Source organism: Taudactylus pleione, unplaced genomic scaffold, assembly GCF_031769625.1.
Source record: "Taudactylus pleione unplaced genomic scaffold, aTauple2 ptg000202l, whole genome shotgun sequence".
In the NCBI taxonomy this organism is placed as follows: domain Eukaryota; kingdom Metazoa; phylum Chordata; class Amphibia; order Anura; family Myobatrachidae; genus Taudactylus; species Taudactylus pleione.
The window spans coordinates 11,216,437-11,288,525 of NW_028284604.1; the positions used below are offsets into that span (position 1 = coordinate 11,216,437).

At 44.6% G+C, this 72,089-nt stretch overlaps 1 protein-coding gene across 2 annotated transcripts; it reads right to left on the reverse strand.

Moving 5' to 3' along the window:
- Nucleotides 1-507: 507 nt before the first annotated feature.
- On the reverse strand, nucleotides 508-27,411 carry TMED7 (transmembrane p24 trafficking protein 7). 2 transcript variants are annotated; one of them, XM_088477698.1, is made up of 4 exons: nucleotides 27,213-27,411; nucleotides 25,526-25,740; nucleotides 5,586-5,831; nucleotides 508-4,333 (listed from the first exon to the last, which is right to left on the reverse strand). In XM_088477698.1, exons 2-4 carry the CDS (start codon nucleotides 25,727-25,729, stop codon nucleotides 4,097-4,099), a joined length of 687 nt encoding a protein of 228 aa, XP_088333824.1. In that variant the 5' UTR covers nucleotides 25,730-25,740; nucleotides 27,213-27,411; the 3' UTR covers nucleotides 508-4,096. The 2 variants fall into 2 exon arrangements, with proteins under 2 accessions (XP_088333824.1, XP_088333825.1); XM_088477699.1 differs by having other exon boundaries at nucleotides 27,128-27,214.
- Nucleotides 27,412-72,089: the final 44,678 nt, after the last annotated feature.

Below are 72,089 nucleotides of genomic sequence, written 5' to 3' on the forward strand. Positions count from 1 at the left end.
TAATTTTATAGTTATTTCTTGCGTTCATATGACTATATCCAATATGTTCTACATCCGGAATATATTTCACTTGCAAGTATGGGAAGTTGTTTATTTTGCTTTACTATGTATTATTCCTTTGTGGATTATTTGAGGTGTTTTAGATTGCAATAGAATTTCATGTAATGTGTACGAGTCCAAAGAAATCACTAAATGGATTGGTGACAGTTGTATTAGGAAATAATATAAAACTGTTTATGTTGCAATTAACTTTTGAGCGATCACACTAAACAAGGCGCAGCGTGTCAGGTAACACCCAGAACGGAGACAAGCTGCTATGCTGAGTCATCAGGAGTCTCCATACTTCACCCATAATGCCATTAATGCTAGGGACAGATGGGTCTTGCCCTTTTATACACTGATATGGATCACATTGAGAAATTCAACCACACTGGTTTGTGACGGGTCAAGCCCATATCTTTGGTAAAGATTTCAAAAAACGAACAACAAGGATACAAAATTCAGTCAACAGTTTTAATGTATTTATTCAAATTGTAGAAACATGCTGTTATTTCAGTGCCATCCTTCCAAACACATACATGTGGTGTAAAGTGACTGTCTCCATCAAACTGCATGGCGACAGTGTACTGTCATCACAGGTGCAGATCCCAACATTGACAACGTGCAAATTCTGCAAGACTCAAAGCTATTTTAAATGCCAGGGAGATAAAAGGCTCCTATATGCAGAATCATTGCCTGTATTCCCATGTTCCCATTAGGTGAGCACAGATACATTGATGTCCAGCTTCCCTGGTGCTACCATTAAGCTGTATGCAGGGGTATTACTTACAGCCACTGTGTGACCCTAAAACTTTGAAAAAGGTGAATAAATCAATGGTATGTGTCTATTACTTCATTTTGCCCTGCTTTTGATTGAGAATCCTATATGATGATCAGATTTGGTCATCTGTTATCTTCCATGACTAAAATAATAAACTGTGCTCTGAGATTTGCAGCAATTTTGTTCCTTTAATGAGCAATGTAATTACCAGCTGGCTGGCTATAACAAATGGAAAACAAGCAGTTTCCCTGGTACCTGGATACATTTTGACACTATTTTGGTTTGATGTTTTTCTGCTTTTCCTTTTTCTCCACAGATGCAAATGAGATGGCAACAGTAAAACAAAGTTAAACAACTTATATTTGATAAGAGATGACATTACCAATATGGTTAAATTACCCAAGTCCTTGCATGATAGAAGACTTCTCTAATACACCGCTGTGGAAGTTTAGTATACTCCAGTCTGTCAGTGTTGCTGCGGTGTCCATAAAATGTACAGAACTCTCCTATACACAGAACACACCTCCCCGACATCAGATATACACAGAACACGCCTCCCCGACATCAGATATACACAGAACACGCCTCCCCGACATCAGATATACACAGAACACGCCTCCCCGACATCAGATATACACAGAACACGCCTCCCCGACATCAGATATACACAGAACACGCCTCCCCGACATCAGATATACACAGAACACGCTTCCACTTACTGCTTCAAATCTCAAATACTTTCTTTTATTAAGTACATGAAACTTTTACTTCTATTTCTGATTACCACCAATAGTAATTCTCACTAATAAAGCTTGCCGTTTAATCATGGCGATCTTCAGAACTCAACACTAAGACAAGCAGAAATCAGATGGCATCCGCTTTCCCCCAAAAAGCATTAACCACAATACAATTAATAGGAACTGGTAAAGCAGCATGGCTTGCTACAATGAGAACATTTAATAGTGTTTTAAACAAACAAAAATACAGCTGATAGAGAAGTAACATGCTGATGCACACAAATGTGAATGGCTGACAAAAGTTAATTGTATAAACTACTTCAGTTCTAACCTTTAAGCAAGAGTCCCTCATGAAAGTTATTTTCTGTAAAGTGACCCAACATAGTACAGTAATATGCAGTGTACTGACTGAGATATATTAACTTAAGGGTCATTCTGCTCAATTTATGATCAGCAATTCAGCCATTTTGATACAGGAGAGGAGCGGAGGAGCATCTGTCACTTGCACTGGAGGCAGACATTTTGAGGACTGAACTAACATTCCTAAGAATGCAAGGAACCAGTGTCAAATGAATGTCAGACAGGCCACATAATGTGCCTTAGTAATATCAGTAATTTGTAATGAACCATATTTCTTTTATTTGTAGGATATTTAGGACAGTAGGTGAAAAACAATGTTTGGTGGGAGAACTTTCAAAAAATGATTAGTCATAATGGAAAATTAAACTATATTTTTGTTAAATAATTCTAAAACTTGTTGTTAACTGAAGAGCAGGAAAAAATAAAAAATATCCCATCACCTGAGCATTAAGTGAATAAAGTCCATCACAAAGTTGCCAATCACAAAATAATGCTGAGTTATTACCCTACATATTATTTCAAGCATTTCACTATAAGCTGGCTTAGCAGACATGCCAATGTACAGTATTATAAAATAAAAAACTTCACATATGATTGTAGTCATGTAGTGAAGAAGTTTGCCTTCCTTTCCTAACCGTCAAATATCTGAAACGTCAGAATGTTTTGTCACTCTGATCACTGCTTACTATCTGTGACCAATCAGAACACAGTACAACATCCCTGACTTACAAGATGACCAAACTTTAATCTTGTGAAGACATGGCGCTACGTAGGTTAACAGGGGACTCCTCTGGAGGATTAAATTATTTAATCAAAACCAAATAATAAAATAACAATCGTATTGCAATTATGAAGCCACATAATGTGAAGAATACATCTTAAAAGTGACAGGGCTGATACCGGATATCACTTGCTATGTAGTAGTAAAGGTGGATCTACAGGAGGGTGAGAAAAAACTACCCCAACAATCAATAAATCAATCAACGTAAACGCAACTAAAATAAAATAATAAGACAGGGTTATACTGTGTTTTTAGTCATTATCTTGTTTTATTTCTTACCTCAGAGTTAATGATCAGATGTAACACTCAGGGTTGCTGGAAAATACCACCCCACACAGGAAATGCCCATCTCCTACCCTATTTCTCAAACTGTATTAATCCACAACAATAGATTTGATACGTGAATAATTAGGATATAATAATTTCTATTTATTTCAATAATACCGGAACTCATTCATATGGAATGGAATGCCTTTTTTGTGGTACAATTTAATCAAAAAGCAAATGAATACTGGTAAGCTGTTAATCAGTTAGGACGTATAGTTTTAATTTTCCCCCATAAATATATTTAGCCTTTTTCTCAGCAAGTCAAAAAATTGTAACTTGATAACTGGTAGGAAAACAGACGTGAAAACATGTATCTTGCAAACCAAAATATCCTGCAAAAATGTTCAAGATAGGCAACTGTATTTCCATTTCAGCAGCTGTTTTAAAGAGCTAAATGTGTTTATACTACAAGCAGAGAGCCATAGATGGAAGAATGTATCCGGCTTAAATAAAGATTATATGTGCGATGAAGAATCAAACTAATTTAGTTTAATTAGGAACACATACCTTAATGCAAAAAAAAAAAAAAAAAAAAAAAAAACACAACACACAACCACCTTTGACTGTGTATATAATTTAAGGGCCTAAAAAGCTGAAGTAAACCTCCATGTGCAACTACAAAAATACAGCATTTTCTCATCACTGACTAGCCATCAGGAAAATCACGCTCTTACAATAGTTTCACACAGGACACCTAACCAAGGGGCACTAGTGGCATCATTAAAATACTTTTAAAGAAAGGTTATGTGGACAGGATCATCTTTCAGAAGGAAATATATTAACATCAAAGATGAGCATCTAACAGAATGCAAAATATTCCACACCCCTCCCTAAAAAAAAAAAACTCCCACATAATAGTTAAAATTAGGTATTGCCTTCAAAAGAAAAAAAACTCCAGCTTGTTTTACAATTTTTTTTGTTTTAAAGGATGGCTATAGTGGAGTTTAAAAGGTAAAATGTAGCTTTACCAATATATACAGTCTTTTACCTACAGGTAATAGGGAAAAATAAACAAAATTTGCAGGGCAAACAGTGTGTAATGAAAATTAAGTATCCCCTGGAAAATATGGGTTATGATCCGACGCGTGTTGTGGTTGTTCTTTTATCGGAGAAGAAGCTCTTGAGGAGGAATACCTGTCCAATGCTTACAACTAAGAGAATTATTGCCTCCCCTATAGACCAATAGGCTACTCTGGTATTGAGATCTTCTGCTCGGCTGCGGCCTTGTGCTTCCCTTAAGCGGAAGTGTGTTTGGTAGTCGATGACAGATTTAAGAGCTTCGTGAATTGACACGCATGCGGACTCCATCTGCACAAGAGAGGGAGAGAGACAGGAAGAGAGATGGAAGGAAAAACACGAATGGTGAATATTTGATATATATTAGATATTGTTTTAGCAGGGGTTAGTCTACAATAAATCTACCAGAAAAAAAAAAAGCATACTGTTATATGCCACTCACTATTATATTAAGGTGTCCATTGCGAGTGGCTCTCTGAACTGTGCTACAATAAACGTATGAAGCTCCTATGTGCATTATTCAGGTCTGGCCTCATCTAATACTATAACACAGGTCAAGCATTTCAATGTTGTGGATTGCTGTTCTCAGGAGAGAATGATTTGTCTACAGGCTGGGTACACACCTAAAGATTTTCTGTCCAACCATCCAACTAGCTGATTGGTTGGAATGAAAATCTGGTAAGGTATGAAAGTAAATGACAATCAGCAATTTGCTCCCAAATGCCGGAAAATGGACAAAAACTGAACAAATAGTTTAGATCAAACATTTAACAAACTTGTCTGACGACCATTTTCATCTGTTTTCTGGCATTTAGGAGCAAATTGCTGATCATCAGTTACTCCCATACATTACCAGATTTTCATTCCAACCAATCAACTAGTTGGATGATTGGACAGAATATTTGGGTGTGTACCCAGCTTAAGGTAAATAGTTGATCACTTTGGGGAGGATTCAACTCCAGATGATGTGCTTTCCAAACAACACCACAATGTTGGGCTGCGCACTTGACCATTTATTACAGCAGCAAATCTTTGCTGATTTTCCTGCGCAACTCTATGGGTGTGATGATAAATTAAACAAAGATGGATGTCACATCGACTGGAACGGAATCTACACCTGTGTCCAGTTTGTATGACTGAGAAAGTATGTAGTGATAGGATGAATCTGACATGATTGATGGATAGCACTAGTCTAACAATAAGAAAGGGGATGAGAAGATCAATGGAACCAGGCTTACTACCAACTTATATGCTTCCGTTTTTTCTTATTATTGCACATTGCTTTAATCATTTCTGAACACAAGTGCAATAAGTTCCAACAGCAACTAAGTGTAATAAAATATAGCGTCACTACACACATTCAACACAAGAATACAGACATGAAAAACTATTTTTATGCTCAGCTTCATGTGTACTTCAGATCCAAAGTGCAAACTGTGCAGAATGTAAATGCAATTTTTATTCCTTTGTACATTTGCTATATCAGTAAAATATATAAAAATGGTTTTCAGTCTGAGAAGTTAAACAGATTTCCTATTCTGACCTGTGTCAGGGCGGTGGCCCGGTTCTCGCTGGGGAACAGCGGAGGATCTTCTCCAACTTGAAAATCAAAGTAGACAGTCTTGTGTGTGAACGTGGAGAACTCATTACTGAAGCAGAACTTGTAAGTTCCATTACGGGAAGCTGTAAAGGTGAAGCTATCGTACTGTTTCTTCATCTCCTTGTACAGGACAATCCCATCCGGGTCTTCTAGCCGACAGTCCACATCATAATGGCCTCCGGTTATCACCTGGAGTAAAGAACAACATCAGACGATGTCACAAACAGATGACGCACAAATTGCCATGTTGCCTTCATACACCATTTAGTAGCGGCTAACCAGTTTTATATTAATGACTATCTCGGATATATGCCAGTTGGAATACAAGATAAACCATGGATGTTAACACTGCTCTCATCATACTTTCAAAATTTATAATCATTAGACATCTGTTTGATTTGTGCAACTGTTACAAGACATAGCAACAGGAGAAAGTAGACAGATTAATAATAAAAAACCAAGAGAGAGCGCCGCTGAGTGATCACATGCCTGTCACACAATTAACCACACAACTCCGTTTCAAAGCTTGTCAGGAGTCCACCGATCAATGCAGTTATCATCAGCACTGGGCAGACAAACGCTAGGAAAGAGCCCCAGTAACTAAATATGTAATCATGCACCTATCATTTTTGTGTTATATGGCATGAGATGTATGGCACAACTTAGATGCTCTGCCACAGGTAGCGATTCCGTCTTTACTTAGTGTCTCATTCACATCATAGCCACATACATAGTCGCTTATAAGAGGCGATTCAATTGTTAATTGTCATTTAAAGTGACCTGGAGCTAATCACTTCCTTTAGGCGCCCAGAGACTGCACTTCCTGATCATTAAAGCGCAAAAAATGTGCCCGCTGTGACCAGCGCAGGGGTTGGCCATCCAAACAATAGCTCCGGTTACTTTAGACTTGAGCTATGGGTGTCCAAAACAATTGAATGGTCCCAAAGTGCACTAGGCATTTAGGATTCGTATTTCTGTTGCAAAGGAATTGGTATGTTACAGATTAAGCACAATACGCAGCAAGAACCTTGGTACAACTCCCTCATATCGGACTTTCATCTTTGGCCTTTTTACTCTTGTTAGTGCGAGTCACACACAGCAGCTGCATGCAATACCAGCACCAATGTCCAAGGTACCTGTGCATTGTAATTTGGACTCATTAGCAATGAAAATAAACATAGTTAGTGAAAAAGTCTGTGGCAAGACATATGGCGTACCAAATAGTTCCATTTGATATGAGGATAGGGATAAGTGTACACATATGTACAAGTGCACTATTAAGTACTGTAAGGTAAAAACTCATGCAAGGAGCTAAAAGTGGTCTCTATATTAACGGTATTACAGTTTAAAAGTGGTTTTTAAGATCTTTCTGCAATACCATATTCTGCTCATCTTCTCTCATGATAAGGAAGAGTGAAAATTGTGCAACATTCTCACAGTCAAAGGAAAGTGTCAGAGTATGCAATAACTTCAGAAGGGCTCAAAACATTTCACCCAGAATAACGAATAGTTTACAACACGGCTCCTGAACTGCACAGAGTGGAAGGAGGTGTAATGTACGGCCTTTTAAGTTAAAATACTGCACATTACACCATCTCCTCCGTGCAATGCAGGCGCTGTGCAGCCCAGTGATCGCAAATACGCGCATAGCGTGTATTTTACCCGGTTTTAAAGGACTGGGGACTCACTTAAAAAAAGAGCTGGGTCCCCGGGGACGCGCTGTGCCGCCATCAATCCTCATCAGGCTGTCAGGGATTGGCCCCAGCACAAGCACCGCTGTCAATGAAATCGGCATCGGTCGTAAGCCATTTGGAGCTCGCGGACCAGCAGCAGCTGCCGGTGCACACGCTCCAATTGGCTCGCGCACGGTGCCAGACTTGAATGACAACTGGCCTGCACTGTGTGCCGTGGGCTGGTGCGGCTGCCTGCTGATGCGGGCGCAAGGGGTCAGGCAGCCGGTGAGGTCTCCATCTGCTAGAGGGACAAAGTTAGGTAAGAGGCTGCTGTGGAGGGGGGATGCATAATGTGTAAGGGGCATTAATGTGCGGCATAATGTGTAAAGGCCGGGCATGGTTGTGTGGCATCATTTGTAATGTGTGTTACTGCATGGCATAATGTGTAAAGACTGGGCATGACTGTGGCATAATTTGTAAGGGGTATTACTGCATGGCATAATGTGTAAAGGCCGGGCAGTACTGTGCAGCATAATGTGTAAACATAAACTGTGTGACGTAACTTGAATAAGGCCTACTATACCCAGTGATCGCAAATACGCGCTATAGCTCGTATTTTACCCGGTATCGAGGACTCCCTCTTTCGTTATGGGTGGGTCCCCGGGGACGCAATCCGCTGCGGCTAATCCCTGGCTCCACATTAAATGAGTGATTGCCTGCAGACAATAAATGCAGGCGAACGTCTTTGACTTACAGGGACTGACGTGACAATGATGACCCCCTGCACCCGGAGTGAAGACATCCTCCGGAAAGTGTGCGGGTAACTGGTGCTCCGGGCTGGCTTGAGGCAAAGCAAGGGTGCTATAATGCACGCTGTGCGGCCGCTGGGACCCACACCGGCCTGCCAGGGGTGTTTGTGGGGCCCGCTTCTGTGTGCACCAGGTTATGGACAGCCGCCTGGCAACTTCAATACTCACCGGTCCGACAGCATGGAGTGTGCGGCTGCCAGGACTCGCCCCGGGCCACCAGGAGTGTTTGTAGGGCCCGCTTCTGAACTTGCACCAGGGGATAGGAGTTGCGCGACGGCTGCTGGGCGGCTGTCCATACTAGCAGATTGGCTGCCTGTCACTACAGTGCGGTGTCCTGCAGAGCTCAGTGTGGTGAGCAGGGAAGTCCCGAGATTGTCACTTTATACATTGGCGTGGTAAGCAGAGTTCCACGCGGCCAGAGCACTGTAACTGACAGGCAGCCAATCTGATGTCACTGCTGCTGGGCCCTGGTGATGTATACTACTGCCTACACTTTTTTTTAATGTGTAAATATACTATTACAAGCCCCCATGTGTGCCTCTGCCCGCTTCCCCGTATCTGTGTGCCTCTGATTGTGGCCCACTACTTGTTTAATTTTTACTGGGCCCCACATATTCTGATGTAATCCTGCCTGCACTCTCCGTGCTGATTCTTTGGAGCCTGGCAGCACTGGACCTTTCCATGTGACTGATGCAGCCTGATCCTGGGGTAACCCAGAGATGGTGATGCAGTGAAATGACGTTTTTTCCTGTTGCGGCCAATGTATTTATATTTTTTTCCTGTGGGGGACGGTTTGTATTTTTTTGATACCATCAGGGCCATAGTGTGTATTTTTCTTTATTTGTTTGTTTTTTTCCTACCAGGGCCAATGTCATCTGCTACATGCTTCGTGGGATGTAGCCGCTAAATTGTTAGATTTACAGATAACCTTAATTTAGATGGGACCCAGAAAAGGTCAGGTAGGACACAGATTTTTTTTTTAAACTGACAGCTAAAACAGGCATCCCCACCCGTGGGCCGCAGTGACTGGCATGGCATGTATTCACACTGAAGGGAGAGCTCGAGGGCAGCCCAGCATCTCCTTCAGCGCTAGGGACGCCCCCTAGTGATGAAAAGGGGACGCATCTCAAGGACATGTCCCCTTTCCTGAATGGCCACACTCCCTAGTCGGGCGCACAGAGTGTCTCTTTCTGAAAGGCATCCCCTGTCTGCCCTAACAAGACTAGGGCATTGCAGCAGATATCTGGAATATCTGCTGTAGTCTCCTGTACATACCACCCAGAGTTTATAATACTTATATATAACACCTCTGAAAATGGTTGACACATAGGATATACCACATATATCCTTTGATAAATACGCCTATTACCTAAAGCGTTATTCATAGGCTAACCATACTAACGCTTTAAAACGGGACACATGAATTAATTACACAGGTTCTGTGACTGGCTGACTTCATGCCTGGACTTCACCTGGTTTTAATGGGCCACAGAACCTGTGTAATCACGAGTGTCCCAGTTTAAAGGGATGATATGGTAAGCCTACTTATTCACTATGGGTTTTGTGTACAGACAAGTCATATCACCTGTAAGATCATGGAAGCATTAAACATGCATATAAGAGGCATATGGGGAGCTTTAAAGCATAAATGATGGTGGGACCCAGAACTGATCAGGTAGGACCCCATTTTTGTAAATGGAGGGTCCCTGGCACCCACATATTTTGTCACTCAGCGCGATCACTGCAACCTATTGCTATAATGCATAGTCCTTGCCTCCTGCTCCACTGTGGTGCCGTCTATTCTTCCCTGGTGGCCCCGCCCTCTTCTTCCGTGGTGGCAGCCTCCTTCTCCCCCATGGTACCGCCTCTGCATCAGCCCAGCAAGGGATAAGTTGGAAAGGGGGGGGGGGGGGGGGAGGTTTGGGCAAAATGAAATTATATCTTACACCCCCCCTAACATAAAAATGTTCCGAGGCCCCTGCATGTATATCATGTTACTAAGACAATTGTAAGATGCAATTGGTACATTCCACTCACAGGGGTAATACAGCTCTCAGCAATGTGCCACACACATCCCCAAGAACTACAGTAGACCAATAGCGCTCATTTTCCTGCCTCTAGAGCAGGGTATTCAACATGCTGCCCTCCAGCTGCTGCAAAACTACACATCCCAGCATGCCTTGTGACAGTTTTAGCATGACTTAATAGCAAACTGTGGCAGGGCATACTGGCATGTGTAGTTCCACAGTAGCTGGAGGGCTGTAAGTTGACTACCCCTTCTCTAGGGGGCTCCAACAGCACTTCGCCACCACTGCAAAGAATAGAAACCCTGGGTACCTGATCCAACAGGTGGCCAAAACAATTTTGTACACATACATACACACACATCTGTCTCTTACTAGTTTTAATTATAAATGTGTATTGACAAACTGGGCTGGTTCTTGGAATATGTTATCACTGGAGCTTTCATGACTGTATTTAGGGAGCAGCTTTGCAGATAAGGAAATATTGGATAAATACTCCATAATACAAGGGTTTTTTTTTATGTTACTAACATGGTGCATTGTACATAAATTCATAATCCATGTGCCATAGTAAAACAATCTGTCTTTCTAACTGTTACAAAACAAAGCTAAAATTGCTACGTGATACCAGATAGTTGTGCAAACAATGTAGTTATGAAACCAGAGGCCGCGATGCCACCGGTCTAAATCCCAATGGGGGAAGCCAGACAAGGGACTTAAGGTAGGTGTTGAAATACTGATGCCTATCGGAATCCAGAAGGACGCCAGCCCGAAAGAGGCAAGTCTGGGATGACCTTAGCTGTTAGCTGCCAGGGGGCGGGGGCGCGTGTGTGTGTGTGTTAGGTTAAGGTAGTTTAGTGGGGATAGCATTAGGTTTTGGGGGGGTTGGTTTAGGAACCCCTAGGGGGAGGGTTAGAGTTAGGAACTAAAGATGGAGTGTTAGGTTTAGGCACCAACGGGGAGGGTTAGTATGCCGCTGTCAAAATTTTGACAGGAGGCATCCCGACAGCCGGAATTACATACCCATTCCATGCAAACTGCAACAAATTACATAAACTTCAAATACCACCAATTATATGGTGATATGTACATAATATAATCTAAGAGCTCATACACACAGTGTTCACTCTAGGTCCGGTACCAGATAGGGCACCAGGCCTAGAGAAAGAACACTTCTGCACACTCGAAAAAGGGGGCATGTCTTTATGACGCGTCCCCTTTCCGTCACTTTTGGGGGCGTGCCCAGCATTTACAGACATGCCAGGCAGAACCCAAGTGCTGCAGTCACTGAGAATACCGGCGGAGACTGCTGCACCTTTTTCCCCACCCACGGGACACTGCAGCCTGCGGGAGGGGACAGAACCCGCAGGCTGTTTCAGCAGGGCGCCGCACCGGAGAGCAGGGTGCTTTCTGCTCTTTAGAAATAGGGCAGGGTGCGCACCCCACTGAAACAGCCTAGCGGGAACGCTACACACAGGTGCAGGCAAAAGCTTACACTGTCTTTTTGTTTATATACAGAGCATTAGAAGCATCTTCTTAGAGCTTCCCTACAAAGTCTACTATGGGCCCGATTATGAGTTGGCTGCATCTGCAGATATGGATGTATACCGTGGATTTCAGCATACTGCACTTGCGACAAAGAAAGAAACCTGTCACTACACGTGTGGGATCAGCCATACGCTTACAGATTGTAAATGCTACTGCGAATGGATTGCACGAACACATGGAACTGTACCGTCTCATATGAGTGTATGCAGACTTCTATGCGATGCCTGTTTCAGACGCATCTTTTGTACCCAGCAAGTTCAGATATTAATTGTGGCAGCTGCAGATGGAAACACAGAGGGTGGGATAGGCTTCTACAGTACATGCAGTCACATGGGTTCTCAGAACACAGGCAGATTCTCGCATCAGTATAACAAAGTAAGTAGGATACTGTACCCAAATGAAAAATAGGCCGTAGATGCATAGGATTCATAATCAGCCCCTATTGTTTAAGGAGCACTTCCATTTCCATTTGTACAAAACCTAAAATAGATGGTCTGCAGAGTAGTGCTAATATACATTTCCCCTCCTCCTCCCCCTCCAGTACAGATTTATTCACAGAGCTTGTAGACTGCAGAATACTGCCTCCTGCATACATGCTCCAAGCTCAGCATCCAGTGAAGCGGTGTTGGAAAGATGGCTGAATATACATATTAGTTACCAGTCAAGTACTTGAATTAGTAATTCATCGTGTCACCGACAGCTCACCAAGAAGGAGAGAGAGCGAAGAGCAAATGTAAGGACGAAGAAAAAAAAAAAAAAACATTGTGAGCTCATTACATTTTTATTCATTTAGTGGTTTGTATGTAAATACACAACTGGTCCTCTTTAAGGCCAACACATTAATACAATTTTTTAATGTACCCAAAAATATTTTAAAGCAAAGTATATGGTAATTAACACCCATGGAAAACAGTAGTACCAGGTTATTACATCAACTAGCCTTTAACAATAGTACTGTATTTTAATAGACCAAATAGACGGGCAATACTCTACACCATTTAGAAGAAGTAATTTATATTTCTTCCGAGACCAATTTGGTCTCCATTGAGATACTCAGCGATCATAATGAGAGTTTGTGTGGGGGTAAGGAAATACTTTTACTGGACCAATCCTGCAGAAACAGTCAAGGATGTGTGGAATGGTAACAATTATTTTAAATTCACCACATGTAACAAAGCTCTTTTAAATGCTGTAATATACAGTACTTTTGAAAGATTCTTCATTCTTGCCTGCAAGTGCAATGATCAATGACTGACACTCCTTTATCGCTGAGCAAATCCAGCTCAGTTGCCATGCCGTTAAACAATTAAAGGTAAAGCAATCCATCTGGTTGAAAAAGTAGAGGCCTAGATTCTTTTTGAAAGGTCTCCTAGGCTACCGGCGCCCACGGATTCAGTGGCCAAAACGGAAGGATTGCTATCAACTCTACTTTCTCTTGTTTGATTTTCCTTAAGGTACCTACACACTTGCTGACGATCCGGCATTGTGCACGATTTCCCTTGAAACTCTCCCCGGCAGCTCTGCACACGATTTGGTGTCCAATCTTCAAATGATCTTTCCTGCATACAGACTTTTTTCCTGTGCATCGTCTCCTAGATTGGCAGATCTGCCCTACAGCACTGCAGATCTGACTATGCGATGTGCGACCAGCGGGGACGCGCATTGCGATCGTGAGTGGGGACTTACGACTTGGGCATTTTTTACACGAACCATTGCATTTAGGGCATGCGTCGGAGTCAGAAATCCCTATCAGGAATCTACGATGTGGGGAAAGATATCCCTTATGGAACATATTATCAGTGTTCTCCCCAGGCTGTTTTCTGCGGGCACATTGCCTGGCAAAAACAGCCTACCGCCCGGCACTTTCCCCTCCGACTCCCGCTATGGAACACTGGCCTCTGAAGTAACCGGAGGCCAAAGAAGCCTCCGATCGCTTCAGAGGCAAGCATTCCCAGTGACGTCACCCGCGAAGTGAGGAGCCTGCCCCGCGCGCCTGCTGGATCTAGTTAGATCCAGTCAGCGCGAGGCAATGGGAATGGGAGCACGAGCGACCAGTAAGTAAAGGTAAGTGCTGGGGCTGGGACCGAGACCAGTCTGGGGGTACTGCCTAAGGGGCACGGTTTAAACCTGGGGGCACTGCATAAGGGACCAGCCTGGGGGCACTGCATAAGGGACCAGCCTGGGGGCACTGCATAAGGGACCAGCCTGGGGGCACTGCATAAGGGACCAGCCTGGGGGCACTGCATAAGGGACCAGCCTGGGGGCACTGCATAAGGGACCAGCCTGGGGGCACTGCATAAGGGACCAGCCTGGGGGCACTGCATAAGGGACCAGCCTGGGGGCACTGCATAAGGGACCAGCCTGGGGGCACTGCATAAGGGACCAGCCTGGGGGCACTGCATAAGGGACCAGCCTGGGGGCACTGCATAAGGGACCAGCCTGGGGGCACTGCATAAGGGACCAGCCTGGGGGCACTGCATAAGGGACCAGCCTGGGGGCACTGCATAAGGGACCAGCCTGGGGGCACTGCATAAGGGACCAGCCTGGGGGCACTGCATAAGGGACCAGCCTGGGGGCACTGCATAAGGGACCAGCCTGGGGGCACTGCATAAGGGACCAGCCTGGGGGCACTATTTAAGCCTGGGGGCACTACATAGGGCACTACTTCAGTCTGGGGGCACTGCATAAGGGCAAAGCTAAACTACAGGGGGCAGTGCATAATGGGCACTTTGACTGAGAGCCAGTGAGGGAGCAGCCTGAGACCTGTCAGGCTGGATTGGTAAGGGAGATACCCCTTTTCCCTGCGCGCATAATTGCGAAGGCCCTCATCCGGCTACTTTTGGATGCCACCCGGCTGGAAAAAAATTCTGGGGAGAACACTGATATTATAGAACATTTCCTTATACATGGACGCAGATAATGTTCGCATGGAATATGTGAGTGTCTTTAAAAGGAGGCCAATTGTTATATGAGGAAAGATTTGTGTCCAGGAAAATATACCAGTCTTTGATTTTGTCAAGTCAAAGGGGTCATGTATTAATTGGTAAAATAGTGATATAGATTTTCTACCAGACGAAGGTCTTGCTAGTGTAACATCTAGGGGGTTGAACCAATCGTGTGGTCAGATGTTTACCAACTGAGCTAGCATAGTGTTGAGCTTGTAGAGTATGATACCGAGGTATCTCATTTATCCACGAGTACCTGTACTTGGTGAGGAGATTTAGCAATAGTATCCACCAATGCCCTGATGTGGGAAATGCCCTTGGATTGCCAAGAAAGAAAAGGGTGTAGTGCCTGCCCATGTTGAAATTCCAGATTAGCTAACAGGTGAAGAAATAATGCATGATGACTATAAAGACCCTTCTTATGTCTGGAAAAATGGCAAAAAGGCCAAGAGGACATTAAGAGTGGGTTTTCGGATAATGAAGGGAGTATTTCTTGTTGATGATTGTTTCGGAATGAGAGTAAATGTTGATGCGGTAAGAAGGATTGGTCTATAACCGTATTGGTGTGTAAATCAGTGCTGTGAATCCAGTCACGATTGTATCGAAGAATTACAGCATGATTGTATAGTTTCAAATTTGGTAGGTTTACACCGCCATTGGCCACAGATTGCTGCAATCTGAGTATACTAATCCGTGGTCTTTTACTCTGCCAAACGAATTTTCTAAATGTAGCATAAATACATTTTTCGTCTGATGCGAACAATAGAAGCAGGAGCATCTGAAGTGGGTATAAAAGAGTTTTGGGAACGTGATCATTTTTAATAGGTGTATGCGCTCCAGGTAAGACATTAGGGGATTCCATCTTTCTAATTCCCCTAATGCTTCTTTTATTATTTTAGATATATTTAGTGTGTACATGTTATGAATGTTATGGGGGAGGATTCCAAGATATTTAATGTAATTAGTAGCCCATTTTATCAGATAGCCTGCACACCAGGAGGGGCGGCCTTGGTAACCCAGAAGCATACCTTGTGACTTGTCATGGTTAATGATGAAGCCAGAAACCACTCCATAGTTTTCCAATTTGTGTAGTAAAGGAGGCAATGTGGTCTCCAGATGGGAAACATAAAAGTAGGTCATCAGCAAATGCCACAATTTTTGTTTCATGGGACCCTAATTTTATACCCTGAAAGGTGGGCCTAGATTGCAGCAATTTAAAAAGAGGGTCTAGGGCAATATTAAAGAGGAGTGGGGATAGGGGACATCCCTGTCTCGTACCTCGTGAAATAGTGATCGGGGGTCCGCGCTCTCCATTATTATTAATGAAGTAGAAGGCGCAGAGTATAAATAGTTGAGAGAAGACACTTCTGAAGGCTCCGATCTCAAATATCCGCAGTAAGTGATGCCAAGAGACAGTATCAAAAGCCTTCTCGGCATCTAGTCTAAGAAGCATGGTAGAAGTATCAACAGTATTATTGGAGGCAGAAATTAATGCAGCCAAGGTGGTGCAAATCCCTTTCACGGAGTATCTATCATGAGTAAATCCTAGCTGGTGCGGGGTTAGGATATCTGGCAAAATAGACTAAAGACGGATAGCCATTATTTTTGATAATATCTTAAAGTCCTGATTAAGTAGAGTTATGGGTCTATAAGATGCTACAAGCTCCGGGTCCCTGTCAGGTTTTGGAAGCAAAATGGTGTGAGATTCAGTGAAAGAGGGAAAAGGGATATGATCCTTGTGAATTCCTCTGTAAAGTGAAGTAAGCATATAGGGACTGTGTGTGGTTTGAAATATTCTCCGGGGTAGCCATCGGGTCCTGGGGATTTATTGTTTGGAAGCTTAGATATCACCATAGATACTTCCTCCTCCTCAATGTTAAGGATTTCTCGTTGGGCTTCGGAAAGTCTGGGTAGCTTTGCTTCGTCTAGCAAACAATAATGTAAAAGCGGGTCAGTCGGAGAGAGGCCATATAAAGCGATGTATAGTATGTGTGAAAACGAGAGAGAATGTCTGTCGTGGAATGGACTGTGGATTTATTAATGGGGTTTCGAATTGTTGTAATGTGACTTTTGGTTTTCTGCCCTCTGGTCATATTTGCCAGTAAACGAACGGCCTTGTTGCCCCAACGGTAATATTTGTTTGTAGTGTATTTAAGCTGTCTTTCAGCATTGGCGAAAAGAAAACTTTCAAGAAATTGGCGTTTCTGCCTGTAGTCTGACAAATTAGGAACTGAGGGGTCCGATTCATAAGCTTGATTAGCCAATGAAACCGAATGATGTGATGAGTCATATTTTTGTTGGTATTCCCGCTGTCTCCGAGCCTGATAAGCAATAATATGGCCCCTCAACACCGCTTTAGAAGTTGCCCAAAAAAGGGCTGGGTCATCCCAGTGTTCTAAGTTATCGTCAGTGAACTCCTGCCATTTGGTTTGGAGGTATTGAGTAAAAAGGTCAGATTGGCTCAGGGAGGACAGGAATCGCAAAAATCTAGAACAAACATCGGAATTGTGCGTCGTGAAATGAACAGATATAGGAGCGTGGACTGATACCAATATGTCGTGTATATCAACCAAATTTACCCTCGAAAGCACTTGACCAGAGAGCAGAAAATAATAAATTCTTGAAGAACTTCGATGTACATAAGAGTGAAATGTAGAAGTTCTTTCGGAGGGGTTAAAAATCCTCCAAACATCGTGAAGATTATGAGTATTTTGAAGTAAATGGAGACTCGCATCCCCCAGGGTAGAGTGGGGAGAGGCTATGCCAGACCCATCTAGATGAAAGTCTGCTACACTGTAAGTCGCCGCCCACTATCAGGTTACCAATAGTACGTTGTAGTAATATATTAAATATGGCTTGAAAGTATTGCATATCGGGGGCGGAAGGGGCATAAAGATTCAATAACGTATATAGTGTACCTCTTGTAAGAACATCTAGTAATAGAAATCTGCCTTCGCTGTCTATCAAGGAATCAACTATGGAATATTGTAGTCGCCTATGAAACAGGATTGCCACCCCACGTTTCTTGGAAGTGAAGGATGCGGATATACATTCCAGTATCCAGTTATCTCGCAAACACATATTCTGAGAAATTGCCCAATGGGTCTCCTGCAAGAATACAATTTCTGGAGACAAACGTTTTAGGCGGGTAGATACTTTCCTGCGTTTCACAGGGGATTATTACATCTCTTTTAATAGGCTCGGTTGATGTTATACTGCCCACCTGCATTCCAATTCCAACAAATCTGCTAACCAGACATATTTATATGAAAAAAACATCAAAAATATTGCGGCCTGTTTGTAATGAGCTCATGCATTTGAATACATAATAAAATAGTCTATGCAACATAAAAGCATTCACTAGACACTAATAGAATGAACACACACTTTAGTATACAAACAGAACCAAAGAGCGATTAATTGATTTGTATTCGTATGCTGGAACCAGTCTGACTGGTCAGCTTTAAACAGATACCAGACAAACAGTGCCAACAAAAAAAAAAAATCAGAGAGCCAAATGCCAGCTCATCAAATAAAGCAAGTAAAACATGTATAGTTAGTGGGAACATTAAAAGACCTAAACCCCAGTGAAAATTAATGGTAATATTATAGTTATGCATCCAGTAGTGATCACATAATGTTTGAAATCCTCTTAAGCAGTGATAGGCATGATACACTTCAGAGGTCCCACGGGTGGTCCTCTAAAAGCCGCACATTACACTTAATATCAATAGCGAGTTAAAACAATACTTAAATCAAAGACAGATAAACTATTTGTAATAACATATCAGCAGGTATGTTAAACAAATGTTGCATATTCTAATAAACAAATCTGCCAAAAAAAACACAAAAACCCTAAACCAGGAGCTGTTTATGCAAGTAACAGGGCTGTATTCGGCCTTAGGATCTCCTGTTACCTGTCACTACAGTAGAGGCTAATAAAAACTATTAGAAATAAAGGGTATTCCATGAGAAGGTGAATCGGATCATTGTTTTTTCAGAATCATTATCAAGGTTCAATTATTGTATAAGTAAATACCTCAAATTTAATATTCCATGAACTAAAAATAATTTTGCAGCACCATTTATGGTCTTAAATCATGGCAGAAACTCATATGTTGGTAGCTGCCTACTGAAGAAGTTTTGATTCCAAGTTGCCACCATTACATATGTGTCAGCCGTTTATGTTCTACAAGCTCTTTAAGCTGGGTACACAACTATACAATCATCAGGCCATTCATCCAATATCGAGGGAACGGCTGCTAGATTGAATAGATGTGTACCCTGTCCTGATGCAGGAGCGTTAGCCGATAAACGGCTTTTAACACCCCTGAAACGGTCGGGATCGGGAGGTCGCATCTTATGTACAGTTTAAGCTGGGTACACACTTTTACGATTGCAGGCTGATCTGGTAAAACTGTCTCGATCAGCCGTGCAGTCTGTCCCCAGTGTGACCCTGTCAGCCGCGTACACACTGTGCATACATAGCAACCTCCCGGTCCAGACCGTTGCAGGGATATTAAAAGAAGTTTATCGGCTAACGCTCCTGCATCGGGACAGCATACTCACCTATACAATTCAGCGGCCGTTCTCTCGATATTGGATGAACGGCCCGATGATTGTACAGGTGTGTACCCAGCTTTAGTGAGTCTGGATGCTATTTAAAGTGTTTACTGTAAGATTTATCTGAGAATTTGTATGAAAAATGTATGTTTTATGTATAATATTTAACTTGCAAAAACAAAAGTGATTTAATTGTCCCGCCCGTGACAAAAAACATACAAAAGTTTTTGTAGTAAGAGAATGGTTTTGAGGTTAGGTGTACAGGTAGTTACAGGTAAGCATTTGCTTAAGTTCATCACCTCTAAAAATCATTAATTGAATTATACAGTTGCATTATCAAGATTTTAACCTTTTTTTTAACATGTCCCACCCATGACACATTGAATACCAAGACTAAGACCAACAGTTTTAGAACCTCCAAAGCTAAAATTTATTGTCATGAAAGGAGTTTGCCTTATTATCTATTATTTCCTACAAGTTAAAACTAAAATCAATGCCATAGTTAAATATCAGTATTAGTGAACCTAAAACTTAATTGTTGATTATTCTTTTTACTTAGACGGTCAAGATCGGTGTTTGTTTTTGAACCACAGACAGTGCTGATGATGAGGCCAGGCTATGACTTTTATAAATGAAACTTGGTGGGGATACAATGTTCTTTCAGGGACAGGAATACATACAGGGGAACTTAATGAGATAGAGCAACTAGGGCTGGCAGGGGAGTGTTACCTGATGGTGGCAACACCTAAGCAAGGCCTAGAACTTGGGAACAATATCAGGGAAGATATTAGAAATAGAGCTCAGGTCTGAGGCACATTTTAAGTGTGTGCTTGCACTGTAGCGAATAAGAATCGATGGTGGTGCGCAGAGTACATAGTCACTGATGAGTGCTATACAGACACTGCATATGGATTGGGTATGAGATGCCGGCGCTCAGGAACCCAGCACACAGAATGCTGATGCCGACATCCCGACTGGGTTAGGATACCAACACTTGTAGGTAAGTATCCTGATGTCAGGATTCCAGCGCTGGCATTCTGAGCGGCAGCATCCCGATCGTTGGTGTATGAACTACATCCCCTGTATATCGATGGTGAGCACTTGTACTGAAGAACATAGTGTACAGATGGTGCGTAGTTGCTGAGGAACACTGTACAGATAATGAGTGCTATGCACTGAAGACACTGTGGGCCTGATTTAGAGATGTACGTTCATCAGATGATGAACATACATCTCCGATTGTTAAAGGCCTGCCATTTTCCCGGGAAGGACGAGGCCAGGGTCTGCATCGGCAGAAGCAGATTCCTGGCCTCTAACATGACCAGCACCCGGGCAGGCTGCAGGAAGCTTCAGCTCCCGCAGCCTGACCAAAGGAGCAAGCATTGCAAACATTGGTTGCGATGGTGCTTGCAAATACAGCAAGCAGGTGCCTGACACCTCCTTCTGCATTTACATTAAGATGGATGGAATTGCACAGCCGCTCGTTTGTGGCTCAGCAATTCTGTTCATCTCTGAATCAGGCCCTGTATCGCTAGAGAGTCCTGAGCAGCAGAGGACACGATAGCAGCGTACATATTTTGATCAGATTCTTGCAGTGTTACCTACACCAGTTCTTAAAAAAAAGGGAGGGGCAGTGTTTTTTATGAGTACCCCGCTAAGGTAGATGTTCTGAACAGGGTTATAAGTGGAATGTTAGAAAAAAAAAAAAAAAAAAACACTCTAAACCAGGGCTTGACAAATCCCGGTCGCTATGGCGACAAAGATTGTAGTCCTGCCCACCGGATTTTACAAGATCCAGATATACTAGAAATAAAGCTAACTGTAAAAAAAAAAAAAAAAAAAGGCGCTCCTCCGTAGGTGCTTACAGGAGTAGACTGGGCATGCATGTCACAGGAGGAGGAGTGTGTACCTGCCACATTCAGTGGGGTTGGTGGTGAAGGAGAAGTTGCCTCAGCCTCCGCAGCATGTAAGGGGGGATGGACAGACTGACTCACGGGCCAAGCCACCGCGCTGTCACTGCCCGCCAGAGGGGATGGAACCTGCCCGGCCTGACTGAGTCGCTGCAGGACAGAGTTCTTCTGCCAGAGGCCTCAGGACCTGTAGGAGTTTGCTGCAAGATGGTGCTGGGGCTGGCACGGCTCCTCGGACTAACACCTGCGGGGATCAACTTGACAGGGGATGAGGGCTCTGGCTTTGAAAGTAAGTGGCTGATAACCCTCTGCAACCCTGCCCTGGGGCTCCTACAGTGTCTGCTTGTACTTACTAGTTCCCCTACAAGTTTTCTCAGCCTGTTGCATTGACTTGACTGTCAGGGGAAAGTCTCTATGGTGGTAAGTGGGAGCCTTCCATTAACTCCACTGCAGATGTTGCAGCTTGGGGTAGGTACCCTGTGTATTGGGTATTGCTATCAGTACAGGGTTGTATATGGGCCACCCATCAGTAACTGACCCCCCAACTTTATATATGCCACTCGCCAATAACGGCCCTTCCAACTGTATATGTGCTAGGCACCAATAACAGCCCCTCACAGACAATGGTCTGGCTCCTAAACTTATAAGCTGGCTCCTAGATTTTACGAAAATTTGTCGAGCCCTGCTGTAAACAATAATATTTGTAATAAGATTAACATGCTAAATGATAAATTATTATATAGCAATAGAAGTGCAGTTTGTTTTACATACATAAAATGGGTGTTACTGAGAATTATTTTGGACTATGTCCCACCCGTGACACTAACCTGTAGTTGTCCCACCAGTGAGAAAAAAACAAAAATCATAATTTTATATAAATCTAATATTTCTTCTTGTTTTTTTGTAACAATCTACACCAAGTGCTTACTTCACAATGGGTAAATTATACATTTTATCCCACATGTACATTCACAAAGACTGTATAAAATAGCTCTCTATGTGAGGTGGTGTTACTTTCTGTCCCACCCGTGTCAAGTTTAAAAATCAATAACGCCATACCCAACGATGCACATAAAGAGTTACCACACACACACACCTTATAATACCGTGCACACTGTATGTAACCCACCGTAATAAATGTAAATATACTTCATCGTATGAGAGAGCCTCTTTTGATAAGAAAACCTCAGTGCAAGTTTCCCACATGTGACAACAAAATGGCCCATATCTGACATCTCAGTTATTAAAATTTAATTAAATCTACAAAACTTAGAAATTAAATAGTTTTGACGGACACAAAAGAACTTTCTTTGAGCAGCATATTTTCGGTATATTTTGAGTGCATAAGAAAGACAGCAGCAATATGGAACGGGATGAAAGTGAAAATCCAGAAATTGGTGATGCAGAGTGCACAGACAACAGAATAGGGGCATCATCTAAATAGGTTATACAATTAAAATGACATGAATATTATTCTAGCACGGAATGGGATTGAAATGCCGGTGGCTGTTTAGCCGCCGGTTCAAATCCCGACAGCGGCAGGTAAGTGATCTAACCCTCCCCTCCCTAACCCTCCCTTAGGGGTGGCTAACCCTAAACTCCCGGGGTGGTGCCTAACACTAACCTCCCCCCGGGGGTGCCTAACCCTAACACCCCTTTACCGCTCAATAAAAACCTAATCCTCCCGGGTGTGCCTAACCCTCCCCCTAGGGGTGCCTAACCTGCCCCCCAAAAAACATAATGCTAACCCCGCTAACTGCCCTAAACCTAACCCCCCCACACTTCCCCCGCAGCTAACAGGACAGCGCCACGGACTTACCTCTTTCGGGCACACGTCACCCTGGATTCCGGCGTCGGGATTATGATAGGCGACGCCCATCATAAATCCTTTGCCGGCATTCTGCAGTCGGGAGTGTGACCAGCAGCCGCAATATAACTACATCCCTCTAGCACTATTGCCTCCACAGTGCCATAGCCAATGCACCTGCCCCTGTTTTGCACGGTGCAGCCAATGCCACCATTCTCCTTACACAGTGCCACTTTCCGCATATCGCAGTGCATCAGCCAGTGCCAACGGCTCAGTTTCACAGTGCAGCAGCATGTGGCCTACTGCTATCAAAACATGGTTAAGTAACTGCTGCAACTCATAGCCACTGTTAGCACTTGAGTAAACCTAGTCCGCACTAATTACATAACAATACTTTCACTATTCAATCTGCCAATGTAGACTAGATCTTCTTGCAGCAGTGACAAAAAGTAGCTGCAACTTACATATAAATACTAATATATCGCTTAGACTCCATGCCCCCAGCAGCATACTAAAAATCCGTACTTTAATGTGTTATGTTGTTGTATTTGGAGTGAATGTATAGATTTTATTTTCAAAATGGATTTAACTTTACAACTAGGAGAAAATCTGTTTATTCTCCCATTGGTAATGTTCAATTTGCTGTAACTTAGATTATATGGTAGCTAACATGTGCTGACCAGTGCCTAACGTGCACCTTCCTAGACCTAGGGGTATTACAATTGAAATATTCCTGCTACTTATTTGTGAAATGGAACTTCCTGAATGCTGTCAATCATGAAACAGATAAATATAGGATGACAAAAAGGAAGATCGTTGGTAGAGCTGTTTAAGAGCCATACAGAATATTGACAATGTTATTAACAAAAAGCAATATGAAGAAAAAAGAACTTGTCACATCGTTAGCAACATCCCCCGTTGGCCCTGCAGTAAGGTAAAAGGACGATGTCGCCAACGACCCATGGGAGCACATATATTGATGTACCCGATATGTCGCTCCGATGTCCAACATATCGTCTAGTGTGTACCCAGCTTAGCTGTACACAAAGTGCAAGAAAAGACGTTAAATGTAAAAAAAAATTTAAAAAAATCAGTTTGAGGCTCCCAAGAGTCATGTAGCCAATTATTATCATAATTTATTTATATGGCGCCACAAGTGTTCCGCAGCGCCTTACAAAGTACATAGACAAATAAGTAACCATTGACTTACAATACAATACCATACAGGACATGGATAAACATTGCTATATTAGCGACCTTTACGCCCGCATAAGCAGCCAAGTGTTAGTTGCCCTAGTGGGGAGTAAGAGATAAATTAAATTACAGTAGGGAGAAGCACAAGAGGGTAGAGGGCCCTGCTCGGAAGAGCTTACATTCTTTAAGGGAGGGGAAGACAAACAGGAGTGACACAGAATGGGGTAGGCGGGGAGAAAGGAAGATGTAGCAGCAAGTTAGGATGAGAGCTGGAAGGCTTTAATGAAGTAGTGGGTCTTAAGAGCTCTTTTGAAAGATTGTAGAGAGGTGCAGAGTCTGATGGGGAGAGGGAGGGAGTGTCAAAGGTGAGGAGCAGCACGGGCACGATCTGAACCTTAATACTTCTCGCACCTAACATTTTGAATCCTCACGATTACAGTCAATGGGTCTACCCAGCTCCCTAAAGTTCCTAGTGAGAGGACCCTAAATTTAACGCTCTGCTGAATTCCACAATAACTTCTCTTTGCTTATATGTATATTGCTATATACAAATTACACCATTATGTGTTGATGCTGGGCATAAATATGGGACATTTAATTAGGGCTGAAAACAGATTTACTAAATAAAAAAATAAAAAAAAAAAGCTGAAGCCTGTGAATTAGAAGTTTAATTAAATTTTATTTTTTGCATTAAAAGTTAATTCCATCTTCATAGTAAATGTTTTCGAAGTTACCCACCACTCCATTGCTCTCAGTTACCTAGTTTATAGGGTGCCTCCCCAGGACCACTTTACAGGGATGGAAATCCAGGTTTTTACTTTGGATCCTCCTCCTAATCTCATTGAGCTATTTTAGCATGATAACGTTTAAGGCCTCAGTGCTGATACATTAGAGGCCCGAAATAAATCTATGATGAAAGCAGGTGGTAGGAAATGCATTATAGATCTCCTCAGTGCAGAAAAGGTGGCTCTGGGTGACAGGCTCCCCCTCCCAATATAGGTGAGAACAACAAGTGGTAAACAATGGAATCCATTTTTGACATTATGGGGAGGAATTTAATCGTTTTTTCACATCCAAGTGACAGGCGATATTGAGTACTGTGCCACTGGGAGTGAGTGTGGTGGATACCTGTCACTTATTGTGAATGTTGTGCCCAAAATGCAGGAGTTTAGCAGTGCAAAGTGACTAATCCCATCTAAAAGCCAGGCGTGATAAAGGTCAGACGCCCAAGAGAACCAGTTTAATCGGATTTCTGCTCGCAACTCAGGAGGCTGCAAGCAAAAATCTGCAATAAGTAATGTGCGCCAGTGGCACAAACAATTGAACACGGACGCCCAAAAACAACTGAAGGTCCCCCAATGAAAACAAATAAAATAAAAGTTGGAAGAGCAATGCTAAATGTTTCTTTACCTGAAACTCTAATGTACACTTGGTTCCCTGAGTGATATCCTCATAGAAGCACTGCTTGGCATTATCAGGAAGTTCAAATGTTATTTCTGAGGCCGTGGCACTTCCAAGAGCAAGCAGTAAAAGTGATAGTAAGGCCCGCAGCCTGGACTCATTCATGACACCCTGCAGCATCTTCAGGTTTTTGCTGGCCTCAACCCTAAACATCAAATCACCACCTGCAATTGCCAAAGACATAAAAAGATCAGTTTCTAAATTGAAAATCACAAAATTACTTTGGAAACTAAACTTTTTTTTATATTAGAAAGCATTTATGTGTCTGTATGTACAGCATAAGGTGCCATTGGTCTGCATGTACTGGAAGGTGTAACAAGTAGGAGGTGCATAGTCTGTATCCAGGATACCGCAAACCCCTGTGTGCCTTACCTTGTGCCAATGACAGGACATAAAAGTATTAGATTAATTAGCCCTTATCCACATCACAAAACAGCAGGTGCCCTGGACTGTGCGGGCAGCAGCGTGAAGCACCTGGTGACTGACTTGTACCCAGAGCATCATAGTGCACAGGGCACCCTGCCCGCATCGTTGTCTTTAGAGAGCTCCAGGAGTCTGTATCTATGGCATCACCACCTTGGAAAATACGACCATTATGTTCTGCTCCAGTTTTAATGCTAATTACTTTAGCCATTTATTAGCGTGCAATTTATTTGAAAAAACAAAACTGCATAATTCAACTCTTAATTAGGTTTGTGTACTTTACGGACTCATTGCAGAGAGAACCCAATGAATGTTTTAAATGGTACTTGTGTACTTTACGTATACAAGTACCGAAAGTTGTCCGCTCGCCACGCTTCGTGCTCGGTGGCTCGCCAAAAGGTTATATTCCTGCTCTATGTCCACCTGGATGGTGGGGAATGACGCTGGACACTGGCTGCTGACGTCAGGGTCCTCTCTGTGAAGGGGATGTAGACATTACCATGATTGATAATAATGAGTGTATGACACTTGGGTTCTGTCTGCAATGAGTCCGTAAAGTACACAAGTACTCTTAATTAACATAGCATGTGGAAAATAAACGGGAAAAACAGGAGCAATAGATCACACATTGTAAATGGGCCATGTATGGCGCCTGTATCCATGGAATGACAGACACCTGGAATTACTGAGGCCCAAGCAAGTAACAACCTGTCTGACAACTCACATCACTAATGTGTCTCCAGGGACACCTCTCTATCAGCAAATGTAGTGTGCCCGACACTGTGCAATACCCATCACTAATGTGTCTCCAGGGGCACCTCTCTATCAGCAAATGTAGTGTGCCCGGCACTGTGCAATACCCATCACTAATGTGTCTCCAGGGGCACCTCTCTATCAGCAAATGTAGTGTGCCCGGCACTGTGCAATAACCATCACTAATGTGTCTCCAGGGGCACCTCTCTATCAGCAAATGTAGTGTGCCCAGCACTGTGCAATACCCATCACTAGTATAATTTATCTGTACGACAAAGGAACCGGGCATTAGGGAACACACAGGGCCGGCCTGTTATCTCATACATCCCCGAGAGCATTCCCACACCTGCCTATTACTAAGCCCCGTGCCGGCACCTGTATGGCCGCTATGGCGTCACCCTGCACCTGCTGCAGCCCCTCGTATGTGATGTCACAGCGCAGCCCCCCGACTCTCACTCACCCGGCTCTGTCCCGGATGTAGGGTGACGGACGGGCAGCTGCAAGCGTGGCAGGAGGAGGAGGAGGAGGGTGACTGGGGCTCAGGAGCCTGGGAGCGGAAAGCGACTATTCCTGCCCCGGAAACGATCACACACAATGTATACGTGTTTGTCAGGGAGGAAGAGGAGGAGGGTAATGGATGGGCGGCTAGTGCTAGTGGTGGTGACTGTTTCAATCATTTGAAGGTCTCCATTGTGGGGCGGGTGCATTTGTTCATCATTATTCCACCCACTATAATCTAATGCGGCCAACGTGTCACACCCAGTGCACCACCTAATACATACACACCCTGAGCACCTAATACATACATACACACACTGAGCACACCCAGAACATCTAATACATACATACACACACTGAGCACACCCAGTGCATCTAATACATACACACCCTGAGCACCTAATACATACATACATACATACACACACTGAGCACACCCAGAACACCTAATACATACATACACACACTGAGCACACCCAGAACACCTAATACATACATACATACACACACACACTAACCCAGTGCATCTAATACATACATACACACACTGAGCACACCCAGAACACCTAATACATACATACATACACACACTAACCCAGTGCATCTAATACATACATACATACACACACTGAGCACACCCAGAACACCTAATACATACATACATACACACACTAACCCAGTGCATCTAATACATACATACACACACACACTGAGCACACCCAGAACACCTAATACATACATACATACACACACTAACCCAGTGCATCTAATACATACATACATACACACACTGAGCACACCCAGTGCACCTAATACATAAACACCCTGAGCACCTAATACATACATACACACACTAAGCACACCCAGAACACCTAATACATACATACATACACACACTGAGCACACCCAGTGCACCTAATACATAAACACCCTGAGCACCTAATACATACATACACACACTAAGCACACCCAGAACACCTAATACATACACACCCTGAGCACACCCAGTGCACCTAATACATAAACACCCTGAGCACCTAATACATACATACACACACTAAGCACACCCAGAACACCTAATACATACATACATACACACACTAACCCAGTGCATCTAATACATACATACATACACACACTGAGCACACCCAGAACACCTAATACATACATACACACACACACTGAGCACACCCAGAACACCTAATACATACATACATACACACACACACTGAGCACACCCAGAACACCTAATACATACACACACTGAGCACACCCAGAACACCTAATACATACATACACTGAGCACACCCAGTGCACCTAATACATACACACATACATTACATACACACACTGAGCACACCCAGTGCACCTAATACATACACACTAAGCTCACCCAGTGCACCTAATACATACATACATGTATTGTAAGCACACAGTGCTCCTAATATACACACTGTGAGCACACCCAGTGCACCTAATACATACATACATGTATTGTAAGCACACAGTGCTCCTAATATACACACTGTGAGCACACCCAGTGCACCTAATACATGTACTGTAAGCACACAGTACTCCTAATACATACACACACTGAGCACACCCAGAACACCTAATACATAAACACCCTGAGCACCTAATACATACATACACACACACACTGAGCACACCCAGAACACCTAATACATACACACACTGAGCACACCCAGAACACCTAATACATACACACACTGAGCACACCCAGTGCACCTAATACATACATACATACATTACATACACACACTGAGCACACCCAGTGCACCTAATACATACACACTAAGCTCACCCAGTGCACCTAATACATACATACATGTATTGTAAGCACACAGTGCTCCTAATATACACACTGTGAGCACACCCAGTGCACCTAATACATGTACTGTAAGCACACAGTACTCCTAATACATACACACACTGAGCACACCCAGAACACCTAATACATAAACACCCTGAGCACCTAATACATACATACACACACTAAGCACACCCAGAACACCTAATACATACATACATACACACACACACTGAGCACACCCAGAACACCTAATACATACATACATACACACACTGAGCACACCCAGAACACCTAATACATACATACACACACTGAGCACACCCAGTGCACCTAATACATAAACACCCTGAGCACCTAATACATACATACACACACTAAGCACACCCAGAACACCTAATACATACATACATACACACACTAACCCAGTGCATCTAATACATACATACATACACACACTGAGCACACCCAGAACACCTAATACATACATACACACACACACTGAGCACACCCAGAACACCTAATACATACATACATACACACACACACTGAGCACACCCAGAACACCTAATACATACACACACTGAGCACACCCAGAACACCTAATACATACATACACTGAGCACACCCAGTGCACCTAATACATACACACATACATTACATACACACACTGAGCACACCCAGTGCACCTAATACATACACACTAAGCTCACCCAGTGCACCTAATACATACATACATGTATTGTAAGCACACAGTGCTCCTAATATACACACTGTGAGCACACCCAGTGCACCTAATACATACATACATGTATTGTAAGCACACAGTGCTCCTAATATACACACTGTGAGCACACCCAGTGCACCTAATACATGTACTGTAAGCACACAGTACTCCTAATACATACACACACTGAGCACACCCAGAACACCTAATACATAAACACCCTGAGCACCTAATACATACATACACACACACACTGAGCACACCCAGAACACCTAATACATACACACACTGAGCACACCCAGAACACCTAATACATACACACACTGAGCACACCCAGTGCACCTAATACATACATACATACATTACATACACACACTGAGCACACCCAGTGCACCTAATACATACACACTAAGCTCACCCAGTGCACCTAATACATACATACATGTATTGTAAGCACACAGTGCTCCTAATATACACACTGTGAGCACACCCAGTGCACCTAATACATGTACTGTAAGCACACAGTACTCCTAATACATACACACACTGAGCACACCCAGAACACCTAATACATAAACACCCTGAGCACCTAATACATACATACACACACTAAGCACACCCAGAACACCTAATACATACATACATACACACACACACTGAGCACACCCAGAACACCTAATACATACATACATACACACACTGAGCACACCCAGAACACCTAATACATACATACACACACTGAGCACACCCAGTGCACCTAATACATAAACACCCTGAGCACCTAATACATACATACACACACTAAGCACACCCAGAACACCTAATACATACATACATACACACACTAACCCAGTGCATCTAATACATACATACATACACACACACACTGAGCACACCCAGAACACCTAATACATACATACACACACACACTGAGCACACCCAGAACACCTAATACATACATACATACACACACACACTGAGCACACCCAGAACACCTAATACATACACACACTGAGCACACCCAGAACACCTAATACATACATACACTGAGCACACCCAGTGCACCTAATACATACACACATACATTACATACACACACTGAGCACACCCAGTGCACCTAATACATACACACTAAGCTCACCCAGTGCACCTAATACATACATACATGTATTGTAAGCACACAGTGCTCCTAATATACACACTGTGAGCACACCCAGTGCACCTAATACATACATACATGTATTGTAAGCACACAGTGCTCCTAATATACACACTGTGAGCACACCCAGTGCACCTAATACATGTACTGTAAGCACACAGTACTCCTAATACATACACACACTGAGCACACCCAGAACACCTAATACATAAACACCCTGAGCACCTAATACATACATACACACACACACTGAGCACACCCAGAACACCTAATACATACACACACTGAGCACACCCAGAACACGTAATACATACACACACTGAGCACACCCAGTGCACCTAATACATACATACATACATTACATACACACACTGAGCACACCCAGTGCACCTAATACATACACACTAAGCTCACCCAGTGCACCTAATACATACATACATGTATTGTAAGCACACAGTGCTCCTAATATACACACTGTGAGCACACCCAGTGCACCTAATACATGTACTGTAAGCACACAGTACTCCTAATACATACACACACTGAGCACACCCAGAACACCTAATACATAAACACCCTGAGCACCTAATACATACATACACACACTAAGCACACCCAGAACACCTAATACATACATACATACACACACACACTGAGCACACCCAGAACACCTAATACATACATACATACACACACTGAGCACACCCAGAACACCTAATACATACATACACACACTGAGCACACCCAGTGCACCTAATACATAAACACCCTGAGCACCTAATACATACATACACACACTAAGCACACCCAGAACACCTAATACATACATACATACACACACTAACCCAGTGCATCTAATACATACATACATACACACACTGAGCACACCCAGAACACCTAATACATACATACACACACACACTGAGCACACCCAGAACACCTAATACATACATACATACACACACACACTGAGCACACCCAGAACACCTAATACATACACACACTGAGCACACCCAGAACACCTAATACATACATACACTGAGCACACCCAGTGCACCTAATACATACACACATACATTACATACACACACTGAGCACACCCAGTGCACCTAATACATACACACTAAGCTCACCCAGTGCACCTAATACATACATACATGTATTGTAAGCACACAGTGCTCCTAATATACACACTGTGAGCACACCCAGTGCACCTAATACATACATACATGTATTGTAAGCACACAGTGCTCCTAATATACACACTGTGAGCACACCCAGTGCACCTAATACATGTACTGTAAGCACACAGTACTCCTAATACATACACACACTGAGCACACCCAGAACACCTAATACATAAACACCCTGAGCACCTAATACATACATACACACACACACTGAGCACACCCAGAACACCTAATACATACACACACTGAGCACACCCAGAACACGTAATACATACACACACTGAGCACACCCAGTGCACCTAATACATACATACATACATTACATACACACACTGAGCACACCCAGTGCACCTAATACATACACACTAAGCTCACCCAGTGCACCTAATACATACATACATGTATTGTAAGCACACAGTGCTCCTAATATACACACTGTGAGCACACCCAGTGCACCTAATACATGTACTGTAAGCACACAGTACTCCTAATACATACACACACTGAGCACACCCAGAACACCTAATACATAAACACCCTGAGCACCTAATACATACATACACACACTAAGCACACCCAGAACACCTAATACATACATACATACACACACACACTGAGCACACCCAGAACACCTAATACATACATACATACACACACTGAGCACACCCAGAACACCTAATACATACATACACACACTGAGCACACCCAGTGCACCTAATACATAAACACCCTGAGCACCTAATACATACATACACACACTAAGCACACCCAGAACACCTAATACATACATACATACACACACACACTGAGCACACCCAGAACACCTAATACATACATACATACACACACTAACCCAGTGCATCTAATACATACATACATACACACACTGAGCACACCCAGAACACCTAATACATACATACATACACACACACACTGAGCACACCCAGAACACCTAATACATACATACATAGACACACACACTGAGCACACCCAGTGCACCTAATACATACACACCCAGAACACCTAATACATACACACACTGAGCACCTAATACATACACACACTGAGCACACCCAGAACACCTAATACATACATACACTGAGCACACCCAGTGCACCTAATACATACATACATACATTACATACACACACTGAGCACACCCAGTGCACCTAATACATACACACTAAGCTCACCCAGTGCACCTAATACATACATACATGTATTGTAAGCACACAGTGCTCCTAATATACACACTGTGAGCACACCCAGTGCACCTAATACATGTACTGTAAGCACACAGTACTCCTAATACATACACACACTGAGAGCAAACCCAGTGTACCTAATACATGTACTGTAAGCACACATTACTCCTAATACATACACACACAGTGAGCACACCCAGTGCACCTAATACATACATACATACATGTATTGTAAGCACACAGTGCTAATATACACCTAGTCACCTAATACATACATGTACTGTAAGCACACAGTACTCCTAATACATACACACACTGAGAGCAAACCCAGTGCACCTAAGATATACATACACTGGCCACTTACTGTAGTAATTAGATTTTAGATTAAAATATATATTGATGTTACGATTTTCATAGTAGCTAGTCCTTTTATACATTTCAGCATTAACACTAATACACCTTTTAGATCAAAATGCCAGATCGCACATGGGATTTTGAACGTGGGTCCAACCCGGATGCGACCCCTTTTAGACAGGCAGCTTATTCCTAGGTTGGCCACGTTGGTGCAGTGTCGATGAGATCATCTCCAAGGGCAGGCTCTTCCTATGCTGTAAATGGGTCCCCGGTCTGATTACCCGGGTTACCCGTTACACAGCACAGTGACCCGAGTAGATCCCAGGTTCAACCTTGTATCTACCCGGGTTGAAATATCGGGTCGCCCAACCCAGGTTTTTTTTTAAAGACCCTTTCAGTCTGCATGTGCAATAATCCAGGATTCTACTACTACTCTGAAAGAGGTATAATTATTTGTTTATTGCCAGTTATTTATATAGCGCACACATATTCCGCAGCGCTTTACAGAGAGTATTTGCCCATTCACATCCATTCCTGCCCCAGTGGAGGTTACAATTTATGTTCCCTATCACATGCACACACACATACACATTAGGGTTAATTTGTGTTGGGAGCCAATTAACCTACCAGTATATTTTTGGAGTGTGGGAGGAAACCGGAGGAAACCCACGCAAGCACAGGGAGAATATACAAACTTCACACAGGTAGGGCCATGGTGGGAATTTACAACTAGCGATCCGCCCCGGATTTGCACAGGAGCAATTTTGAAAATACAAAGAAAAGTGGAAAAGAAATTACCAAGCGCAGGTGTCAGCAGCAGGTGTGGAAATCAACTTAGTGAAGGTATTCCCATACCTTCTAATGAATAATATGGAAATACAAATAAAGCAGTTTCATACACTTGTGCTAAAATATACTTAACATCCCCAAATTCAGTTGGTATGTGTTCAGATATCCTGGAATGTCTCCCTCATAGGACACCAGTTCATAAAAAACATAAAAGAGGGAAGATATATAGTGAAGTACAGTTTTAATGAGTTTACAACAATGATAAATTAATAAAACAGATCATGGGGGAATCCTCTAGTGGCTGTAAAGGAGGCAATTACCGGGTGAAGATGAGAACTGACAATGGACAGTTCTTAGGAGCATGAGACGTAGTTATCACCGTGCAGAGTCCGGATGCTGCATGTGATGCTCTGCCACAATTACTGGGTGTTGAGACCTCTAGATGCCGCATGATGTCCCCCGTTCCAAAGCGTTTCGACCCCCGTTCTGGGGTCTTTTTCAAGGTAAGATCCAAAAAGCTGTTGTGCCCTCCCTCCCCTGTCCCTCATAAACCCCAGTAGTCCAAGCCTCGTGGCTCCGGGGCGGCTGGATCCCTAGTCAGAGTGAAACTACAAGTACCATGATCCTCTGCCTCATCGGGGCCGCTTCTGGCATCCTTGAACAACGTCCGGATAAATCGAGATAGCGGAGTCATCCGCCCGACCATCTCTAATTTTACATGGAATACCCCACGGCGTAACGTCACTTCCAGTGATGAGGGAAACATCCATTATCTCCTATATAGTTCTCTACGGAGTGTTTGCTAGCGTCATGTCATATCCGTTAGGTTGTCATGGGAATCAGCTGCAGCCATCATTTGTCAGCTGGTATATAGAAAAGCCATGGTATGGAAAACCTGGTATGGATGTGGGTGTCCAAGGTAACTTCTATTTGTAATATATTGCCCAATGAATCTTAATAGAATAAAAACATACGTTAAAAACTAATAATTAAAACATATCACATCTCAAACCATTCCTTCAAACAAACAAATGAAAAATATGACCCTAATGTGACTCCATACAGAATCATAGATATCAATAATGACTGTAATAGTGTTAGAAATATTTACAAATCACCATACAGGCACAGAGAAAGATTTAATTATGGATCTAGACATTATAACCAAGGGAGATTACGACCATACAGAAGAGAACCTTATGACGACAATTGGCATTACCAATCGGGCTCCAAATGTATAAATAGTGCCTCAAACACCATCAAATCTCGTGTTAGACCTATAACATTACGCTTTAAAAATTTGCAGAATGAGGAGTCGGCTCCATCCTCGCATTTTTTATCCTGGGATAAAAAGAAAAATCGCCCAAGATAAAAAGGAGAGGTTGGAGGGGGGGATCAAAAAGAAAAAAAGGACAAAGAATGGGAGAAAAAAGCAGAATAAAAATAGAAAAAAGGATACATTAACCACTAACAGCAACGATAAGCAAATTATCTCAACAACCCAGGAGGAAGGGAAAATCAAAGTTTTAACCTTAGTACCCATCTACTATCGAGGGAAGAAACCAAGGTTCTAGAAAAGGGTTTGAAATATGTCCCAGCCATACCTCTTAAATTTTCTACATTCATAGACCTTAATAAGTATATACGGAAATTATCCAAAAAAATTTTCCTGAGTAAAGAGGATGGTAAAATAGAAAATAATGTTTCTGAAAAAACTCCATTTAAACCAAAGTCTATTTTCAACCCGGTACATGTAAGAGGTAGCTACATGGACACCTTTTACAAAATGGTGTATGACGATATCCAATCCATGGAAATTAAGAAATACACTAATAATCTAACGTTTAAGGAGCGTCAAGCTTTGAAAGACCTGAAATCCAATATAAAAATTATTAAACCTACAGACAAGGGGAGAGGGGGTCGTCATTCTTAACAGAAGTACATACGAGGAAGAGATACATAGACAAATAGAGGATAGGGTTACCTATCATAGGTTAAGAGCGGACCCCACCCAAGGGATTCTGGATAAGTTGAGAATCCTCTTGGACAAATACAAAAATTATGGTATATTGGAAGACCAGGAAGATAAATGTATATACAATTCAGAACCTGTTATCCCAGTAATCTATGTGTTACCAAAGGTACACAAAGATCCTGTATATCCAGCAGGTAGACCGATAGTGACTGCAAATTTATCTGAGTTCATCGACTATCACTTCCAACCTTTGGTCAAAGAAAATCGATCACACTTAAGGGAAACCAAAGAATTTAAAAATTTTCTAAACACCATCGAATGGAAAGATGACTGCTTTATGGTTACGGCTGACGTCAAGTTATGGTTACGGCTGACATCAAGTCGCTATATACAATCATCAATCACCAAGATGGTATTAAAGCAGTAACAGAATACCTGTGGGCTAGTAACATTAATCAAGGTCGACAACATTTTTTAATTGAAAGAGTACATTTCATTTTAACAAACAACTACTTTGTTTTTAATGATGACTTTTATTTACAAAAGATTGGGACTGCTATGGGCACCAGGTTCGCTCCGAGCTACGCAAATATTTTTATGGGAAAATGATTCCATCTGGACAAATAATCCCTTCAGAGCGAACCTGGTGTCCTGGTCAAGATACATTGATACGAGAGCCGCCCGACTGCGAGTTCCTCCTTGCCTGTTTATGTAGGCCACGGTGGTAGCGTTGTCCGACTGGACCTGCACCGGGTGACCCTGGAGAAACCGATGTGCCTGCTGGAGAGCATTGAAGACCGCACGGAGTTCCAAGATATTTATTGGAAGCTCCGCTTCTGTCGGCGTCCACCTGCCCTGGAACAAGCGTGGACCCGAAACTGCACCCCAGCCCCGAAGACTGGCGTCCGTTGTCAACAGGACCCAATTTGGAACCCAGAACGGACGTCCCTTGTTGAGATGGGTCATCTGTAACCACCAAGCAAGGGACAGGCAAGGGACAGGGTGATCACAATCGTCTGGGACTTCAGAGACTGAGGCAGCCCGTTCCACTTGGACAGGATCAGGTGCTGCAGAAGTCTGGAGTGAAACTGGGCGAATTCCACCATGTCGAACACCGACACCATGGAGCCCAGTAACCTCATCGCCGAGTGTAGGGACACCCGGCGGCTGTGCAGACAACTGCGCACCCTTGACTGTAAAGCAGAGATCTTGTCCTCTGTTACGAAGATCCTTTGCTGTCCCGAGTCCAATAAGGCTCCCAGATGCAGAATCCTCCGAGACGGGATTAGAGTGGACTTCTGCCAGTTGATTAGCCAGCCGTGCCGTTGCAGCAGTGCAATGGTCAGGTCCAAGTGGCGTAACAGGAGCTCTGGAGATCCTGCCACCAATAACAGGTCGTCCAAGTACGGCAACATGCGGACTCCCTGCAGCCGCAGAGAAGCCGCCATGACCGCCATCACCTTAGTGAAAACACGTGGTGCTGTCGCCAGGCCAAAAGGTAACGCCCGAAACTGGAAGTGGTCGCTGCGGATTGCAAACCTGAGGAACTGTTGATGGCGAAAAAGAATAGGGACATGCAGGTAAGCGTCCTGTATGTCCAATGACACCATGTAGTCCCCAGGTTCCAGCGCCAGAATGATGGACCGTAGGGTCTCCATCCGAAACTTCGGAACCCGCAAAGACTTGTTGAGTGCTTTGAGGTTGAGAATCGGACGATACGACCCATTGGGTTTCTGTACCAAAAAAAGATTTGAATAGAAACCCAGGCCCCTCTGGGAGAATGGAACAGGCACTATAACTCCAGCCTGGAGTATAGTGTGCAATACCTTCCGCAGCTCCGTAGCCTTGTTCCGGTCTGATGGTAGACCCGTGGTGAAGAATCGCGCCGGGGGTCTGTGCCGGAAGGAGAGGGCGTACCCGTTGGAGACCACCTCGAGAACCCAAGTGTCTGTCGTAGTGGCCGACCAACACTGGGCGAACTGCAGCAGGCGGCCTCCCACCCTGGGATCCCCCAAAGGGAGGCCCGGACCGTCAGGCCACAGGCTTGTCATCTGGCTTGGGGGCCGGACGTCTGGTACTCCATGCCTGCTTCCGGGGCTTGGCCGATTTCTTAGGGCCAGCCTGTCGAGGAAACGACTGTGGTTTGGGCCTGCCCTGGGCCCTAGATGACCGAAAGGACGATGGTCCAGAACCAGAAGGAGCAGCGGCCGACGGGAGACAAGCCGATTTGGCTGCCGCCAGCGTAGCCACAATCTTATCCAGATCCGGACCGAAGAGAACTTCTCCGGTAAACGGCAACGCCTCCAGACCCTTTTTGGAATCTGTGTCCGCCTTCCAGGATCGCAGCCACAAGGTGCGACGAGCAGCCACCGCTGCTGAAGAAATTCTAGACACCAGAGTACTAATGTCTAGGGCCGCCTCGTTGATATAAGTGGGCGAATCACGGAGATTACCAATCAACTCCGCCTGTTCGGCCGGACAGTCGGAATCAAAAGAAGCCTCTAATGAATCCGCCCAGCGCTCCATCGCTCTGGCAACCCAGCAAATGGCCATAGCCGGCCGTGCTGCCCCCCCGTGCAAGGGAATAAGCGGACTTCAGGCAGATCTCCACCTTGCGGTCCGTAGCATCCTTAAGGGAGGACATGGATGGCATCGGCAATGTGGCACTACGGACAAGACGGGTCACGTGAGAATCCACCTGTGGAGGGGATTCCCACTTTGCAAAATAATTATCCGCGAACGGATAAGCCACCGCCAGTCGTCTCTGCGGCTGGTATCTTTTGCCAGGCTGTTTCCACGCCTCCTCTAAATGGTCCACTAACTGATCCGACAGAGGAAAGACTGTGGCATCGCCCTTCACATCTTTGAAAAAGGCATACTTAGATTTAGCCGCTGGGGGAACTTCGTCCTCAATCACCAAGGCTGTGCGGACCGCCCGAATAAGTCCAGGAATATATACTTTGGACTTAGCATCAGCGTCCTTAGTTTGGAGAGGTTCCTGATCGTAAGGCTCCAGAATCTCCTCATCATCAGACGTCCCCTCGTCATCCTCATAAGGAGCCGACAGAGACGCCACCAGCCGTTTATGCGGCCGCATCACAGACTCCCCTTGCAACACATCCGACAAGTGCTGTACAGAACTCGTCAGGGAGTTAACCCACGCTGGCTCCTGAGAAACCGGGAGCGGGGAGATAGGGAGACTGTGGGGTACCACCAATTGTCGTGGGAAACCCTGCATGGGTGACGACACCACTGACTGCTGGGACAAACCCATCGGTGTAAACGCAGGCTGCGGAGCTAACTGGCCCACTAAGGCTGTAAGCGCCTGAGCGAAACAAGCCCAGGGCAGCTCCTGTACCGGTGCTGTAACCGTAAGCGGCCGCGCCATGGACAAACACTGCCGGCAAAGGCCCTCCGCGCTACCCTCCCCCTCCGCTAACGGTACTTTACACGTAGTACACTGTAGTCGGAGAGGAAAATCACTTTCAGACATGATGGCACCAGGTATGTGACCCCTCTCACCAATTATATAGTAAATAGGCGAGAGACCACCCTGCAGCACCGCACCGCAAGGGCTTAGCAGAAAGAACAGGGACAGAATAAAGCTGACAGTTTAGAAGAAAAGTTACAGGCAGCAGCGCTAGCACAGTCACATACAATGCAAAGAAAATCAATTCCTGCACTAACAGCGCTGATCACTCAACTACGCAGACACAGGGCCTGGTAGGACACAGCGCTGCATACACAGACCTGACCACAGCGGAGGAGAGGTATGCAGGGGGACCCAGACCACGATGCTTCCTTCCAGGCTTCCAGCAGCGTTCACCATGCGTTCAGAAGAAGATGGCCACCGAGGAGCAGAGAGGAGGCTGGCCTGGGGGAGGAGCGCTGCCACAGAGCCAGTCGGCAGCATGCAGAGAGGGCTGTGTGCAGCGGGGGAGGCGCCGGCTGTGAGACAGGGAAGGCGCGCTCCCCTGGCATGCATTTAACCCCTGGGACGCGCTCTGCTGCGGTCCGCTGTCCCAGGGGGTAGTGGAAGCGCAGGTTGGTCGCCTGGCTCCACGCTGCAGCCAGTCCCCAGGGAGCCCCCTGCCTGGGGACTTAGGACCATGTGATCAGCGGGGACCCACCGCGGGACCCCGCTGCTTACCTTTGTCCCCCTTGAATCCGGCCATGGTCCGGAACATCTGGGGTCACCGCTAGCTGTGACCCCAGATGCTCACCAGCATCCCCGGATCGGTACCGGCGTTCTGGTACCGATGGGGGTGTAGGGAAGACAACATGGACGTCAGGACTGACTGTCCATACTGTACATCCAGATGTGCAGCCACAGCTGCATAAAAGAAAGCTTCACGGGCTCTTCTAGCCCCCACTCCGACAGGTGCACCCGACTCCGGCCGGGCACCAAACTAAACTGAGGTGCCTTGGCTCGGGGGCGGGGTATAGGAGGGGAACCCTAGTGCATCCTGGGAGGCTGAAAAGCTTAACTCTATGGTGCCCGGCGACTGACGTCACACCTATACCCCAAGGTATCCTGTGGATACTCTATGGACCCTGAAGTAGAAAAAAGTGTCACAATGAAATGACTTTCTCACCTTATACAGCTTACAATTATTAGACATTCTTCTTCCATCTATGGGTCTGGTTCACTACAAATCACAATTGTGATCGCAGCTCTGATTACGCACGCAGCCCCACTTCGAAAATATGCTAATGAATGCTATTGCAATTCCGTCGCACAGCCAGCATAGAGACACCCACTGCAGCCCACTACTGCTATCTCACATCCGTAATACCTTGCAGTCCTGCGTATACATCGGTAACATCAAGTAACATCGGCCCTTCACGCAGAATTACAGCAGGTCTGACCTTACTCAGAAATTGCTAACCTCGTATGCAGCGAGGTTAGCAATTTCTGAGTAAGGTCAGACCAGCTGTAATTCTGCGTGAAGGGCCGATGTTACTGCGTATGTTGTCGCAGTGGCTAATTTATGCACGCCCATGCAATGGCGTTTAAATGCACAGGCACACCTGCGTTTCTCTGACCACTACCCCGTCACCAGCCCCAAACACTGACTACCTGTCAACCACTCTGCGATGGCTTACCGTGCTCTGCGTTATTGCATTGCGATCGCAGTGTAGCCGTCGCGCACTGCGATGCATACGCATGTGCTGTACGCAACCCGTAATGAATCAGGCCCTATATCTGTACAAGTGCTTGGCCTAACAATCACTACAAGAAACTTTGGGCCTGATTCAGACCCACTCGCAAGCGGCTATCCGCTCGCAAGTGGGTCGATGTTGTGCACTGCGGGAGCTCCGTCGTGCGCATGTGCCAGACGCGACGAGCGAAGGAAAGTCCTTCGCTCGTTGTGTCTGATCAAAGGGGGCGTGCTGTCAATGTTGATTGACAGCACGCCCCCTTTGGTGGGCGTGCCTCCCTGACGGGGGCGTTCCCAAGGGAACGCCTACCGTCAGAAGCCGGCCCACTGACATCACTAGTGATGTCAGTGGGAGTGATTTTGGCTCTGATAGAGCCAAAATCACTTCGGGCCTTGCGGTTGAAAACCTCAACTGCAGGCTCCGGCTCGCAGTTTCGATGGTCACGACCATCGCGGCCATCAAACTGCACGCTCGTATAGGCTGTGGGTGGTGACCCACAGCTATACGAGCGTCCAGGAGGACGCTCCAGAATTATGGAGGGCGGCCCTCATTCAGAGCGTCCGCTCTGCTCTGAGCGTAAGGCTCTGAATGAGGGCCTTTGTCACTTCGCAAGCTTCCCAATATCTCTCCGTAGGAGTTATTTTGAACTTCATAAAAATAAAAAGCGAAAAGCAGAGATAAATCACAACTGATAATTGATAGAACTAGATACTTCATGGATAAGGTATAACATTTATACCACATAACATATACAGAAGGGAAGTAGTCACCGGAATCCCTCCAGCTGTCGCAATATCGGCTCCAGAATCCTAACCGTTGATAACCAGATGGTAGGGGTTAGGGTTTGGCAGCAGGGGGGAGGGTTAGGCTGTGGGAGGGGAGGTTGGTGTTACGCTAGTGGAAAGGTGGGTTAGGGTACTTACCTCCAGGCATCGGAATTCTGACTGTCGGGATGCCGCTGTCGGTATCCTGACCACTGGGATCCTGTACCAAGTGTTTTCCCCACGCATTATTTGTTGGGCGGTTCGCCCGGTAAAAATCCCCCACCGCCCGGCACTGTAACATCGGCGGTGCAGCCGCGGTGCATTGCACTGGGGCCCGTACCCGCCGCTAATGTCCAACAAGTGTAGGGCAGACCGCAGTGAGTAGCAGTCTGCCCTACACAGAAACAAACACAGCCGCCAGCGGCAGCTGTGTGTTTGTCATAGCAGCACAGCCAGCCAATGAGAGTCATACAGACTGATTGACTGCTGCAGCCACGGAGGGAGCCGGCTGGAGCTCACTCATGAGCTCCCATTCCGGCTCCCCCCACAGCGGTTGATGGGAGAGACGTCATGACATCTCTCCCATAGTGCAGAGCGGGCCGGGAGCAGCGAACAGCGGCGGTCGTTGGCTGGAGCGGGGATCGGGTAAGTTGTCTTTTTTTTTCTTTTGTGAGTATGCGTTACTGTATAAAGGGGGCTGCTACTGGGGGCACTGTATAGGGGGCTGCTAATGGGGCACTGTATTGGGGGGCTGCTACTGTGGGCACTGTATAATGGGGCTGCTACTGGGAGCACGGTATAATGGGGCTGTTACTGGGGGCACTGTATAGGGGGCTGCTACTGGGGGAACTGTATAAAGGGGGCTGCTACTGGGGGAACTGTATAAAGGGGGCTGCTACTGGGGGTACTGTATAAATGGGGCTGCTACTGGGGGCACTGTATAGGGGGCTGCTAATGGGGGCATTGTATAAGGGGCTGCTAATGGGGGCTGCTACTGGGGACACTGTATAGGGGGCTGCTACTGGTGGGCACTGCTGAAGGGGCCAGTCTGGGGGCACTGCATAAGGGACACTATTTAAGCCTGGGGTACTGCATAAAGGGCCAGTCTGGGGGCACTATTTAAGCCTGGGGGCACTACTTCAGCCTGGGGGCACTGCATAAGGGCAAAGCTAAACTACAGGGGGCAATGCATAAAGGGGGAAAACTACAGGGGGCACTGCATAATGGTCACTTTTGACTGAGCGCCAGTGGGGGAGCAGCATGAGACCTGTCAGGCTGGATTGGTAAGGGAGATACTCCTTTTCCTGGTGCGCGAATAATTATGAAGGCCCCCACCAAGCTACTTTTAAATGCCACTCGGCTGGGAAAAAATTCTGGGGAGAACACTTTGTACAATTCCATACAGAAAGAGCACATATACACTGAAGACCCAAAAGTCATGGGATAGATGACGAGTATTATGTAGGATACACTGAAGTCTTTAAAGTCATGGGGTAGATGACTATTATCATGTAGGACACCCTCTAGTCCAGAGAAGTGCAGCAACTCAACATGGCATCGATTCCACAAGTGGACGGAAGATCTTTTGATAGATGTTGACCTATTCCATCTGGATAGCTTCTCACAGCTCCCTGATATTTGTAGGTGCAGGATCTTGAGTACGAATGGACCTCCACCATGTCCCATAAATGTTCGATTGGGTTCATGTCGTTGTGGTGGCAACACCATTTGTCAGAACTCTCCAGAATGCTCCTAAAACGAAGTTTGGACGATTTGGGAACGTTGACACTGTACTTTATCCTGCTGGAATATTCCACCATTGTGGGGGTACTTGAAGTCCATAAAGGGCTGCAAATGGTCATCAAGCACTGCAATGTAGTGGTTATCGGTCAATGGTCAATGTCGTGTTCATGTGGACCAACGGGCCCAACCCATGTCACAAGAACACACTCCACACCATTATGGAACCACCACCAGCCTGCACGATGCCTTGTTGACAACTGACGTCCATAGCCTCATGGTGTCTATGCCACACATAAACCGTACCATCAACCTGAAACCATGACTCATCAGATGACGCCACATATTACCAGTCCTCCAGGGTCCAAGCAATGCCACCAGCCAAGGTGAGGAGCTGTGACTGTTGTCATATTATTAATAGGGACACTGGTGGGTCTTCTGCTCCCATATCCCATGGAAGCTAAAGAACACTGCTGACCTGCTAGATATGCTTTGAATGTGGATGTGATTTGAGCTGTTACCATGACAATTCTGGCCAGACGCCGCTGGTCATGATCATTAAGCACCTGTGGTCGGCCACAGCGATGTCCACAGTGGTAATGCCTTCCATGAAGTATTCCCGGTACAGGTGACACCGTAGATCAAGGAATGTTGAATGTCCGCACAACTTCGGAAATGAAATGTCTCATTCATAAGGCACCTACTATCATGCCCCGTTCAAACTCTGATAATTCACGTTGCCTCGCCATGAGCAACCTAGCCGATGTTCAGACTGACTCACAAGATGTCAGATTACAATTGATGCAGGTGTGGGCATTTCCAAGATATCACCGCTGGAGCCTGAAGCTGCAGCAGTGCCCGGATCGTCTTCAGTTATGGCAGCCAAAAGTAAGGGCCGTGGGGTGGCGACGGGCCGGCCCACAGAGCCCTGTTCTCTGTGCTGCTTCACGCCCCTAGTTACTGACCTGGCACCACCTACTATTACCTTTACATACTGCTAACACATGACTTTTTTCACTTCAGTGTAGGACATCATAAAGAATTGGTACATATTAAAATACAAACCAAAATAACATATAAGACCAAATAAGTATTTCCCCAATAAGGACACTAATCTTATACGGCATTCGCAAAGTAACCATAATCGCAACATTCTGAGAAGATCCCTGAGATTCATGGGTGCAGGGCCGATGCTAGGGTGTTCAGCGCCCCCCTGCAAACTATAACTTTGCGTCCTCCTACAAATGCAACAGGCAGTGGGTGACACTGGGGAGAGGCAGAGGGGGACACTGGGCAGAGGCAGTGGGTGATAGTCAGTAGGTGAAAGGCAGTTGGTGACACTGTGGAGAGGCAGTGAGTGACACTGGGAATAGGTGAAAAGTAACAGAGGAAGACAGGGATTGGGAGTGGGTGACCTGTTATTGTCCTAATCGCTAAATAAGCTCACACTTCCAAAGAGTTCTTTGTCGATCTAGTAAGTGTGATAGCAGGGCGGGAGCTGCTGTCGCCACTTTCAGGTAGACCTCCTCAGAGCAACAGCCCCCCACAGGACAGCCCCCCTCAGCACAGCCAGGGCCGGGTTACGGCCTGTGGGGGCCCCAGGGCAACTAAATTGTGGGGAGCCACTCCAATAAATTTGACACCCCACAGTGCCGTTTGCTAAATAGAAATACCACCCTGCTATATACATTAACACCCATTTCCAGCACCCTCACCCTATCCAAAACTGATTAACACCTTCACTCCCATCATCCATCAACACATTCCCAAGTATCCATTAATGAATTTACCCCCCCACAACCCATTAACCCAATCACTCATACTAGGATGCCATTAGACAATTCACTTGCTTGACAAGCCACTGCTTCTCAAACTCAAATGCCGTTTTAGAGCTACAATATTCAGGATCTGGATTGTCGCCTACTTTACATCTTCACCAGGTGTGACTGCACACTAGGGGCCCCATTTATCAACGAGTTTTATCTTTGACAACAAGTGATAATACTTTTTGCATATGATAAATGGTGCTCCAGCCAATCAGCTCCCAACTATCATTTTTCAAACAGATTACAGCTCTGAGCCGATTGGCTGGAGCACCATGATTATACACAAGAAGTTCTATCACTTGTTGAGAAATGAGGCCCAAGATCTGCTGCTATTGTCTGGGCCCGTGGCCTGAGCAGACATCCACTTCTGACTTCCAGTGATCTTCTGAGTATACCATGATGAATGCTGGCAGTTTGGCACTAGCCACTGTCACTCATAAGAGAACTAGGCAGCCATGAAGGGATGGGGAAAAGGGCCTCAGAGGATCACGTTGCAGTCAAAGAGGAGTGTTCAGGGCTCTCCTAAAATATATCCACATGAAGTATATACTGTATATATGGGCAGCAGCTGTGTGCAGCTCCACAGAAGCACTAATAGGCACGGGACACAACATCACATTGTCCCCAAACAAAGCCGGGTAGAGGAGAAATCCCCTTCTGTAGATGTACCCTGACATCATCAGTTACTGTCCAATGTCATTCCCTACTATCCACGTAGGTACTGAGGGGAAATGTAATGTATAATGTATAACCGTGCGAGCAAAGCGAGCCCACGAGGGGATAAGTTTCTTCTTTTGGTGGCCTTTATGGGCATAGAACCGCATTTACGCCCCCACTCCACGTCACTTCAGGTACATCTACTGAAGTGCATCTATACACTACCACCAAAGCAGGGGCCAGACAGAGAGAATCTTCTTGCTCTATGGAGGTAGTGAGGGGTTTAAAATTAGTGCTGTCTAGTGATCTGGGGCAGTACTTACTGTATGGCCAAGAGAGGAGGGAGGCAGAAAACTAGGAGAGGAGGGAGGAAGGATGTCAAGCATGAGAATCAGCAGTCGAGCAACCACTATTTTTTATTGCTGTTTTGAGAGGCATGAATGGGATCAACATAGGGGGGGGGGTCTGCTGGTTCCTGTAGTGCTAATTGGAGGTTTCTGGGGTTCCTCCTAGGTGAGTTGGCTCTCAACTTAAATATATTTATGTATGTGCTGTTATCATGTGGCACAACAGTATGCAATTATGACCCAGAGTGGGTGCTATTATTAGGTAACGTTAGGGACACCGATATGTATAGAGGAGCCTTGACGCGGCCCAGAGCTTAACCATGTATTTGCAAATATATGCAATAAAGACCTCTGGACTTTTTTTATCATGTAGTAGTCAAACATTTTTGCAGATTTTATTGCAGTGTACTGGCGTGAACTTTTTATTTATTTTTTTCTGTAGTTTTGCATGGATGGCGGCAAGGCTTATACCTTCCTGATTTTGCATTAATATATTTTGTGGGGTATGATATACAGTATATCCAACTCATAGGGGTATATTTACTAAAGGACGATTTTGATCGATTTAAAAATCAATGAATATCGATCAACATTGATGTTGTGTTTCTTGGGCTAAATCACACATTTGCTAATACTTAAAAAACCAAATCAATAATTGTCTGTTAGTAAATGTGTGATTTAGCTCCAGAAACACAACATCAATGTTGATCGATTTTCATTGATTTTAAATCGATCAAAATCAAATAAAATCTACCTTTAGTAAATATTGGGCAGCACAGACAGTGTAATGGTTAGCATTCTTCCTCACAGCACTGAGGGCGTGGGTTTGTTTCCCACCATGACCCTAACTGTGTGGAGTTTGTATATTCTCCCTGTGCTTGCGTGCGTTTCCTCCAGTTATTTCAATTTCCTCCCACACTCCAAAAATATGCTGGTAGGTTAATTGGCCCAAAATAATAATTAACACTAGTGTGTGTGAGCATGTGGTAAGAAATATAGTATTTAAGCTCCACTGGGGCAGGGACTGATGTGAATGGCCAAATATTGTCTGTAAAGTGCTGCAGAATATGTGTGCGCTATATAAATAACTGGTAATAAATAAATTAAAATATATAGTTATACCACTAAGGCCCAGAATATTTTTCTTTTTCTTCAATTTCACATTTTAACACAAGATGGCACCAATACGCAAACTGACAGTAGAAAGCATTGGATTTCATTTATGAAGCACAAACAGACTGATCTGCAGCACAAACAGCTTACTTAGGTCCTGTAGATGTTGTTTGTATCATTTTGCATAATTGCACCTACTGTACTGTAGATTTATGATGAGGTGCATAGGCTAATGGATGATGAGGTGCATAGGCTAATGGAGCAAGATAAGATGAGGAGCAGCAGTTTGCAGGGGGGGATAATTGAGTGGAGTGAAGCACGGAGTATGTGCTACGTGATCCAGGGGAGACCTCTAGAAATTAGTTCTCTCCAGCCCTTTATCTTATTGTAATAATCACACTTTGCAATAAAGGACGTTTCTAACTGCTCTGTAAAACTAGGCGGGATGCAATGATGAGCCTACTCCATACTATGCTAGATACTTCTCACCTGTGACTGCAGACACTGCAAAGCTGCATTCTTGTTCTGCACACGTATACACTTTGGTAAGCAAATTAAGGTGTATGAAGGACACAAAGCTGATCTTGCATTAGATGTTTTTTATTTCATAAATGAACTGGAAAATGTTCAGTATTTTGACATATTGGATGATTGGTCAATAATAAGAATATTCAAACAGGTTGTGAGGACACACAGTGTATATCCTTAGGTATAGGGTAAGTCTTTAAACAAATATGAAGATATGCAATGGAAAACAATAAACGCATAAAGTTTCCCTTTACTTCTCAGTGTTCAATATGAAGAAAACCTGAGGAACACTTGCCTATTTAGATAAGGGGTGTAGCTGTAGTATGTGCAGGGGGTGTTGTTACTATAGAGTCCTGAGGCTTAGGTACAGTAGCCCGCCTCCCCTATTCTCATCTAGCATTGACATCAGTGCCGAATAGCTTGGTAAGAACAAGTGACACTGTGGGCTCTATTTAAACAGGAACCTGAAAAGCAGCATAAAGACATTAACACTTTTCACTTTCCTTTTATCTCTGTATATAAATCTTATTGGTAAAGGTCTTTCCTAGCGAGGAGATAAAAGTGCCCAGTGCCATATCTCGCCTTTGCACAAGCGCCTCCTGGTGTAAGGGCCCGGGGGTCGCAATACTGTATGGGAGAAAGCAGAAAGAGAATACTTTCTTACTACTTATCTCCACTGAGGGTGCACATAATGCCATCCTGAGATGGCATAGGATTTAGAGAGAAGCTTTGTTTCTCTCATTTTTAAATTGGAGTTTGTGTTCAGAACCTATTGGGGGCTGCATCACTGTTATTAGAGAAAAGGCAAAGAATTCAGTGATTTCTACTCACTTTTCTTTATTCTAAACTAACAACCCGCCCCAGCTTCGCACGGGAGCAATTTAATTTTGCTAAAGCCCCCTGAATCTCATAACCTATGCATTGTCACTATGGTCCTCTGCATCTCACTACAGGCCCCTGCTTTTCACGACAGCCTCCTGCTTCTTACTCCTGCCCCCTGCATCTCACAACAGCCTCCTGCTTCTCATTACTGCCCCCTGCATTTCACCACAGCATCCTATATTTCACCACAGCCCCTTGCATCTCACCAAAGGCCCCTGCTTCTCACTACTGGTTCTTACCACAGCCCCCTGCATCACCCAACAGTCCTCTGCATCTCAACACAACCCCCTGCTTCTCACCAGTGTCACCACAACCCACACTGCTGCTGCCCTACAGCTGGCTATGGGCCCAGCCACTGGGATATCCTGGGAAGGGCAGGAGGATCATGGATGAGAGATTTGTATTGCAGCTACCGAAGGCATTATCAGCAGCATGTCCCTGGAGCTGGAGTATCTGAGCATATTTCCACAGCCTCCATGGCACACCACCTCAGTTGCCGAACATGACAATTAGCAGTGTCCTCTTTGCACAATGTACCCTGTACTTCCTGGCCTTTCTGTTGAGCTTCCTCACCATGGTGAGGAAGAATAAAAAAAAACATGTCTAGGATCCCACCAATTTGAACTGTGGGGCACTACAGTGTTATAATGTAAACTGGGGATCTGGTGTGGCATTGCAGTGTGTTATAATGTGAACAGGGGGCTCTACAAAGTTGCAAAATATGAACTGGGGCACTGTATGGCAAAATCTGAACTGGGGGTACTACAGTACCATAATGTGAACAAAGGACATTACAGTGTGAGATAATGTGAACTGGGAGCACTAAAATGTGTCAGAGTAAGAACTGGGGGCACTGCAAAATGGCATAATATGAAATGGGGGCCCGGCAATGTGTGGCATGTGAACTGAGGTTTTACAGAGAGGCATAATATGAACTGGTGGCACTGCAATGTGGCATAAGATGAACTGTGGGCATTATAATGTGGTATAATACAAACCAGGGCTCTGTGTTGCATAATGTGAACTCAGGGCACTACTATGGGTCATAAGATAAACAACATCAGTGGAGAAAGGTGTCTCTGGAACAATTGGGTTCCCTTTTAAAATGTTACTAGGGCCCATAAAGTTCTAGTTACGCCCTTGATTCAGAACACAAACTCAGCCTTTCCCTGAGACAACATCTCAATTTTATTTTACCAGCAGATACACTAACTGAAACTAGCGAGCTTGAAGTTTGCTAATAGAAGTTTGCAACAAGTTAGAATAATACTGAAAGAGACATAGCATCATCAAAGAGAACTTCGATTTTTAATGTGCCCCCATCTAGTCTCCTTGCTGGCACAGTGTTGTATTGTATTTGTTTGTACTTTCCAGTAACTTGCTGTAGTTTGCTTACATTTTGTTCAGTTAATATTTGTTTTGAGTGCTAACAGTAACTGTTCTGCCTTACTCATGCTTTGCAAAAGGGATATATTCCAGAATCAGCAGTTTAGGTGAAAATTGAAGAGAAAAAGTTACATCTTCGACTATTCTGTTTTCTTGAAGTTTAATTTCAATAAATGTATACACCCAATCGCTAGACATAATTTGTCGTAAACAGTGACGTGTGGTGAGGTCAGTGGCTGGGGAGGCACACATGGAAATGGGTCTGAGTGATGGGAGCCTGTTTCTCCCCCTACTCACTGTAACTCTCCCCTCACTACACTAAGCTTCAGTGTCCATTGATCCTCCTACCTGCATCACTCTTGCTGCTGCTAACTGAGATCTGGGGCCAAATGTAATAGGGTGAGAGTTAGCAGTAAACTCTCACACTTTTTAAACTCGCCCAATGTAATTGAGTCCGGGAAATGCAAACTCGCATGTTTTTAGACTAAAAAAAACTCTCATGATTTAAACTCTCATCCAGATGTTTTCCCATTTTGAAGATAAAACTCCACCAATGTGAGAGTTTACTGCTAAACTCTCACGTTTTCTAAACTTTCACCCTATTACATTTGGCCCCTGATCTCTAAACACTGCAGTGTGTTTCCTGGTCACATGACACATCCCAAGGTGTCCATCAGTGCTCAAGGCACGTTCCCCATACTCAGAGGCATGCCTCTATTAGATCCCATTCTGTGCAGCTTACTGCCCGTGGTGTGGCCCCGCCCCCAGCTCTGCAAGCAGTGAGGCTGAGCTGTTCCTGCCTCATCTCTCGTCTCCCTGCAATCCCAGGGAGCTCCACAAAGCTGGTGAGTGTTAATTATAAAAATGATTACAATAAACAAAGAAGATGTTTATAAGTTATAAATATCTTCATTGTTTTATTCTAATCATTTTTATATCAAATCTCAGGAGTATGACAGGGGAGGCTCTTCATGTCCCCTGTCGAAAATTATTCAATAAATAGCTTTTAGTGCACAAAAAGAATAGCAGACAAAAGTACTGTAGCAAAGGCTGAGATCTTAATGAATACTAGGAAGTATCTGTATTGTACATTAGCAACCAGAGAAGATATCTCTATTACATGCTAACCAGTAGGGAGGGCAAACCTAGGATTGAGACAGGTGGGATTCTGGGATTTTGGCAAAAAAACGCAGGGACGTGAATCTTGGGATTGGTGCTTTCAATCCTGGGATTGAAGTGCGCATGTGCAGTTTAGCCAGGGACGCTCTGAGCACTCAGCTCACAATGTGCTACCCTGGCACAGGCAGGTTGAGCGGCTGCGCATGAAGTCAGAGGTCATGCTGTGCAGCCCCACGCCATCCCGCCCCTTCAACAGCCACGACCACCCGTTCACTTAAGCGTAGGTGAGCCGACCCGGTGAGGTGACAGTGAGTGCAGCAGCTACGTGTATGTTGAGTCACACAATGTTTGAGGGCGGCTGAGCGGTGCCTGCGGCTGGACTGTCACTGATCTGAGTGACTTGTTGGAGGCAAGTTTGCGAATGCACAGTGTGATGCATGCGCAGTGTGAAAACATCGGCCTGGTGCGTACGAATTCTCATCTGCGTTCCTTGCTGACTCAGCCCCTAAGTTCTCAGGCTTGGAGTGAGGAGGACAGTGGCTGTGCTGGCCTGCCTGCACTCTCTCTCTCTGTTCTGACAAATTGTGCTTCACTGGCAATGGCACTGCAAGTGGACTGATTGATGAAGCTGAGGAGGAGCCTATGTATATGCTGCTGCTGCCTTCAACAACAAAGAACAATGCTTATGGGATATGTAAATAAAGTTAAACAGATTGTGGCCATTTCCACAGACAACGAGCAAATGACATTTATAAACAACACTAGTTATTTGGACCCGTCATTTGGTATTCATCGGAATACCATGGGACATATCATGAATGCATTGCTATACAAATTTTAGCTTTTGATGAAAACACACCAATTTACGATCAGCAATAACATTAAAACCACTAGGAGGTGAAGTGAATAACATTGATTCTTGTTACAATGCACCTGTCAAGGGGTGGGATATATTAGGCAGCAAGTGACGTTAAAAGCAAGAAAAATAGGCAAGCGAAAGGAGAGCCTTTGACAAGGGCAAAATTGCGATGGCTAGATGGCTGGGTCAGAGCATCTCCACGGTAGTTCTTGTAGGGTGTTCCTGGTATGCAGTGTTAAGTGGTCCAAAGAAGGACAACCAGTAAATTAGTGACAGGGTCATGGGCACCCAAGGCTCATTGAAGCACGTGGGGAGCAAAGGCTAGCCGTCTGGTCTGATCCCACAGAAAAGCTACTGTAACACGAAATGCTGAAAATGTTAATGCTGGCTATGAAAGAAAGTTTTCAGAAAACACAGTGCATCACAGCTTGCTGAATAGCCTCCGGCCGGTCAGAGAGCCCATTCTGACCTCTATCCACCTCTGAAAGCGCTTACAATGAGCAATCAGAACAGGACCAGGGAGCAATTGAAGAAAGTGGCCTGGTCTGATGATTCACATTTCCTTTTACATCATGTTGATGGTCAGGTACGTGTGTTGTTTACCTTGGTTAGAAATAACACCAGGATGCATTATTGGAAGAAAGCAAGCCGGCAGAGGCTATGGACAGTGCCAGATTAAGGTCCATATGGGCCTGGAGCTGAAATATTTGAAGGACCTATTGTGTGCTGTTGCAGGGGAGTATGACAAGCACTACTGCAGTGTTACCAGTGATGTGGGGGCATGCCTACTGTGTGGATGTGATCTACACAAAGTGTGTGGCTATCTCCATGGAGGACATAGGTAACAAAATCCACAACATACTGTATCTATACAAAGTATTACAAAAATTCCCTGGTAGGTATTTGTCTGTGTGTACGGGCTAATCTTGCGAACCACTGTACCGATTATGATGCAGTTGTCACTATTCTATAAAGCATTTGTGGAGGAAGGTTTAGGTGTATGACACACTAATGTATGATATCAAGATAAACTGCTGGCAGATCTACAGTATATCTATAATACAACACAGACCCTCGCCTGCTTAAAACTGGGTACACATTTATAGATATATTGCCTGTTATATCTATAGTGCATCGCTGGGTGGGTACAGTAGATATGTCTGTGAACAACATCATTTACAAACATATCCGATCTGCTGTGCAGCACATCTGAAAGATGTCGGCCATCTGCTGGTGTGTACGGGCGTCGTACACATGCTGTGGCACATGGAGGTGTTTGACTGCCGATTTGAGCTGTCAAGCCCGGCATTTTGGGCAAACGAATTGATAAGTGTGTATACATTTACCAATCATCAGATGGGTCGGCGGGGCGGCCATTCGGCTGACCTGTCAACTTAGTGTGTACACCGCTTTACTCCTCTATCCTTCATTCCCGCCTCCCTCCATACCGCGTGCGCTGTAGCCAGCATGCCACTGAGGTATCTATTTACTAAGCATTGGATGGAGATAAAGGCTCAAAAAATCAGCTCCTATCTGTCATGTCACATGCTGTGTTTCAAAAATGACAGTTAGGAGCTGATTGGATGGGACTTTATCTCTGTTCATTTTATCTCCATCCAAGGCTTAGTAAATAGACCCGAGCCTGTAGCTGTTCTTTAGTGAAGCAGAGCCGGAGCAGGAGGCCAACACAGCTGTAGTCTGCAGCATATACATATATACACACACACACACATTATATATTATATATAATCCAATATGTAAAACATAGGGGGCACTCACTAGGGCTTTTTAAGAAGAAAGTTTTATTTAATTATCAGTCGAAGTTTCGGTCTGCTCTGAGACCCTTCTCAAGACGAAACATCAGACAAAGGAACTGTATGTATTACTACGGTGACTGAAACCTCATATAAATACCCCCACCACTTACCTGTGTTCACTCCTTCATGTCAAACCACCAGAAATATCAAAGTCTTGTATTAAATCTAACAAAACCAAAACTCAGTAGATTATAATGGGCTAGCTAACATGCATAGTCAGCCCCATGTAGTAGAGGTAATGTGGGTAGATCACGGCCACTAACATAATAGCGCCAATCCGTGACTGGAAGTGCTCGGCACGACTCTTCCTATGTGCGCTCCTCTGGGTTATACTATCACAGGAAGTATCAAGACAGGTTACGCGAGTACTGTGTACCTGCTTCCAAAGTCCACAGTGCCCCCAATTGCCACTACTGTCAGTAGGAGACCACTGCATAGTCACTGGACCATGGCCGGAAGTACACATTAAGGCATTTCCTGTTTGCGCTCCAGTGTGGTGCGCAGGCTCAGGAAGTAACCAACTAAAGGGATAAAAATACATATAGATGCCAGCTAATACTCACTAAAATGGCTATTATGGATCACTAAATTCTCAAAAGGTTGAATAAATGTGCCCTATGCCAATAAATCTGGGGTCATCCAAATATTGTAGATATTATAATGGAGCCATGTTGTGTGATGTGGGCGGGGACCAATGGATAATGTTGACAGACCGGGTATGCAAAAAAGAGTAATGATAAATGCATAAGCTACAAGTTAAATAACCAGTTGGTGAACTAGGTATCGGTATGGGATGTAGTCAAAAGAAGGTCTCTATGACGACGCTGAAATCAAGACAAGGGAGTTTAGATAGGCATGGAAATACCGACGCCTATCTTAATCCCGACACGGAATCCGGGAGGACTAGTGCCCGAACGAGGGTTAGGTTTAGGGCAATTAGCAGGGTTAGGTTTTGGGGGGAGGTTAGGTTTAGGCACCCCTAGGGGGGAGGGTTAGGGTCAGGCACCACTGGGGGAAGTTAGGTTTAGGCACTAAGGGAGGAGGGTTAGGTTTAGGCACGAAGGAGGAGGACTTAGGTTCAGGAACTAATGGGGAGGGTTAGGGTGCATTGTGGGGAGGGTTAGGGTTAGACTACAAGAAGTGAGGGTTAGGGGAGGGTGGGTAAGTATACTTACCGACCCCTGTCGGGATTCCAACCATCGGGAATGCCTCTGTCGGTATTGTGACAGGACGCATCCCAACAGCAGTCTTTACATATCCATTCCATCTGTATATATATATATATATATATATATATGTATATATATATAGGACGGTGTTCTAGGGGCTTGTTATATAAAGTGAAGGAACGTATTTATTCCATCCAAAAGTTTCAGGCCTCTTCCTGGGACCTGATGACGGGCAGCGGCCTGAAACGTTGGATGGATTAAAGACGTTGTTTCACTTTATACAGTATAACAAGTCTCCAGAGTACCACTTTTGATTGTCCGCTACATATGGTTATTTAGAAGAATCTACATACATACAAATATATGCAAACACAAACATATATACATACAAATACACAGGGCCAAATGTAATAGGGTGAGAGTTTAGAAAATGTGAGAGTTTAGTAGTAAACTCTCACATTGGTTGAGTTTTATCTTCAAAATGGGAAAACATCTGAATGAGATTTTAAATCGTCAGAGTTTTTTAAGTCTAAAAAAACATGCAAGTTCGTTCTCTTACTTTGTTTTTGGACTCTATTACATTGGCAAAGTTTAAAAAGTGTCAGAAACTCTCACTTTTCTAAACTCTCACCCTATTACATTTGGCCCACAGTGTCTACATACACACACACTAACCTGTGGGAAGGTCGTTAGGTAGTGCATGCTGCTTTCTCCTCATGGCTGGTGACAGCTGCCTTCCCTCCGGTGCAAGGCAACTCAGCCTCTGCGCTTCACCTGCTGTGCTGACTTCTCATCATTTCTTTGCCCAGCCCCAGAGCCAGCTATCAACTCAGTTGCCAAAAGGGCATGGGGTAGGAAGGAATGGGCGGGACTTCAGATAGCCCAGTGACCGAAGCTTCCGGTGACCCAGGTGAAACAACTAAGGACGGCCAGAGGGAGCTTTAGCGCGTATTGTGGGTGGAGCTTCAGACGGCAGGGGGCGGAGCTTCATGTGGCCGATGTGTAACTGGAGGGAGGCAGGAGGGTGTGAATGGTCCGTAGGGATGTAGTTTTTTCCGTGTATGATACTACATTTCCCAGAATTCTAGAAGGCTCCAATCGCAGCTTCCGTTTCTCTGCCTCTGTCAGATCATACACGGAAAAAACTACATCCCCCAGAAGCCCTGTAACTGGATTACAGCTTCCGGATGAACACCTTCAGTAAAGCCGCGGAGATCACACTCCGGCGATCCGCTGATATGCCGATTCAACATAGGGGACTGATTCACTTTAGGATAAAGTGGAGAAGAAGGTGAGCGGGGGGGTCCATTAGAGACCAGCGGAAAAGAGGGGAACCTAATTCCGTGCGGACCGGAAGTGCTGATGCGGCCATCTTGAAAAATCCAGGAAGAGGGGTATAAAAGCAGGAATCCTAACACTTACCTTCATGCCTTGAAAAAGAGACTCCGTCTCGAAACGCGTTGGCCAAGAAGGGGACATTCTCATCTGGACTGCTGGTACTGTGAATTAACTAGAGGTAGGTGCGGAGAGGTGTTGTATTTATTTGTTCATCTACACTTGTTTTGGGATCCGGACCCTCCTCACCTCCACACTTTCTATACCACAGTTGTTCACAGTGCAGCTTTTCCATCTTGGAGAATGCTCTATATATTTTTATATTATTGTTGTTTTGAGTTTTTTTTTTAAATAAACCACTTTTCTTAATACAAAGATCTTTTATTGCGTATGGAGGATTGAAAAGATACCTTTATGAGCAGAAAATCTTTCGTAGCCTTGTGAGTACGGGTACGCTCCTCCATTTCCATATTACATCAAAGATACCTTTACACGCTGAGCACCACCTGATAGGACTGTAAGTTCTAGGTGTGTGCATACACTTTGTGTTGCATTAAAAACAGCACGATAGGAGTGTCCCCATCTCTGTATTTAGTGAGTTGGGGGACGCCTATTAAAACCTGGCCAGGATCCAACTGGACCACCTCACATTGGTGCAGGGGTGTCTGAAGGCATAACCAACAAACAAACAGACCAATGAATATAAGATATATAGAATATTTGTCATCTCAATGAGTATCCAAGGAGAAGGTTACCTTTTGGGAAGTAGAGATGGCTACCCAACAAACAACAACCGCTCTCTACATATATGTGTTTTTAAGCATATCTCTGGTACGCATACAACTTGTAAATTGCACATTGATTGAATGAACTAACCTAACACACGTGCTGAATGTCTCTGAAAAAGAAAAATCACTTTTCAAAGAGTTTAGTCTTTTGCAAGCCCCACCCTATATTAATAGTTTCGGACGCACAGGTTTTCTTTGGATCCTTGGACATAAAGGCTGTTTTGGCCATGATAAGGCTCTGTCTTCCAGTAGAAGAGTGTGCATATGTTATGCAAGGGGATGGGTATGGGATGCCTGTCAGTAGGTATCCTAACTCTTCCCCCTCTCTCTACCCTAACCTTAACATTCCCTCCCCAGTGCATGAACATAACTTCCCCCTCCCTGCTCCCTCTACCTAACCCTCCTCCCCTAGTGCCTAACCCTCTTCCCAGTGCCTAACCACAACCCCGCTACTTACATTCAGGATGCCGGCGCCGGGATTCTGACAGGTGTCCGGATTCCGGCGCCGGTATGATTGTATAGGATTATGGTGTTTAATATATAGATATTTTTTTCACAATAATTAAGTACATAAAAAGAAATAGTAATCAACATAATAACTGGGTCTGATATATCTCTACTGCGTCAATAGACCCGACTGCTGCCAGCGGCACGCCCCCGTATCTGCCTAGCCACCCTCCTGTTACCTCCCAGGAATGCCCACTGACATCCACAGCTCCTGCGTCCAAATTCTGTATCTCCCTGTGATAACCATCGGGACACATGCGCAGTGCGACTCAGACCAATTCACAAACTTACATCAGCCAACTGCGTGCGGCATCGACACCGTGTCCACCACTGAATCAGGCCCCAAAGCTCTGCCTCTAGTTACTTTAAACAAATGATAGCACCAAAATGCCTTTATTGGACCCGTGAGACACAAAGGATGTCTCCAGATCAAGAAACTAGATCTGGCTTGTATTGCTGAACCACGGAAGACTGGTTTGAATAAATCTCCAAGTCTGACTTTTCACTGGTGACCACATAACCTGTGTATGCTTTAATGGGGTTGTCTCTCTGGATTTGACCGCAAGGCTGTTATACTTTGGAGTTCGGACCAAGCCGGGGATAGAGCATCTTGTCTACAACGTACTATTCTCCATGGGAGAGTGGAGTGCTTGCACATGAAACAGCCCTTCAAGCCGTAACTGTAGCTGGAGGATAAAACTCATGGCGCACTAGTGCACGAACCCCCTGACCGCATATACAACAATGGGCACTCTGTACAAGTCCCGAGCTGCACTGCTAGGCAGGAGCTGAAGTGCTGATAGCGGACCGGTGGGAATATCACATGAGTCCTGAGCCGCAGTGATAGCAGTGTGACCTGGCCTGTAATTAACCCCACACGGACCAGGTGAGCATACAAAGCTAGCGGAATGACTTTCCTCATTTGACTGATTAAAGTGGGACCCAGAGGTGCAATACAGGACACCCCCCCTCTCACTGACAATTTGGAAAGTAGGATATTATTGCGACAATAACACTAGCGTATCCCACTTAGGTTAAAGCAATTAAAGAAGCCTTAATCATAGTTACTACCATTTGGACCCCTTCCACCACTGACATGGAGAGAGGACATATTATGACTACAATATTGGTGGGTCTGACTTTGTGGAATTTCATTATCAGCCATTTTCCTAATATGACAACAAATAGTTGATTATGTGGAACCATAATATGTGCTGTTTATATCATTGAGTCAACGAGCAAGCTAGACTTTTGGAGTCCAGATCGATTACCGTAGGAACCACTGTGAATGGATACAGAGCTAACATAGTGCAAGGATACAATGTTTCATGCACATGTCACTTTGTGACTTTAGAGATTAGATTTTATCAAAATATATTGATCCAAAATAACCACTACTTTGTATTAGCTAATTCAGCTAATGATTCTATGTACATTTTTTTACATGTGTTATTTTTTCTGCATGCAGAATATGTTTTAGATGGAATTATTTGATTAGTAAACTGATTTGTTTATTGGAATTATCCTTGTGTTATCATAATAAATACATTGTTATTTTTTCTATACAGGTGTTTTGGCGCTATCATTTATTTACTATTTACCACTTTGAGGTTTTGGGTGTTGGTGTGTGATGTTCTGGTTTTGTTGTGGGCCCGGGGTGGTGATAGGAGCAAACACAGAAGCAGATTTAAAACAAAATGTGGAACTTTTAATAAGTGGATTGGCAGACATGAACAATGGGAGAAAATAAAGTCCAGGGATGGCACTAAAGTTCAAATGGGAACTGAGGTGAAGCAATGAGTAAAAGTCCAGGTAGTGGCAGATAGGAGCTGTCCAGTAATCCGGGTCTTGTGAGGCTGTAATGAATTGCAGGTTGAAGTGAATTTGCAGTCTGTAGTGAATTGCAGACTGAAGTGAATGGATAATGTCTAGGGGATTAGCAAGTGGAGGCAGGGTGCAGGGTAATAGCTGACACGGGTACTCAGGCAAGGGAGAGGCAATAGGAGGAGGCAGAGGATTCCAGCAGGGTATTGAGCAGGTCAGGTAAGAAGGCTAAGGCAAAGATCCAACAGGCAGTAAGTGAGCACAGGAACTCTCTCTCAGCGGCGGCTGAGAAACACGTTGCACTGGCAATGAAAGAGAGCTCTCAACTCACTTAAATAACCAGTGCTTCGCTGTGACAGGCCAGAGAGAGCATGTGACACACAAGGATAGGGTGATTAGATCACATGGCTAGAGGCAAGATGGCGGTGCCCATGCTGGAGCGGACGGAAACACCGCCAGACCAAACAAGCCCAGAGTGACAACATGCCCGCACAGGATCACACACAACCAATGCTCCCCGCCAGGCATCAGCACCACCGCCAGACGCCCCCCGCCATAGTGACCTCACAGGTAATACCCACCGACCGCTATGCCGAGAAACCCTGGTTGTGACAGTACACCCCCCCCCCTTATGGGTGGCCTCAGGACACTCACCAGGCATCTTAGGGTGTGTAGAATGGAATCTTCTGAGGAGTGCGGGAGCATGAATGTCCCGGGCATCGGTCCAGCAACGTTCTTCTGGGCTGTTACCCTTCAAATCTAGAAGGTATTGCAAATGGCCCCTGAGGTCACGAGAATCCAGGATTTGGGAGACCTCGAACTCCACACCTCTTTCTGTCTGGATACGAGGGGAAACAGGGAGGACCTTAAGGAACTTATTCAGAATCAAAGGTTTCAAGGGAGATGTGAAAAGAGTTTGGAACTCTTAAGTAAGAGGGGAGCTGAAGTGATTGACAGTCTTCTGCCATTTGGGGCGTGGGGGGGGGCAGCGACAGCCTCAGTTTCACAAAATGAAGGTGTGTCACCGCCATTGAGGGGATGGAAGAGGCCAGGATCTCCGTCAGCCGACGGAGATTTCCTGTCCTCTTTCCATCATCTACCCCATGGTCACTCAGCCGACCAGGGATCACGCTGTTGATCCGATGCATGACACCTCCTACTGCAATAACATAATTGCAAGGACGGAATTGCAAAGCAGTTTGTGTGTAGCTTGGCAATTCTGTCCAGTACTGAATCACCCCCAATGATCAGAAGAAGCATGTGTGAACCTGCAGATGCAATCCTGTGTTTGTGAGGGCACAAAGGGCCTGATTCAGCATCGGACGCACTTTTGAAATTTACGCAGATCGAGCTATTATTTGCAATAGCACATGCGTGTAAGTTGCACTGCGAATGCGCCACGATTGCTTTGCGATTATGTATGCACAGAATACAAAGAGAGCGTTATGTGGTCAGCATTTGGTGGAGGTAACGGGGGTGTGGTTAGGTAAACGCTGGTGTGTCTGACCGTTTAAACGCCATTTTATGGGCATGCATAAATTAGCCTTTGTGATCGAGAGCTCTCTGCATGCGAGGAGAGCTGCACTGTTTCCGGCTGGTCAGACCTGTTGTACATGCTGCGTGACTGCTTGATGTGCGTCGATGGTACCGATGTTTAGGTAGGAGTGCGATATTGGACGGATATAAGAAGGTGGCAGTGGGCGTCTTTATGACAGCTGTGCTTTGGTGGGCATTAGCATTTTTTCAGAAATCACAAAAATAAGAGTGCTGACCATATAAGTTCTCACAGTTTAATAAGACATCATATCATAACACTATACTAAAATATGTAAAGTATAATAAAATAAAATATATCAGCTGATCAAAAGCTTAAAATTCAAAAATAAAAAAATGATTAAAAAGATAATGAAGCCAAATATTAGCATATATGAATCAATATTTGAAGTACTCATGCAATGTGTGACTACACAAGAAAAAAGATAGATGACGATAAACCACAGGTATTAGTTCTCCAATCCGGTATAATTGCAATACAATAATTGTAAAAGTAAAACAGATATGGACTTTGCTGTATTCATGGATGGAAGTCCTTGAGTTGATTATATACAGGAGTCAATTGGTACCATAGAGAATCCTATTAAAATAGGTTAGTTGCATGCAAACTATAATATTCCAATACTTGTTAGTGGCAATTGGAAGCTCCTATAAGCAGGCTTTATGTAAACTCATGCAGTCTTTGCGTAGAATAAAAAGCAGCAATCAATTATGTACCATATAGAATCCTTTTAAAACAGGTTAGTAAAGGCCCCCATACACCTGATCGAGGATCTTGTGATCCTGCGATCAGATGGGAAACGCCGATCCGCCGATCGGAAATGCCGACCGGGGACCAACAATGTTCAGCGATCCATCGCAGGATCGCTGAAATTTCACATGTTAAATTTCTCCAATTTGACAATCACGCTAACTTTTTGATCGTGATTGTCGTACCGTATCTGTGAAATCCAACATGTTGGATTTGTGCGATCCTGCGATGCCAGGTTGCAGCATCGTAGGATCGCGGCAATCCATCGCAGATGGATGGGGGCCTTTACATGCAGGCAGTAGTGTTCCAATATTTGTTAATGGCAACTGAGAGCTCCTGTTAGCCAGCTGTACACAAACTCATGGAGTCCTAGGACTGATTATAGACAGGTGCTTCTGCAGCGCTGTCTGCATCTATCTGTATGGGGGGGAAACACTGATAGAGGGGAATGTGGGGGATTGCTAAGAAGGGAATGTGGGAGGGCATTGGTGGGAGAGAGGGGAACAAGTGTCGGATCATTGACACACAGAGGGCAATGTGGGGGGATCGCTGAGAGAGAGGGGGGAATGTGGAGGGGATGGATAAGAAAGGGGAATGTGGGGTGGATCGCTGAGAGAGAGGGGAATGTGGGGTGGATCACTGAGAGACAGAGGGGAATGTGGGGTGGATCACTGAGAGAGAGAGGGGAATGTGAGGTGGATCGCTGAGAGAGAGAGGGGAATGTGAGGTGGATCGCTGAGAGAGAGAGGACTGTGGAGGGGATCCTTGATAGAGAGGGTGGAATGTATGGTGGTGCCACAGACGGGGGATCACTGAGACAGAAGGAAATGGGATCGCAGAGAGCAAAAGAGAGAAATGTGGGGGGATTGTGGCTGCCTGGTACAATAAAGTTTTCTTTATTTTTTTATTGAGGCTAGACACGTGTGACGTCACTACATCATGCAGCCGTACCACTGACAGAGGATCCAGCTACAGCACAAAGAGGAGCAGCCAGAAGATACAGGAGAAGGTACATGTCTGTGGGCTGTAGGGGGCAGAATAGAGACAGAGGGGCGCTCGCTGGGGAGACAGAAGTAGTGTTGGCCTAGGAGACACTGCGGGGCTAGTGTTGCAGAAATACAGGGAAGGGGTGCCCTGCCTATTTTGTGAGTCCCGGACCCCACGATTTCTGATGGCAGCCCTGTGGGGGGCCACTCTTTACACTGGCAGTGGCTGAGGGGTTTTATAAGTGATGGGGGAGGGAAGGGAGGCAATGATATATTCAATGCAGGAAGTGGCTGAGGGGTTTTATAGGGGATGGAGCCTGCCATAATCAGTGGGGGGGGGGGGGGCCAGGGGGGAGCACTTATATATTTAATGCAGTCAGTGGCTGAGTGGTTTTATAGGGGATGGGGCCTAGCCTGCTACAATCAGTGAGTGAGGAAGGGGGGCACTTATATTTAATACTGGCAGTGGCTGAGGGTTTTTTATAGGGGACGGGGCCTGGCCTGCTACAATCAGTGAAGGGGGAGGCACTGATAATTAATTATTACAGTCACTGACAGAGGAGTGTAATAATGTGCATTGTAGGGTATGGCCCATACCCTATAATACCCATTATTACACCCCTCCCTCACATACCGTATGAGTGATCTGCTACAAACAATGAGGGGTATGGTGGTCTGATATTTACTGTGGTCAGTGAGTGAGGGGTGTAATAATGAGTTATAGAAGATTGGGGATATGGTGCAATCAGTGAAGGGAGGACAGTCATATAATACAGTCGGTTTATATAATATTTCAAACATCCCTTCATAAACTTTAATGAAGACAGGCTATAATATATATATTATATATAGCACATACATATTCCGTTGCGCTTTATAACACTTACAAAGGCTCTAACTGAAATTGTTGTGATCTACAGAATATAGTAATCTGCAAAATATATCCCAGAGATGGCGATTTATATTTTCGTTTGTAATGTATTTGCAATCAGCTATTACTTAATGTTGAACTTGAACACCTGTTCTGAGATGTAACCTGTAGTTAATCAGGTTCAGGTTGACATATTCAAGAACATTTGCAATAGCCTATTATTGTCAAGGTCGCACTCTTCATAGTGTGTGTGCAGATCACCTGCCTTTTTCCAGGAGATTGTAACCAGACCAGTTGAGATCCAAAAAATTGAATTTAATCTCATATAAACAGGGTTTTATCAACTTTTTTTTTTCTCTTTTTAACTATTCAGCTGGCCATACACCTTAAAGCTGGGTACACACTAGGACAGGGGTGGCCAACCAGTCAGAGGCAAGTGGCAAAAAATATATGTACTGTAGTTCAACTAAAGAGTCAATGGCATGCGCACGACTGAAAAGCGTGCAAAAATGGGGCGTGGCCTAGCTGTCACAAGGCCACCCCCCATTTGTGTGCGCAATCCTTTGGTATGAGATTTGCAAGAGCATGACCTTGTGTCACACCACCGATTTTAGTCACACTGGGGGCGAGCCCAGCACACTGAAAATATACAAATTACATAATCTTACTAATGTTTTCACTGTTGAAGTGAAAGAAAAACCAGAGCAATATAGAAAACATTGAAAAAGCCACGTTCACATAAAATGCACAGAAACAAGTCAGATCCACATCAAATATACTGAAATAAGACAGATCCACATAAAATACATTTTAAAAACCACAACCACATAAAATACATATTGAAATATAAAACCACATAAAATACATTGAAAAAGCAAGATTCACATAATACACACTTCAGCCCCTCCATGTGTCACTCCATCCTCTTCCCTTGCCATTCCAGCCCACATTGTCATTGCAGCCCCCCCATGCCACTGCAGCGGCCCCTCATTTGTCACTCCAGCCACACCCACCCCACCCCTAGAGTTATCTCAACAGCCCCACTCTTCCCCCATAAGCATGAAAGCAGGCCATTCCCCCAGCTCTCAGGCTCCCCCCCCCAATGCCTCTCAGGCAGTAGTGCCATATTATGCAGTACCCTCTGTATTTGTGCCCCTTATGCAGTGCTCCCTGTAGTTTTGCTCCTTATGCGGTGCCCCCTGTATTTGTGCCCCTTATGCAATGCCCCTTGCAGTTTTGCCCCTTATGCAGTGCCCCCTGTATTTGTGCCCATGGTAGTTTTGCCCCATGTGCAGTGAGCCCAGCCCAGTACTTACATGGCCGCTCTGGCCCCAGGCTCCCGCTGCCTCTGAATGGATCTAACTAGATCCACCAGGCAGGCTCCTCACATCGCGGTTGATGTCATGATGTCACTTGCGCACTGCATCGCTGGGAACGATGGCCTCTGAAACGATCAGAGGTTACTTTAGCCTCTGACCGTATCAGAGGCCAGCGTTATAGTGGGGGGAGCCGCATGACATAACTAAAGAGCCGCATGTGGCTCGAAAGCTGCTGGTGGCCACCACTGCGCTAGGCTATATATTGGATGAAATGTCATTTTGAGCCAAATTGGAACAGCATATTGTACACATCATCTATTGTGTACGCACTTTTGCGCACTCCCATGCGTCATTCATCACATCTTCTCATCTCCTGTACTGCACGGCAGATGTGACGATCCAGAGGCCTATTGTATTTATTCTGAATGCGGCACTTAACTTTATTTCACGCAGTCGCACGCTATATTGTTTTGTGTGTACAGGCAACCAATGTATCATTACATGGGTCGTCCCATCGGTCACGATCCAGGATGGTCTAATGTGTACCCAGCTTAAGATCTCTGTCCAACCATCCAACTATTGGCTGGTTGGAACAAAAATCTTGTAAAATGGACAAAAGCAGTCATTCAGACAATTGGTTAAATGTGTTTGATTTAAACAATTTGTTTGAACAAACATTTTTGTCCATTTTCTGGTGTTTGGGAGCAAATGGTCAATTGTTACTCGCTCCCATGCATAACCAGACTTTCTTAGCAACCAGCCAACTAGTTGGATGGTTGGCTCATTTACTATTAACAATGTATTTAATTACAGCAACCAATCAGCACTTAGGGTCTGATTCAGAGCTGCTTGCTCGCGCTGTGCGTTCGCAAGCGGCCCAATGTTCTGCGTACGCGCATGCGCATGCTTCGTTCTGCGCGTGCGCGAACTACACATTGCGATCGCAACCCTCTTGCTCGCCCAGCAAAGGCAGCCCAGGGTAATGAGTGACAGGAGAGGACGTTTGTGGGTGGTAACAGGGGCAGGAAACTAATAACGGGGGTTGGAGATGTGAACGCAGGCGTGCCTGAGTGTTTCAACGCCGTTTAAGAGGCGTGCATAATTAACAGGCAGCGTCATAGTACACGTCACTTGCCTTTTTTTTTACACTGATTTCCTCGCAATCCTTGCAGTAGGGTAAAGCTACCTCAAGCACTGTGTTCACATCCGATGGTGCTCGATGTACCAATGTTTTAATACAGTTCCTGGAGATGTCGTGGTGCTGGTGGGCGGCTCTGCCTGTGTGATTGGGTGTACGCATACACAAAGTGGTTGCTCGCTAAGACATGGTGGGCCTGCTTATGCTTTGGCGAGTGATTGTTTCCAGTGTTCTCACCAGAAAATGTTTCCAGCCGGGTGGCATCAAGAAGTAGCCGGGTGGGGCCTTCGCAATAATAAAATGTTTTAAACCTTGACCTTATAATGATTTCAAATAACATTTTATATATTAATTCTCCTCTTCTTATTAGAGGCTCAGTCGTCTGATTATGAAAAAGCTGCAAAGTCTGTAGGATCTGGTCCTTTTTATACAGCTCCCAGATATTGTCCCATCTTGGCGGCTTCCAAATTGCCGGGTGGTAGGCTGTTTCTTGCCGGGTGGTGCACCCACCAAAAACAGCCTGGGGTGAACACTGGCTTCCCGTGGCGTCACTCATCCAGCGAGCGTACGCAGATAGCGAACGGGTCTGAATCAGGCCCTTAGCTTTTACTTGGCAAGTGCAAGTTAGACAATGAAAGGAAGTGTTTGAATGGTTTTGTGGTTCAATCACCCAAATACCATATTAATAAATGAACCCTAATAATTGAAGTTGCAAGGAGTAGTAGACGGAAATTTCCAGATTCTGTTATATAAATTTTGATTGATCTTACCTGGGACAGAGGTGCGGAATGTATATACTATACTCTAATGGTTATTGCCAGAGACCCCCACAAGGTAGCTTGGGCTTTGCTGTGCCCAGGTTCATAGTGTGACATGCTGGTGTCACTGAACAAGAATAGTAGGCAGCAAGCTTAAGTCCTGTACACAGAAGGTGGTGCAGAAATACCAAGAGGAATATTTATTAACCACTTAACTGACGAATTCTTTTTCCAAAAACCGCTCCAAAACTGTTGGGGTTTTTTTATGATTGAATTAGGTCAGGAACATCTTTTTAAAACTTATCCAACATGATTTTGTAAAAAATATATATTTTTTTGAACGCTGGATACCATAAAAATGGCAATTTTTATGGTATATAGTAGTGATGGCCATCGATCGAAAAATCAATTGTGACCACAGCTGCCGATGTTTCCTTAACATCAGTTGGGGGCTGCCATCTATATATATATATATATATATATATATATATACACATATATATATATATAAAATTATATATATATATATATATATATATATACCTGCGGGAGGAAGGCAGAGGATGCTCCAAAGTCGCTCTAGGCTATAAAACAATGGGAGCAGCCAGGCAGTATTCTCAGCCTTCCTCCCTGCCGCCAGTCAACCAGTCAAATCCATGTCTGGCTGCAGCGTGCGCCCTGGGATTGGCTCCATTCGGGCTGTCTCTGTTCCATTCTGCCTCTTGCTCTGCCTACTATTCTCCTTGCTGAGTGCTGATTTCATCCCAGTTCCAGTCCTATGCTCCGTCCCGCCTCTTTTTCCCCACCTCCTATTTCTCCGTGCTGACTCCTTCCCTGTAAGTTATCTCTGCTTTTACCCTGAGTTATTTCAAATAAACTTTTTAACCTGTTTTTATGAGATGGCCTGGCACCCAATTTAACTGCACAGCACTAGCACCTGTAACCCACTGTACCACAACATACCTGTATTAAACACTCAAGTATTCGGGGGACCCACTGGGGGATGTAGTTTACCATCCCAGCGGTGTTGGGATGACGGCGCTCACAAGTTAGTATACTTACCTAGTTGGGTCAAGATCCTGACTGTCAGGATGCCACTGTTGGTATTCTGACTGCTGGCATCCTGACAAGCTGGAGCAGAGAAAGTGCTCTGCACCGTACACCATGACACTGCAGACATTTGTACACAGTACTAGTAGCGTTTTACACAGGCAGCGGCAGGGGCAGATTGGGAACTTAAACTGTCCATGGAAAAAATTCTGAGAGTGGCCTCATTCAAATTTAAACCTTAGACTCCCCAACACAAACCTAAGTGGTGCTAGCAAACAGTCAATTTGACAGCCATACAATACAAAGAGTATTTTTCTGCCTTCTATACAGCACAAACAGCATCCCAGTCAAGGGCATAGCTATAGTAGATGCGTCGAGTGCAGATGCTATGGGGCCCAAGCCACCTCTGGGTCCGACCCTGTCTCTGCACAGCGTAAAGCTGGCCACACATCTAAGGATTATCCGTCCAACCAGCCAACTAGTTGATTTGTTGGAATGAAAATCTGGTAAGGTATACAAACAGCAATTTGCTCCCAAACGCTGGAAAATGGGCCAAAACTGTTGTTTGAACATATAGTTTAGATCAAACATTTAACAAACTTGTCTGAACGACCATTTTCATCTGTTTTCTGGCATTTAGGAGCAAATATCTGATCATCAGTTACTCCCATACGTTACTAGATTTTCATTCCAACCAATCAACAAGTTGGCTGGTTGGATGTAAGTTGGTCTAGTGTGTGGCCAGCTTTACAATGACAACTTCTGAGCCCTACCTGTTCTATTCTCCCCAGAGTGATGCTGCAGGGTATCTGGGCCCAGAGCTGTCCTAAGCTACAGACATCTCTATCTACTGCCTGCATGCATTGTGATGTCACAATGCAGGTCACAGCCCTATATAAAGGATGCCCAGCTACTGGCAGCCATTTTGTGGTGACATTTCTCCTACATGGATACTCTCTGAGTAGTTCCTGCTTTATTTAGGCGACTATGGATAACGACTACTTAACTTCCAATAAGGTCAACAGCAACATCTTCAGACAAAGAATATGAATATCATCTTCAGGTAAGGACTATATAACAAATTTTGGCCTGTCACCCTTACCCCTTCATACACCTCCCTCCATTTTATCTGCAGTTTTTAATTTAGAAATAATAGATAAAGCAAATGATTCATCTGATATGACCAATACAACAAAATATGTAATACCGGTAGTGGGATGACTCCACTACTACCACTCCATCGCTAATCAGCACAATCACTGTACTACCCCCAACCGATCTATTCTATGTAACATTAGTGAAATAATCTTTTTGTCATTTATCTCACTGTCAGAGATATATGATGAAGTATAAGCTATCTGTATACATCTTTCCCCCTTTCCCTTGCTCCCTGCTTAATATAGTAAAAAAAGTAATATATTATGATAGACATTCATGTAAGATATCAGTGATGGTAATGGTTGAGGTGACCTATAACTATGCTAGGCAAAACAAATCTAGTATTCTTTTGTATCCATCCAAGATGCTAGGTTAATTAATTTGTATCAAACTTGGCAAACTCAGCCTAATTGAATCACTTGTTACATGCTATTGTTTGACTGGTATTTTTCCTTTCCTTTACCTCTACCCTCTTGTGCTTCTCCTTACTCTACTTTCACCTACTTCTTACCCCCCACCAGGGCACCTAACACTTGGTTGATTACGCTCTGTTGCATATCTAGGTATTATGGTCACTTATGTATCAATGTATATGATCCATGTCCTTGTCCTATTTTGTACTGTAAGTCAGTTGACAAATTATTTGTTTATGTACCTTGTAAGGCGCTGCGGAACACTTGTGGCGCCATATAAATAAAGGATAATAATAATAATACTGTATACTTATTTTCAAGGCTCAATTATTAGTAAAAACTATTCTTATTATTATGATGTATATGTAATTGTTTTCTATTATTTTAGTTTGTTTTATGTTACTATTTAATGCACAAAGTATAATCATGTGCAACATATCAATTAATCAGAGCACTTTGGGTAGAGATCCTGCAAGGTATAAATTCAGTATTTGGACAACTTGTTACTAGTTTTGAAAAAGTTCCCATTGTGTATGGAACGAAATGCTTTGACTTTTTGTGTGTACAAGCTCTGCTAAACATCAATCCGGTATTGTGAGGTGACCCGCTGGCAACACCGTGTGAGTTATACACACATCGCATTCCAGCTGGGGCCAAAATTAACCGCAACAAGGAGACCTGAAATCCACTTCATCTTATGGTCTCTGGTCTGTTACACCTGCTGCAGACATGCTGTGAGTTACAGAACAAGTGCACAGCGCTGAGCCATCTGCCCCCCTGTGAGACTCCGGAAAATACTGTATATGCAGTGATTTTAACAGCCAGCACCTCTCCAAGTGAAGCGGCTTCCTGTGCGGAGCAAGGCCACTACCTTTCCAGCCGGTATATTATACCATACCAGGAGCTCCGCTCACACACTACTAATAATCTGCACCTAGCTACCTGCCTACTCACTGTTTAATATTGTCAGACATCTGATTTTTAATAAGGCAGATGCCAGCACGAGTCTAGCTACCGTTTTTACTATGTCTATTTATATGCAATAGTGTCTGTGTCTATTTATATGCAATAGTGTACATTGATCGAGTATTTATTACTAATACCCGTTTTCCATCTGAATGCCTGGTCGCACCGGGATTATGTTCACGCGCCCATCCCGGGTGCGACCCAGCTAAGACACCATACAGACAGGCAGCCTGACCAGGCATTAGTGCCGGGCCGATGACGCCATCACATAATGAGCCGGCGCTTGGAGATCTCATCTCCAAGCACCAGTTCTTCCTACGCAGAGAACGGGACTTGGGTCGCATCGATCTGAGTTACCCGTTCGTTCACACTGCTTCATGAGCAGGGTTATACATGAGTTCAACCCTTCTCGTGACAAGGGTTGAAACGCTGGGTTACTCGATCCGGCTTATATCAACCCTGCCCTTACACACTGAGCAATAACATGGGTTTCTGTTTCCTCATATGTAATAACCTGGTTTATTGCTACTAGTGGAAAAGGGATATTGAATTGTGTATTATTATTTGTTTTATTATATGCAACTATTAAATTGCATATCATTTATAATTGAGCTTTACTCCATTTATCGGGAGCACACTAACACTGTGAAATTTATTGTAAATTTATTTGAGTTAAGTACACCAGCGCCGTGATTTCATATACTATTTGTATATTATTGTTTATCTGATAATGACACTACATGACTTAAGATAGATACACACTTGTGTAATCCTCTGAGGATCCAACTCCAGACCAGGCTGTTGACTACTGGAAACCTGGA

Bases quoted from the DNA above. Each gene is read 5' to 3' on its own strand.
- TMED7 (XM_088477698.1), bottom strand. From the start codon at position 25,729: ATGTTTAGGGTTGAGGCCAGCAAAAACCTGAAGATGCTGCAGGGTGTC. The intron at 5,832-25,525 runs GTAAAGAAACAT...TCTTTACTCCAG, and splicing joins AGTGTACATTAGAGTTTCAG to GTGATAACCGGAGGCCATTA. The intron at 4,334-5,585 runs GTCAGAATAGGA...TCTCTTGTGCAG, and splicing joins GGGCCACCGCCCTGACACAG to ATGGAGTCCGCATGCGTGTC.